The sequence below is a fragment of the Hippopotamus amphibius genome, chromosome 1, assembly GCF_030028045.1.
Source record: "Hippopotamus amphibius kiboko isolate mHipAmp2 chromosome 1, mHipAmp2.hap2, whole genome shotgun sequence".
Classification (NCBI taxonomy): Eukaryota; Metazoa; Chordata; class Mammalia; order Artiodactyla; family Hippopotamidae; genus Hippopotamus; species Hippopotamus amphibius.
The window spans coordinates 99,034,102-99,106,190 of NC_080186.1; the positions used below are offsets into that span (position 1 = coordinate 99,034,102).

A 72,089-nucleotide genomic window follows, 5' to 3' on the forward strand; every position below is an offset into this window, starting at 1 on the left:
TTTCTTTTTTTTTCAACACCCTCTCTATCTACACGTCCTGCTTGCTTCTCTGAGAGTGTAAATACAGGACAGCATTCTCAGAGGAAAGAAGAGTATTTTCCTTAAAGGCATGCCTTGCAGGTGCAACTCCATCAGTATTTATTGAACTCCAAGACAGAACAGAAGCTGGAGGTACATACATGAAAAAACAGGGTGTCAGCCTTGAAGAGCATAAGAGCCCGCCAACTGAGAGTTGTAACACGCTTCCTGTTAGAAGAGTGGGAGTTGCCGCCCACTCGCAAGACTGCAGAAACCGCAGACCAGCAGGAGGGGAAGAGGAGGGCCCAGCTCGGCTCTGGAGGTCGAAGGGCTACATGAAAGCTCCCGTGCCCCGCTTAGTGTTTACAACTTGGAAGGCACCCCTTCCGCCATTCCCCTTTCCTGGTACCCAGAGAAGATAAAAGATCCTTTTCTACTACTATAGTAGATACGTCGCAAATGAGGAATTCGGATTTCAGCGCTTCAGCCCTCCACTCCCTCCTAAGGAGCCACTGCGCCCTCCAGCGGAGGAACGGCAGCAGAACTCCAGGGGGCGCCCCAAAACGCTGAGCGCCTGAAAAGTCCTCCTTAAGGAGCGCGCAGCCTCCGGCTCCGCCCCACGTGGGGCCCCGCCCACGACGCGACCTCGTCCTGTGGCACCGACTGGTTGGATCCTGTGCGTGAAGACGTTGCGTCGCGGGGCGGGGCAGAGGAGCGTCGTCCTTAGGGCCTCAGCGCTGTGTCCTCGGCCGCCGCCCCCGCTGCTGCGCCGTATCCGCCCCTCGCCTGCCTTTAGAGGGTACAGGCGACCGCTGTTCCTCTGGGTGGTCGCGCAGCCGCCAGGCGTCTCCGCGGAGCTGCCGTTTCTAGCTGGCGTCTCCTCTCGGCTGGGTCCAGGTCGGGGGGGTGGGGAAAAATGGCGCCGGCGCCCCAAGGCGTCCGGGAGGAGCCGCTGCTGGAGTGTGGGTCCGGACTGCTCTCCCGGGTGCTCTTGCTCGCCCAGGCGGTCCTCTTCCTGCTGCCGGCCGCCCGGGCAGGCCTCTGCCCCGCGCCCTGCTCCTGCCGCATCCCTCTGTTGGATTGCAGTCGCAGGAAACTACCAGCGCCCAGCTGGAGGGCGCTGTCGAGCTCGCTGCCCCCAGACGCCGTCAGCCTGTGAGTAGAGTTGCCGGGCGGGGGGACCAAAGGAAAGCGGGTGCTCCCCCTCCCAGACGGACAGGAGGGAGACGGGCCTGGTCGGAGGGCGCGGTCGGGAGCCTACGTTCTGAAGGATGAGAACATCGCCATTGCGATATTGTGAACTTTTGGGGGGGGGTGTGGGGAGCCTGAAAACCTGGTGTTAAGGTTCTAGAGACTTGTGTGAACACCAGGGTTTAAAATTCTTGGGACCAGGGAGTCTGTGATTCCTGGGCTGGGAAGAATTGGGGCGGGGATGTTGTTAAGAGCTCACTGGTCCAGGGTGCCGGCATTGGCTCTGAATGGTTGGGGCTCCTCGCCCACTTTGGGCTGCATCATCCAGTGCTGGCTCCCAGGCACGTGATTTTATAACCACGATCACAAAGACTTCTTGACTTTTTTTTGGCTGTAGTTCACGTTTTGGCTAATTTTGTGCTGTATTTTTGCTGCTTAAGTGGGTTAAAACTTAATGTTAACTACATCCAGTACCACCTTGAACAAAGATCTTTACAAATAGAAGTTTTGATCTAATTTAGGATTCCCTGTAAAGACGGGGAGGCGTATCCGTTACAAAATTAAGTGATGTTTTGTTTTCAGTGCATTTTCTTGTGGCAAAGAACTTAAAAATCAGTCCTCTTTGTTTATGTATGAGAAGCAAGGACAGTGGTTGGATGAATTCTTCTGGAGACTCTACTGCTGAGTGCTCATCTTGACAGGCCTGTGTTAGACAGTGGCACCTGGAGAGTTCATTAGTCTGAGTAAGCCTGGTGGCATTAGGAGCAACAGTAGGTATTAAATGCTGCAATTGTGGGGCTTCTTAACCACTAACAGTTATTTCTCTGCCGCTAACTGAGCAACGTGTTTATTAATTGACAGACTTCTAATAGAGTCATTTCTAAAAAAGACCTGTCTCACACAGACACACATACAAGCTCGAGGTGTGATTAAAGTATGAGGGGCTGTTTGGATTTTCATTGGAAATGGAATACAAATAGAATGTCTCTTTGCATAGGTTAAAGCATTTACACATTTGCAAATAGGCTCTGTTAGATAGAAAAGAAAGCTACCTCATAAATTCCTTGAAAAATTAAGGCAACGTAAATAACCAAATGTTGTAGTAGCATAGATCGACAGTGTAATGAGGTGTTGCCTATTGTTTTATGATAGTGACACCTGTAGCTAATTCCGATTCTGTTGCTGCAAATAACATGTAAAAGTGCATATCAATGTGCGGCATAGTCGGAATTAAACCTCGCATAACATCTTAGTAATGCAGTAAGTACCTTTTTCTAAGAAATTCCTGAAACAGCTACGTGATGACAGACTAAATCTGGTGCAGATTTAAAAACAACAGAGCTTCATTTAGCTATAATTGAAATAATGTGGCCTACTTTTTAAGCTCCTCCATTGGTAAATAAACAATAATTAGAAATAGTTTTATGTAAGATACATTTATTTTGTGTCTAGGTTTGATTTTTATTTAATCAAGACAAATTGCCTAAAGCCAAATGACATTCAAAAATTTTAAATGTCCTATAATGAAATTGACATTTTCAGTTGAAGTGAAATGCCTTGGAGAGCAATTCTCTTGTAGAAATGTAATTGGATGGAAGTCTTACATTAGCAGAAAAACTCTTAAAATATTAAAAGATGGGATTGTGCTGTTTTAAACTGAGAAATGTAACATTTTTCATCAGCTGTTTTCAGTCGTAAAACCAGCAAGTACACGTGGGTTTCTTTATTTAGTTTTGAATTATTAAAACACATGCAGTGCTTTAAATGTATTAGTGATTCAGACTCCAGTGCTCAAACTTGTGGCAATCATCAGAAAGGTGGTAGACAAAATTCATTGATCCTGGGTTTTAAAATATATATCTGCCCCCTGTTACTGGCACAGAGCCCCTGAAACCCTTGTGTCAATAATTTCCAAAGTGATAGGAGAGCTAGGAGAGCCTTTTGTTTTTATATTTGGTCTTTGACCCTGATTCCTGACACAGAGCTGCTACATCTCTTGGAATTTCTTGGGTGATAGGAGTATCTTTTGACCTAATCGGGTGACTCTTGGTGGGCTCCTAGATAGCATCAGGATGGGGGCTGAGAGACCAAGCTGTGATTAGAAGCTTGGACCTTTCAGCCCCACCCCCCCATCCTCCTGAAAGAGGGGAGGGGCTAGAGATTGAGGTAGTAATTGATCATGCTTATGTGATGAAGCATCCATAAAAATTTTCCAAGTTTGGAGTTCAGAGAGCTTCTGAGTTATTGAACACACCTAGTAGGAGGTATGCTGTGAGGGTGGTGTATCCCAACTCCATGGAGACAGACACTCCTGCACGGGACCCTTCTGGATCTTGCCCTATGTATGTCGTCATCTGGCTGTTCGTCTTTGTCCATTGTCATGTCTTTTATTATATAGTTAACCAGTAAAAAGTAAGTAAGTGTTTTCCTGAGTTCTGTGAGCTGTTCTAGCAGGTGCTTGAATCCCAGGAGGGGGTTGTGGGACCCTCTAATTTGTAGCCAAGTTGGACAGAAGTTGTGGGTAACCTACTACTTGTGATTGATGTCTGAAGTGGGAGGCCATCTTGTGGGACTGAGCCATTAACCAGTGAGGTCTGCACTAACTCCAGTTAGTGTCAGAATTGAATTGCAGGACATTCAGCTGGTATTGGGGAATTGGTTGGTGGGAAAAAGCACACATCTGATGTCAGAAGCACTGTATATGTGAGTGAAGGAAGAAACCAGGGACAAAATTTTTTTGCTTGACCAAACTTTAGTCAGGCTGCTGAACCTTATCCTGGGCCATCTGTGCACATCTTTGTAAAATGCAGTTTTAGCAATATCCCTGCTAAGTCAGTTTAGTAGGAATACCCCACTCTCAATGTCTGATCAGATTCCTCCTCCTACACCATCCCCCAGGTCATATCTGATTACCCTGGCCTGTCTTCAGCAAGAATCCTGTTGGGTCTGTTTAGTTAAAAACCCCCTTACCCTGATGTTTTGTCTTAGTAATTTTCCGTTCACTGACCCCACTCTGCTCCTTAGCTATAAGTTTTCTCTTATTCATGGAGTATTCAGAGTTAAGCCCAATCTCTTTCCTCCACCTCAGAATTTCATTGCAGTGATTCCTGTACTTATCAAGAAAGCCCCGTGCCCCAAAGTCTTCCTTACCATGCTTTAACAAGTATCATTGAGTATTTTTTTCCTTTTAACAGTTATGATGCCACAACTCGGGATAGGATCAGATTCATCATTGGACCCCCGGACCTCTCACCCAGGACCCTAAGTGCGTACCTTTGAAGCCTTTATCTACCTTTGAAGCCTTTATCTTCACTCCTGACTGATTGATCGGGGATCCATTGGTGAGTCCGACTCCTGAACCATTGCTCCGGACAAACGTCCGTGGAAGCTGGTAAGGACAGATTTTGATTGTTAAGAGTCTGAGTGTGGTTGACCTTGTACAACATGGGTATGAACTGTGTGGGTCCACTCATATGCAGAGTTTTTTCAACAGTAACTACTCCAGTACTACACTGTCCATGGTTGGTTGAATCCGTGGATGCAGAACCTTGGATACAGAGGAACTGCACGTATGGAAGGCAATTACAAGCTATATGTGGATTTTCAACTTCGCAGAGGGTCCGTGCTCCTAACCTTAGTGTTGTTCAGAGGTCAGCTGTATACTCTACTCCAGAAGATGGAATAGAGTCCCAGAGAAACACAGGCTGGGTTAGAGTCCCGGGTTTCTCTGTAAGAAAGCTCAGAGTCCTAGGCTTCTTTGTTTGAAAGGTGTTTACTAGGCTGGAAATATCTCCTTCCTGGCTTTTTTTTCCTCAGTGGGGATTATTTATTCCCTGATTCTTTGGGCTGGAAGTCTCTTCTTCTTGGCTGTTTGTTTGTTTGTTTGTATTTTAATTATTCCCTGACTCCTTATGCTGAAAGTCTTTCTTCCTGGCTCTCGGTGAGGCCCCTCTGTTCTCTCTCTTGAGTCCGGCTTTTCCCATGAGAACTTATCAGATGACTCAAACCTTCTTTTGAACCCCTATTGAGTATATTCTCTGTCTACCTCCATTCTTTTTGGCATGCTTTTGTTGAAGATAATGTGGAACTTCACTGACCTCTTTGGGAAAGTTGCAGTCTCTGCACACTGGCTCCTCTAAGACCTCTCCCTTCTTGTTGCTTCTGCTCCTCCTTCGCCCTCTCACCACCTTCAGTCTTCCCTCTAATTCCCTTGAATCCTATATGTCCCCCTCAAAATCCCTTCATCCTCCATCCCTATGTCCATCCCTGCCAGACCTTTTTCCACCTCAGTCTTTATAGTCACTTGAGCTTTGGACCCTCTATTCTCCACTGGAGACTGTTGAGGAACTTAGGGACCCCCAAAAACAACTACTTGAGGCTGAAAAGGAAAAAGGCTAATTGGAAGTAGACTGGATGTTTTCACCAGTTGTATCGGCTTTGGAGATATCCAGACAGCCTCTAGCTGTCTCCTTGGTCAACATCTAAAATTTGGTCCATAGCTTCCATAAGATTACATATCAGAGCAAGGGAAGGTGGTGTGTACAAAATTGGTAAACAGGTAACCTCAACTTGTCCCATTTGCCATAAACACAGTTTACATAAAAATGTAAAGACAGGAGAATATTATTTTATAGAAAGCAGTGAGTTTGTATTACTATGTTTTACTAACTTATGACTAAAGTTTTCCAGTGAAAACTGTAAGATCTCTGTTGGCATCTGTCTGTATGTTTATGTATGTCTGTATATATGTTGTAGAGGTGTGATATTTTTCTACTTCTAGATGGTATTACCAAATTTATTTATAAAATCCAGTCCTGTTCAAATTGGCTTAGAGATAAGTGAGCAATTACATAAATTAAGTATTCCTGAAACTCTCAGAAATAGACTAACTCAGTGTTTTGCATTTCATGATCTGGGATAATTTTTCATAAATAAAGCTAATTTGAAAATTGTTGGTAAAATAAAAACAGGCATGTCTTCAGAGTTGTCAGCATTAAATATGATACATTAAATCCAAACTAAGAATAAAATGTACAATAAAAATGAATTGCTTTGTGTATGTCAAGCATGGCAGTAAAATAAAAAAGGGAGAAAGACTATGTGTGTAACTTCTTAGGTTTTTGCTTTTGTGATGTTTGCCTAACATGCATGTGTTGTAAAAATAGTAAAAGGGAAATAACTTGAGATGACAGCTGGCTTTGTTTGGTGTTGTATCTGCCTAAAATAAAAATCAAGTTCATTTGTAAGTAAGATAAACTGCTAAAACATTCATTATTGAGCCTAAATTTAAGTTTATATATTTTTGGCATCTTGTTTTTACATGGTATAAAGAAACTAAAGATGTTTGGATCTCTTAGCAAGCATTCTTTTGCTACACTGAAAAAACGTACTAAAGGGAATCATATCCCTGTAGAAACTGTGAAATTGTGTATTTAGAAATTTAGTAGTCTACTACAGAAAACTGGTATATGACAGACCACAATTGCCTACTTCCTAGTTTTCTCTGTTAAAAAAAGTTATTAATGGTAAAAATTATAATCAATATATGTAAATGAAACTACTAGAAACCGTAAGAATGAAGAGAAATAGCTTTGCATGCAAAGTATGCAAGGTATGAAGGATGTGTTTTAGTTGAGGGAAAAAATGTTTTTATTCTAAGGTAGAAAAATACAGGACAAAAATTGAATAAATATTAGAAAAATGGTTGTAGAAGATTTGCAGAACAGGAATTTTGTGTTTGGTTAAGTTGTTAAGGTTGAATGGATTTATTTATAAGTTACAAAAAAAGTGAACTTTAATATCAAAATTGTACTGGAATTCCCCGGTTGTCCAGTGGTTAGGACTTGGTGCTTTCGCTGCTGTGGCCCAGGTTCAGTCCCTGGTGGGTTCAATCCCTGGTCAGGGAACTAAGATCCCGCAAGCTGCACAGTGCGGCCGAAAAACAAACACAAAAGTGTACTAATGCAAAACTAGAATCCCACAATTTTATTGGATTATTGGCCTGCTCTTATTAAGAAACAGTAAAAAGGTTTTTCTTTACCTTTTAAGTAGTCTGCCTAGGAAAGAAACATTTTGTTTCTTATCAGTATAATTTCCTATCTTTATCAGGTCTTTGATTACTTTGAAAAATTGTTTTCTCAATATTAGAAGAGCTCAGTTTTTTTTTTTTAAATGACTTTCTGTATTTGCCTTTGAAATCCTTTGTCACTGTTTAAATGGATAGCTAAGTATTATTTCACAGTGATCTGTGATCTTATTTAGTCAAGTGCTTAAACTTTTCGGTATTTTTGACAGCTTCTCAAAATCAAATTCTAAGTGGAGTCTTTTTTATTTTAAACTAACTTTTGAGACTACAGAGGGCCCCTGGAAAATCTCAAAGGGTATGTCTCTCACGTTGTAAAAGGGTATGTTAAACTAATTAGGTTTATTTGGTATTTTAAACTACATGAGAAGCATAGTCAAATAAATGAGGACAAATCTTCTTAGGTTATATGTGTATGGGTATGTTATATAATAATATAGGTATTACAGAAAAGTATGAAGTTCATAAAGATTTGAAATAGCCTTGTTGTCTGGTTATTATGTTAAAATATTGTATGCCACATAAATAACTAATTTTCTTTATCAAATGAACTCTCAAAAGAACTTTATGGCCATTTTAAGTCTTTTTTCATTCACAGACAAGTTGTTTTACTCTTGATTCTCTGAAAGCATAAACAGCCACAGGCTAGGATGCTTCATGATGGCATCCTAAGGCCATGCCAAAGACTGAGGGAATTCCCAGAAGTAATGAAGAAGCTGCTGGATTTATAAAACTATTAACCCAGGATCAAGTAGAACAAGAAATAATTACATTGGACTGAATAAACTAATGAGGATGGCTATAAATTTTTTTTATCACTCTTTGTTTGAAACATTGTTAGTTCTTTAATGTTTTGTTCTTCTGGTTTAAATAACCTTTTTCTTTTCTCTTATGTTGTCTATAGTTTACAACAGTAATCTGGTAGATTATGCCTTTATGAACAAAGATGAAACAATTACTTTTTTCACCCTACCTGATTCCTCCAGAATTCAGAAACTTTTAGCTAGTATTCTTATTTTCATGACAACGTAGTAATTTCAGTAAGTTCAATAAGAATGTGGTCTTGTAACAGGGTATAATTGGAAACACTGGGTATATTACCATGGCTTTGACTGAAATGTTATATTTAAGAGTGAACCGTGCATAGAATCTGGTTTGAGGGACTAAGGTTGACTTCATGGAACCAGTGCTCTTGGAAAAACTGGCCTGGTGTCTGGCTTGCAGGGTTCCCAGCCTCATAGGTGAGTAAGGGAAGTCACTTCCTGGCAAGTCCAGGAACCTTAGGCTATCTTGGGGACCTCAAGAAGAGAGAAATACACCTGAGTCTTTAGGAATGGGAGATGAAGTCTGTTGGTTAGTTCCTGAGCTAGCTTCCTAGCCTGGAGAGGCTTTTAAAAGCCTAATCTGAGATTCCTTATGAAAAGTGTCAGCAAAACCAACTCAAGAGCCTGCCTGTATGGTCAGTCACTATTCTTGCTGCACTTATGTGAATAATCAGGACAAAGCTAATGAGACCAGAATTATTTTGTAAACAAGAATTAAAAGGTTGACTGTAGAGAGAAATTCTTTTTGTTTCAGTGTAAAACTTCAGTGCACCCTTGTGGATTCCATCTTTCTTGCACACTGGCTAGTCCTTACCACATTCTCAATTCTAGTTTCCTCCAATACGTGGTTGTAACTCTCCAAACTAATGTCTCCAGTTTTTCTCCCACCCTCCTGATGTGGCATCACTGAGAACTAAAATTGCCCTTTTCCTGCAGTCCTGCAAGCTGAAGCTGGATGACTTGATTAAAAAAACAAAAAGACTACAGCACATTGTATATGGGCAACCTTTGTGCCTCCTGCTGTGTGGACCACTTATAAAGTTTACCAGAACACTTAATGCCATCACCAGAGGCATTCAAACTGCAAACCAGGAAATTTCTTCATGTGGCCACTGCCATCCTCACTGTATCATATAAAGATGCTTCAAGTTCAAATGTAAGAATCCCAACTGGCTGCCCTCTGGACTGAGAAACTGGATGTCTGTTAATTTTGGTTTTTCTTTTATTTTCATAGAAACTCCTGTTATTCAGTGCCTGACTGCTGGCACTATTGAGGAAATATCCTCTAATACCAAGTCCCTACAGAAGGTTCACGTGGTCTTTAATGAGTGAAAGGCCACTGAATGAGAAAATAGACATATTGTTCAGAGGAAAGAAGAATGTCTCTTCTTTCCTCGAACAAGAAAGGGGCCTGACAAAGATTCTTTGACTAAATTTAATTAAACTCCTGAATCACCTTCATCCAGGCTCATCTATATACTTGTAAAGTTCTGTTTTAGCAAGAATCCTGCTAAGTCAGTTTAGCAAGAAATCCTTCATATCTGATCCATTTCTCATCCTCCACCATCCCCCAGGTGATGTCTGATCACCATGGCCTGTCTTCAGCAAGAATCCACTTAGATCTATTTAGTCAGAGCCCCCCTTATCCTTGTTGTTTCCAGTTTTCCATCCACTGACCTTGTCTGTCCACCCTGCTCCATTGCTATAAATACCCACTTGCCCATGTGGTATTTAGAATTGAGCCCAGTTTCTTTCCTCTACTGCAAAATTGCATCATAGTAGTCCCTATACCCTTAGAGATAACCTGCACCACCTTGAATAAAGTCTTTCTTACAGGCCTTTAACAAATGTCATTGAATATTTTTTTTTTCTTTTAACACAGGGAGTTTCTTCTAGACATTTGGTGTCATGGGGTGAGATTTGCTAGAATGGATCTGGCTCATGGAAATGTGGTTTGGGAAGAGAAAGGATAAAAAGGCAGGGTATGCAGAACCTTTGATTCCTGGGTGACCACGTGGTCACCCATGGTATGGAACAGCAGCTTTGCTGCTCTCAGTTGCTAAAGGTAAAAGTTACCTCTGGAATTTAGAGATACGGCCAGTTCCTAGTGTGTTGGTTCATTGGATGCATAAGGAAATGGAAACTAATAAGAAAAAGATGAAATGTTTAATCCTTTGGTTATTTTGATAGCCAAATTACAATAGCTAAAATTGCAATAATGTAATAATAAGTAATAGCTAAAATTGAAATTAAAAGAGAGTGCTGGGTCAGACCTTAATGCTGGACCAAGCTCAGATTTCACGAAGTCTGAGCTTTGGTCACTAGCCTCAAAGCTGCCTACCAAGGGAAAAATTATGCAAGGACAACGGAAAGTACCTCTAAGACCTGTGGTCACCAAGAATGTAGTCAGTGTGGGAGGGAGGGCAAAACCAAGAAACTACTGAAATCAGGGAGTATAGTGTGAAGGAGTTGTTTCATTTTGTGGATCCGTTACATCAGCTTCCTGAAGAGCCTTTATTAAAGTGGATTGTGAGAGTAATTTAGGAGCAGTATCTGGTTTTAGGTGCTACAGTGGGGAAAAGCATGTTTGGGTTGATGGAGGAGCCACAGCTCACTGTGGAACAATCGCTGATGGTCACGTGATCCAGACACAAAGTAGTTTATTCCCAAGAGAACAGCTCGCCTAATGGATTCGGCAGAAGCCACTCTAAGGCCTGTGTATCCCTGAGAAAGAGGACCGCTCACCTCCTCCACTAAATGCCAAGTGGAAGCAGATGATATGTTTTGTATATAAGCTGTGTGGGATTATCTTTATGATAATTTGGATATTCACCTGCTGAATGTGCCTGTTACCCAGGCCATGGTAAATGCTGTGGTTAAGGGGGAACTCTTACATGGGCACCCCGTATAACCTTACTGCTGCAAAACCAAAGGACAGTTGGGGAAGCCTTCTGTATTTGCTGCCTCAGCTTCCCCTCTGAATCTTATAAAGATGCTAATAAAAACATTAGGTTAGTTAACAAGGGAATGAGGAAAGACAAAGGAGAGAGTCAAGGAACTGAACTTAGCAAGGTGGACATTTTTAAACAGTTATTAAGAAATTAGGTGAATAAAGCAAATATTGTTAGGAGCAAAACAAAGGAACTAGAAAGGGAAGAATCATGGGATTCAGCCCAGCAGAATGGAAAGCTTTAGATGGTTTTTAAGAAATGGGATGAATAAAACAGACATTAATGGGGTTAAAACAAAGGTTTTAATACTGCACTACCCAAGGTTGGGCAGGCTGAAAGGACCTCCTTCTGATCCCCCAACATTAAAGGGCCCCAAACAAGTCTGTTCTATTTAGTTTGAAGAAATCTAAAACTCCAAAGACTGATTGCAATGAGAAACTTGGCCAGCAAATGCTTGGGTCATTGGTTAGGCAGATTAAATGAGATAAAAACTGGCAAAAGGGAGGACTTACCTGGCCATCCGGTGGTTGGAACGCTGTACTTCCACTGCAGGGGGTGTGAGTTCAGTCCCTGCTGGGGGAACTAGGATCCGGCACGCCTCACAAAAGGGCCAGTGTCCCTTGGCTCAACCCACAAGGCAGGGACCTCAAAACCTTTTGCAGTAGAGTGGATAAGATGGTCAGGAGGTAGAGGAGAGGAGTTCCCAGGATTTCTTGATAGGAGAGCATCTTGCACTGTGGCACCAAAGCCCATTGGTGAAGCATGATGCAGCTGAGAACGTAAAAATATAAGGGTTGAAAGTTGGAATGTTTAAACAGGCTTTATGTGAAGAAGTTGTGTCTTCTTTACCTGAGTATTTTATGGGAATGGGTGTTATGTCTGGATGGGGACTGCTTCCCCTACCTAGTGTTCTAAAACCAAAATCTGTTAATATAAGCTCTAATGGAGGCTGCAGTTAAGAATGTAAGTTGAAAGTTTGTAGGAGAATGGTATGATTGATCAGACTTTTACCTGATTGTCTATTGAAGATGGACATTGTATCTGATTGGGGAATGTTTCCTCTGCCTAGTATTGTAAGACGGAAGGCATGTAAATCTACCCTTCAAGCAGTGTTTCTAATTGGACATGCTAAATAGGAACCAGTAAGATGGTCCAAGCTCACACATCATAGAATAGAAGCTGGACTGTTGGTATGAACAAATTCTCTGTGTGATAGCCCTGTGGGTACCTGAGTCCCTCCCAGCAACAACTTCTAGGACTTTGGACTGGAGAATTTCCAGCTGAAGGGTAGTTATTCACTTGCTATTGGACGTTAATTGAAACTGCCACTGTGACTAAAAGTCATAAAGTAATCTTGAAACCTGAGGTAGTTGTGATGTCTTGCATAAAGTCTGATAAACACTTAGTGGCGAGGACAGTGCCCAGAAGAGTTTCATAATAAAATGGAAATGGTTTACACAGGATCATACTGCCTGGGGGATTGGAAGGAGGAGATACTAAAGAATAGGAAGCCTCTTTTCCCTTAGGACTGACTCTGGAACTGTGTGAGGAGATGCTGGATTCTTTTGTCACTTGGCAGTGTCCTATAAACAGCTCATAACTGACCAACAAAGAGCTGCTTGATTTGTGAATGACAGTTGCAGGTTAAATGGACAGCATCCTATTTGGAGGGCCATCACTGATTGAAGAAGGTAGAGACACTAGCTCAGTGGGTTGAATTGCATGCTGTTTTCCTAGAGCAATGTAAGAATTGAACAGTGGTTAAAAACTGCTGTGTTTGAGTTTTTACTGACTCATGGGCAGTGGCCTTTGGCCAGGGCATATGGTCAGGCATACGAGCAATGGAAACCTGGCATATTAAAGGGATGCCCTTATGGGGCACAACCCTATGGGAATTACTATGGGAATTAGAAGGGTGCATTAAAGTAGGGCTTTGTCAATGCCCACCATGAGAAGCCCCTTCCAAATTCAGAAGGTGATTAGAATCAAGGGCAAATATCCCTGTATGCTAACTTGAGATGGCTACCTGGGTCCATGAAATGAGTGGATATTGGAGCACTGCAGCAATGCAGAGATGGGCTGAATCTAGGCTTATTTCTTCTGTACCCCCGAGGCACAAAATGACAGTAAGCATTGCCAGAATAATGTTCTGTCTGCAAGCAAAGGAGAGAAAGAGATGGCAGATGGCTGTCAGATTCCTCCGGAGGAAAGGCCTTGAATATAGCTGTAAGTGAGACTGATAAGGTAGACCTGGGGGTCTACAAATGAGTCCTGATAGGAATAGACACTGACTCTGGACCAGGCTTTGCTTACCTGGTGGTAGATGCAAATGTTCGAGTGCTTTAAAACCAACAGAACAGAAGATAATTGTACCAGCTTGGATGGCTGAGCATCATCTCTTCAGACCAGCGAATGCACTTTATAGCCCATAATGTCCAACAGTGGGCAGAGGGAGAGCTTCCTCAGGGTACTAGTTTGATGGAGAACTGCAGTGGGCAATTAAAACATTGGTTATCTAAAATGGGGGAGATAAAGACATGATGGGCTGGCTTATATACCATGAAAGTGTGCTCATACTCAACATGGGGTGGGGCTAAAGGAGTGGGCCTACTGTATAGAGTCCTCTTTCTGGTGGGTCTGGGGAAGAGGGTGTGGAATGACTATGCAATGCTTACCAAGGGAGAAGTATGCTGGTGTAACAACCATGCTTTTTTCTTTCTTGCACATATCATATCAACTTTTTTTTCCCCTGCTTGATGCAGTGGTCATAGGATCAGGGCTGCAAACATAAGTGCTCAAAACAGGGATGATTCCTAAACAAGAAACTAACTGTAATTTTAAGTTTGGGGTCAGGATTCCTAATGGGGTGTGTTGTGCCTTCACCCCATCTCGCAAAATTGAGGTTAACAGTGAATGCCGTTATATTGCCTGGTGGTAAAAATAGCCCAGATAGTTCTGTAACTATATAACCTTACCCTAAATGAATGAGTGGACTGAAGGGGAAGAACTTGCTGAACTAGGATTGCTGTTTGCTGTCTAGACCAGCACAGTGGCTGAACCTGATGTTCCTTCCAAAGTTGGAAGAGTTTGGGTATGCAGGGAGGGGAGAAGCAATGGTAGGTGAAGATAAAGAAACAAATAAATGGGTTGTATAGTGAGGGAAATCCAGTATAACACCTCAAAAGGGTGTAGAGTAGTAGATGATATCATCTCTTAATTCATTTATACCAGGTGACTGAAAGAGTGAAACCATGCTTGCCTAGGTCACGCCTGCATTTGGAATATGATGAGATTAACTGGAAGCCTGGAAACCCCATTGGCCTTGCCTGGAAATTATTTTTCATAGTAATGGTCCAGTTATTAATGACTGAATGGGATTCTAACAGTGTGCCAGTATCTTTTGAGTTGTGTATCATTTTGCTGTAAGGGGGTTTGTAACCAGAGACTAAGAGGGTGGGCTGTGAAATAATAGAAAATGTATATATTGGTCTCTGCCCCTGGTTCCTGGCACAGAGCTCCTGAAACCCTTGTAATTTCCAAAGTGATAAAAATAAAAGTATTTGGAGTGCCTTTTCTTCCAATATTTGGTGTTTGACCCTGATTCCTGGCACAGAGCTCCTGCATCTCTTGGAATTTCCTGGATGATAGGGGTGTCTTTTGACCTAATCAGGTGACTCTTGGTGGGCTCCTGGGTAGCTTCAAGATGGGGGCTGGTTGCCAGAGATACCAACCTGTGATTAGAAGCTTGGACCTTTCAGCCCCACCCCCCATCCTCCTGAAAGAGGGGAGGGGCTAGAGATTGAGGTAGTAATTGATCATGCTTATGTGATGAAGCGTCCATAGAAATTTTTCCAACTATGGAATTCAGAGAGCTTCTGAGTTATTGAACACACCTAGTAGGAGGTATGCTGTGAGGGTGGTGTATCCCAACTCCATGGAGACAGACACTCCTGCACGGGACCCTTCTGGATCCTGCCCTATGTATGTCATCATCTGGCTGTTCGTCTGTGTCCTTTATCATACCCTTTTATCCAGTAAATGTAAGTAAATGTTTTCTTGACTTTTGTGAGCTGTTTTAGCAGATGCTTGATTCCAAGGAGGGGGTTGTGGGAACCTCCAATTTGTAGCCAAGTTGAACAGAAATTGTGGGTATAACATGGGGATCTTCTGTTTGTGATTGGTATCTGAAATGTGGGGGGCAGTCTTGTAGGACTGAGCCCTTAACTTGTGGGGTCTGCACGAACTCCAGTTAGTGTCAGAGTTGAATTGCAGGGTATCCAGCTGGTATTGGAGAATTGGTTGGTGTGGGAGAGAAAACCCAAAAATATCTGGTGTCAGGAGCATTGTGTGTGCAAGTAAAGATAGAAATGCGTTTTTTTCCTAGACAGAAACTTATTTAGATACTGTCTTTTTAAAAAAATTTTATTTTATATTAGAATATAGTTGGTGTACAATGTTATGTTAGTTTCAGGTGTATAGCAAAGTGATTCATTTATATATATACACATATGTATCCATTCTTTTTCAGATTCTTTTCCCATGTAGGTTATTACAGAATATTGAGCAGAGTTCCCTGTGCTATACAGTAGGTTATCTATTTTATATATAGTAGTGTGTATTTGCTAATCCCAAACTCCTAACTTATCCTTCGCCTCCATGTTTCCCCTTTGGTAACCATAAGTTTGTTTTCTAAGTTTGTAAGTCTTTCTGGTTTGTAAATAAGTTCATTTGTGGAGGTATATATATGTATATATATTTTAGATTTCACATATAAGCGATATCATATTTACCTTTCTCTATCTGACTGACTTCACTTACTATGATAATCTTTAGCTCCATCCATGTTGCTGCAAATGGCATTATTTCATTTTTATGGCTGAGTAATATTGCATTATATGTATGTACCACACCTTCTTTATCCATTCCTCTGTCAGTGGATGTCTAGGTTGCTTCCGTGTCTTGGCTATTGTAAATAGTGCTTCAGTGAACATTGGCGTGCGAGTATCTTTTCAAACTATGGTTTTCTCTAGATATGTGCCCAGGAGTGGGATTGCTGGATCATATGGTAGTTCTATTTTTAGTTTTTTAAGGAACCTCCATACTTCTCCATAGTGGTTATACCAATTTATAAAATACTGTGTTGTTTTTTTTTTTGCCATGCCACTTGGCTTGCGGGATCTTAGTTCCCTGACCAGGGATGGAAGCCAGGCCTGGCAGTGAAAGCACCAAGTCCTAACCACTGGACTGCCAGGGAATTCCCTAGACACTGTCTTTATGCTTCTATATGTCAGAAACTCTTGCAAATTTTATTTTGTTATTTAAACTTGATTGGATTCTCCATGGGTTCAGAGCTCTGTATCCCATTGTTCTGATTTTACCTCCCCCCCCCCACAGAATTGAAGGACCAGGTATGTTAGTCAACCTCTTGTTTTTCCAAGTAAGGGCATTAGAACCCCTCTCCTCCAACAGTTATTTGTTGTTATGGTCATTTTATGATAGCACCAAAAAATTAGGAAGTCATGATTTTATTTTATTTTTTAAAAATTTTATTTATTTTTTTGGCTGTGAGGCATATGGGATCTTAGTTCCCCAACGAGAGATCGAACCTATGCCCCTGCAGTGGAAATGCGGAGTCGGACCACCAGAGAAGTCCCAGGAAGCACATGATTTTAGAGTTAAGGACAATTCTATAGATTAAATATATTAGCTTTATGGAAGACTTGTAACCTTGACTTTGTTATTTTCATTTCACTGTTGACTGGTGAAAACTTCATCATGGGTTTGGGAACCACTGCTGTACTAGATTAATTGGATTTCATATGCATTTAGTTGTTACTTCTAGTTTTTTCTATTCTCATAATAGTTACTGTTTAAGATTTGTCTGCATTGTTCTTTGGAGTAGTTGTGAACAGATTAGTTCTTTAGCATAAGAAGAGGGCAATTTGTATTGAATAACTTTGGGAGGTCTTTCAGAGTTACACGACTTGAGCTTTAACCTCTTTAAGCTGTTGCTCTTGTGAGCGAGTGACATTGGCAAAATGCTTTCACTCTTAGTTAACAGGTGGAGTTAGCCTTGATTCCTTCAAAGGTCCTGAGCTCACTGCCCATCACTACTTGTGTGATGTCAAGCAAAAACTGCATAGCTTTGCTTGTACTTCATATTTCTTTCCTAAAAGGGCAAATAATTTGTAGTATCCTTCCATTCTACATTTTTAGTGATACTGGTAAGAGTTAAGGCTAGGGTAAGGATTGAGATATTCTTTGGAAAATACTTTCAGGTTTTAGAAAGGTGATACGGTAGGGGAGTTGATCTGGGGATGTTTGTTTTTCTGAAAATGAACTCTTCAACCTTCTAGTGCCTGTAGAGAATACAGGTTGTGAAGAAAACTGAGAGACAGAAACATAACTTTGACATAACTTGATGCTTTTCAATTGGATAATCCAACTGGGATGTGAAGAGAAGAATCCACTTTAAATACTTTAAACCGCAAGGTGGTGGGTGAACTGACAATGAGTCCTTTTAAAAAAGGTACAGATTAGATTTCCTTTCTATAAAGATCCCTCATATTTACCCCACTTGTTACTATCTACCCTTGTTTTCTACTTCCTTCTTCCATTTTGTGTTCCATGATATTTTCACTGCACTTTACAGAGAAGTGAGGTTGACTGTGGGTTTAGAAACCTGGTTTACTCTGTCATCAAACCAAAGCAGGACTTCCCTCTCTTGGCTTCTAGGCCTCCTTAAGGTAGGAATCAAGAGGAGACACTTCTTGCTTTTAATATCATCCTGTTCCAAGTCTGCACTCCAGAGTAAAGAAGAACTGTGCTTATATTCCTGGGAAGATTCCTCATGCCTTCCTTGCCCTGACACTCACATCCTCACTGCCAACTAGTATCTGCTGTGAGGCCATCAGCACCAGGCTCATTTTGCCCTTTATTCTTGTTTACACCAGTCTCCATAAGAAACTCAGGACTTAGAGGTTAACTGTCCTCTCCAGAGAGAACCCCAGCCTGCTTCTTGGCTTTATTTTTGTCTTTAGTAGGCATCATCTTCTGACATGCTACATATTTTACTTTGTCTTCTTTTCAGTAGAATGTAAATGTCATCGGGGTGTGGATTTTTATGTTTGTTTATTGCTGTAGGTAAACAGTGACCAGCAGTATGTGCTCAAAGATATTTGTTGGATGAATGCAGCAAATAATTGAATTAAAGAAAGCCTTTTGAGGGAGATGGGGAGAAACTCTCAAAGAAATTAAAGCAGTCCTTTCTCATTTGCTTCTATAGTTTTGTTTTTTTTTAAATTTTATTGGAGTATAGTTGATTTACAACGTTGTGTTAGTTTTAGGTGTACAGCAAAGTGATTTGGTTATACATGTACATATATTCATTCTTTTTCAGATTCTTTACCCATATATGTTATTATAGAATATTGAATAGAGTTCCCTGTGCTGTATAGTAGGTCCTTGTTAGTTATCTATTTTATATATAGTAGTGTGTGTATGTTAATCCCAAGCTCCTAATTTATTCTCCTACCACGTTTCCCCTTTACTTCTCTAGTTTTTAAAATATCTTATTAGATTTTTTTTCAAGGTGCCTCATTCCCCATAGTAAACATTTTGAGTGAATCAGTATATTATCTTAGCTAATTATTTGCATTTTAAGATCATCTTTTTAAAAAAATAGAGAAAAAATCTAAGTATAGGCACACTAAGTTACTACTAATTCTAACTCCCATCTCACTCTGGGATGTTTTGTTTAATTGTACCAAAGTTCAGAAAAACTTTTGCACGCACAAATAATCTTTCATTTATTCTGATTGTTTTTATAAGACTTTGCAGCATCTATTAGATATTTACTAAATATTAGTGAATAATCAGTTGCACGCAGTGTCATTATAGCTTGTAGCTGTAGTTCGAGGGGTTTTTAATAGTCTACAACTTCATTCCAACCTGTACACCAGCCACCTATTTCTAAAGTTGGGATCCTTCAAAGGCATTTGGCTGTCTTTCGCATACCCTATATTTCTAGGCACTAGCAGAAACACCACTTTTATTCTTTAAAAGAAACAGACCTACTGGTAAATCCCTAAGGCCCATTTGGGGGGAAGGGGAATGGACTGTTATGGTGTTTCCAGAATTCAGTATCTATTGTCTTTGGCTTGCATACTACTGTTACATCAAACTGTTTCACTTCTAATAATTATTTCAAAGCATATACAATATGCCTTTCTTGCATTAAGGATTTTAACATATTTCATCTTCTTTATCCTGGTCTATGTGGGGAAGTGATGAACAGAAGATGTGAGACCACGAAATCTATTGTAATCTTCAAGGCATTTTTTGTTCGTTCAGAAGATAGCTAAAGAAGAAAGCCTACAATGACAGAACCTTAAAAAGTCTGATCTAATATATATTTAGTAAAGATCACTTAGGGCTCATTGTTAATACAAGTCTGCCCTGAATTATCTTGATATTTTACATTGAGCCCAGCATAATTTACCAACTTAAACTCCTTTTGACACTGGGAGTGCTTGTCTTATCACACTTTCCCTAGCGTTGATTATCATTATCTAAATTATTTTTTGCTAATTTGGTGGGAGGAAAATCATATTGTTTTGATTTTTCAGTACAATATGTTTGATTCTCTTTTTAATATTTATTTATTTATTTTTTTATTTGCCATGTTGGGTCTTTGCTGCCGTGCGCGGGCTTTCTCCAGTTGCGGCAAGTGGGGTCTGCTCTTCGTTGGGGTTCGCGGGCTTCTCAGTGTGGTGGTTTTTCTTGTTTCAGAACATGGACCCTAGAGTGCTCAGGCTTCAGTAGTTGCGGCCCATGGGCTCAGTAGTTGTGCCACGTGGGCTCTAGAGCACAGGCTCAGTAGTTGTGGCACACAGGCTTAGTTGCTCCTTGGCATGTGGGGTCTTCCCAGATCAGGGATTGAACCTGTGTCCCCTGCATTGGCAGGTGAATTCTTAACCACTGCACCACCAGGGAAGTCCCTGATTCTCATTAACTTTGCCTCCACTGCTTACCTTGCCCTGAATGGCACTTAATTTTAGATGTTAGAACCACTTGGAAAGAGGAGAGTAGTGTGCTCAGTATATTTCTAAGGAATTTTACATTTGACCTTTGCCCTTTTTGACAAGATCTTGCTGGGCAAGGGAACAATAGTTAAGGGATGAAAAAAGACAAACAAGACTACTACTGGAAAGTGATAAAGAAACCTAGGGTCATTTCACTTTGCTATAGACTCCCATTCCTAAACCCAAATCCTGACTCTCCTCCCCAGTGAGATATGTAGCCAAGGAGCTACCCAACAATCTACTAGTATGTCTTGCTGGTTTATCTGAGACATCATTTTTAAAATCTTATTTTAGAAAACATACATAGAGAAATTATAAAAGGGCATATATTCTTATTAACAGACATCAAGCAAAACAGAAGAGAGTTAAGTAGAAATAAAAACATCTATCCCTTCTTCTGCCCCTTCTATCCCACCCTCCTGTGGTGCAAATAGGAATTTCATCTTGATAGTAAATATAATTTAGTGGCATTTTAGTGTCAATGAGACTTTAAGGTGATCCTGTAAACTCCAAGAGCGATTATATAAACTCCCCAAATGTCTGTTTTGTTCTGTACTATTTAGTGCAGTGTCTGGCATATGGTAGATGTTAAATATTTGTTGACAGGTTTATTGTAAGGCGAGAAAATGAAAAGAATTGAAAGAATCTTAACAGAGCATCCTCTGGCCATCGGGCTTTGGGGTATTAGATTTCTGGAGAAGCGCGGTGATTCGCAGCACTGGCTGCATGTTAGACTATCACTTGGAGAGCCTAGCAAAATACCAGTGCTTGGGTCTCACACCCCAGTGATTCGGCTTTGGTCTGAATGAGACCCCAACATCAGTGTTTTAGAATCTTCCTGGTAATGCTGATGTGCAGCAGTGGTGAAGAACCACTGAACCATAAACAGTTGTTGGTTACTGAATGTTAATTGAGGAGATCTGTGCTTTGCTTAATTCTTTAAAAGTCCTTTATGCTTTGGAGGACACTTACTTTTATAGAGATTATTGTCCTAATTATGTTTCATTATATTAAAAATGTTTTGCATTTTCTTATATACAACATATACAGTCAGCACATGAATAATCAAAGAATTACTTGTACATTAAGATAATCATTAGGCTTCCTGATGCTAGAAAATATATTTCCCTCATCTTAGGTCCATGACATTTTATATGGTATACTTTCTTTTTTAACGCCTCTTTAATCCTAATGGAAAACTGGCATTTAAGCAGTAGAGAAAATAAATCATACTAAGAGCTTAGCAATAATGTTTAAAAAAAATCTGAATGCATTTGTATGATATATTTTCTTTTCTCTGCCAAACTAAATGACTCAACTTGTTTATTCTGTATTATTCCAGTCATCAAAAATGTTAAGATGTTCAGCTGATGCAAATAAAAAATAAAAGCAATTTAAGTAAATAGATTACATCCAAATTATTAATTTCATGTTTGGGACAAAAACCAGAGGGACAGAATATTTAATGCAAGAAGCTTTCTTTGCTGTAAACCTATTTTTCTAAAGTGTGTGTATTCTTTTTTTTTTCCCCCCGGGTGAATTGTCTTCTAAATTGTGTGTATTCTTTACCTCTCCTTCTCTTGCCCTTTCCCAACTTTTCCCCAAAAAGGAGACTGTTAACTGTGTTGTCTGTAATAAACTTAAATGCTGGAATAACTGTCAGAATAACTAGTAGTGATGAGTAGTGTTAAAGTTAAACCGTAAACAGTACATTAGTGAAGTGTGGTGTAAATAAATTTGTAGCTAAATGCTTCTTAACTTTGGGTTTCTCTTATACATTTTTATTTTTTGTATTTCATTTCAAAATCACTATGACATCTTGCTTATATAATCAAAAGCTTGGCAGGTTGCAGCAGGAAAAGCATAGCCAACCCCGAGCATAATTGTGCTTATTTGAGGAGATATTAGACTTGGTGCCAGGTTAAACTACATGGGTATTAAGGAATGATGGATTACATTAATAATGAGATCCCCAACTAATGCTTGGCTTTGATTAGACCTTCCTTCTCTGCCAGTAATGTAAATGATAAGACAACTTATATTAAACTTAATATCTATTCACTCCCAAAAATCTTTATAATAACTTAATAATTATAATAAAATATAGTCTGTCTAAATATAAATATAAAATAGTCTGATACAAAGATGTGAACCCAGTTGATAACCAGAAAATGCTCACTAATGATGATGGAAAGTGTCTTAGCTTTCTGTATATTTTCATGTACAAGCAACAGCCTTTGTTCTGCTATTGCTGAATTATTTTTTATTCTAAATGGAAACAACTTTAAAAACATGGGATTAATATGCCATGGTTTTGTACTGCTTGCTAAAAATTCAGCTGTTCATTGGCTTGAAATTTGAAGGCAAGACACTGGGTTCTAAAATGCAATTTACTATTTCATAGATCAGTCCAAAAACTGTCTAGTGTGTGTGTATTTTCCACTATCTTTCTGAGGTATATTATTGATTAGGAATACAAAAGGACATCTAATTATTATTTTTTCCTTTATCTGGTGTCATAATTAACCTGATTGGGTCACTTTAGAGCATTATTCTGGAACCATTCTGTAAGAAGAATTCTAATCTCTTAGAAAAGTATCTTCTTTCCCAGTCACATTCTGGGCTAAAGATAGATTTTATGTGTGAGTTTATTTTTAAATAATACTTTTCCCATAGTAAACTATTAGAACAGAAGCATATAAAATGGAAAAGTAACAAGTTCTTTTGTTTCACCTAGGGAAAACTCTCTGTTAACTGTTTCTTGGGTTTACTTCCACAAAGTTTTACACGTATGTCTTTTCCCTTTTCTTTAAATCACCCCCCACCCCGAGCTATACTATGTACTGTGTATAAATATCTTTGTTATTCTATTATTTATTTAATTGAAATATAGTTGACATGCAATATTATGTTAGTTTCAGGTGTGCTACATAATGATTTGACATTTGCAAGCATTATGAAGTGATCGCCATGGTTAGTCTGGTATCATGATAGCCATCTGTCTCCATACAAAGTTATTCCTTATGCTGTTCTTTTTACTGGCTGCAGACATTTCCATGGTATGGAACTTTCATAAGGTAATTAACTGATCCCATTTTAATGAACATTTAAATTTCTTTTTATTTTATGATTTTGCTATTACAGTAACTTCTTGGTAGGTATCTCTTAATAATTATATGACTGTATATGTAGAATAGATTCTTAGGTTATTCTAAAACATCATATCTTGTGATACAGGTTTATACCTCAATAATTTGACCAAACCTTTGGTGGGCTGCCTTGTTATTGGCATCTTTCTCATGAAATTGGAACTTGGAAGCAATATTTAGTTTATTACTTTAATAAGCTAATTTAGGGGAGTAGTTCCAATTAAGTAAGGTTTTTACCTTAGTAAGTGGATTACGCCTGTGTGTACAAAAGATAAATACAAAAGGTGAGAGTGCTGGACCATCATTCTATTTCAAATCTTGTATTATATAATAACCTACTTTTATACGCTGACCTGTGTTCTAAGCATTTTATTTATATCCTTTTAATCATCTGAGCAGTCCATTGGGGTTGGCACTAGTATCCTCATTTAATGGTAGATGAGACTGAACTTTAGAGAGGTTAAATGATTTGCCCTAGGTATGAGAACTGGGCATGCAAAAACTCTATTCTTAAATGTAACTGTAGATTTCGTATTTCCTGTTTTGTTGTTGTAGACTCCACAGTAAAGCAATATTTTCAATCATTAAGAACCCGGGGAAAGATAATGCAAGAAAATAAGATATGCCTCTTATTCTTGAAATTAAGGCACCCATTTTCCTACCACCTCCAGCTTTCTGGATTCATATGAAGTGTCAATAAGTAATGCAAATGAAGGATAGAAACTTTAATTTGGAATAGCATTATGCTTCGTGCTATAATACAGTCTTATTTATCCGAAAAAATATTTGCCCAATATCTCCAGCCACCCCTAGTTCCACCAAAAAGCAGAAATGTTTCCAGGAGGCATTTATTCATAAAGGAGCGTCTCATACTCTCACTCAGATCTCATTTACTCCTGTTTCAGACAGTTCTAACAGTCACTGGGTTTCCTAGCCTATGACAGTTGATTGGAAGCAACAAATTAGAAAAATTGCAAGTAGCACTTACAGACGGAAGGCTGACAGTTCCAAGAAGGGATAGCTTTTGGTGTAAAGCTGTTAGTGATAAAGGAAAAGTAAACCTAAAAGCAAACAGAATTTTGGGTTATTTTGGAATCCTTGTCTTTAGTATACTCCAAGAGTACTGAAGATCATCAGCCTGTTAAATCACAGTACTATAATTGATCAAAATGATAAGTCCTGAGTATTCATTTTAAAAGTAAATTATGCTGTATACACTCTAGCAAAACAGGGATTTCCATTCACAAAAGAAAGGGCAAATTATGCTGGATAAATGTGTAAAGCATTGTCATACACAAACTATTGGATGTAATATATTATTAATCTTTTAACTTTTGCACAGGGCCCCTTTATCAGAAATTTTGTTTTTGTTGAAGTTCACAGTTCAGGCTACTAGTGATGCAGATTCTCAAAAACAAAAAAGATTGGTGAAGACTCAAAAGTGTACATACATGACTGGGCAGAAGAAAACTCCAACATCTCTGTTGCTGCAGGACTTCTTTGCTTTAGGCTTGCAGAACTTGTTTCTCCTCAAACTGCTGTGATTGCTCTGCATATCCTATAAATTATTTACACCTGATGGTACTAAACGGTTACATTAATGGCACCTCTGGCTCCACATGATATCAAGAACTTTAATAATTCATCTTTTATTACAGCTGCATCCCTGTAGATTAGCATGAGTGGGAGCTGAGTTTATTATACTGAGCTAAGGGCTTCTCTGAGGCCTTTACTCTCCAAACATTGTATCCATGATTACTCAGATATCAGTGCTGTTAAAAAATAAAGATTATTGTCTGTTAAACAAAGCTAGACTCTTTAGGTTATGTTTGTCAAGCATTATATTACTTCAGCTGTTTAAGTGCATTTTAAGGCTATTTCAAGGGGAAAAGCTTTGAGAGAACGTTCTCCCATTTCAGGACTTGCACTTAAAAAAACAAACTAGCATTAGTTTATGCGAGCTAAATGAAATTAATGATTGGCCACTGGCAAGAATAGTGAGAGACTTTAGTTTTGAAAATTATTCAAATTCTTAATCTAAGTTTTACGTCTGATATTTGAAGTCTTCAAATTTGTCTTCGTCAGCCTTTTTGGAGTGCTTTAAAAAAAGAAATCGGAAAGGCATGCTTATGGAGAGCAAGAGTGTGTCTGTGTACCTCCGTATGCCCATGTCATATTAAATGCCAGAGTGAAATTTAGTTATAAAAGAAAGTTAATTTACACGTTTTTCTGTGAAGGGTAGTAGTTGAGTTGATACTGAATTTATGTTTACCATTTTGAAGTGAATCCACAGAGTACTACAAATTTTGCTTTCAAAACAGACAAAAAGATTACTAAAGTTGACAGTGGTTGTAACCTGAGCACTTAGCGCAATGCCTGGCACATGGTTCAGTAAATGTTTATTGTATGAATACCTGGTGATCAGATCAATCCATATAATTCTAGTTACACACGTGGTATTTTGATAAAGCAGCTGTACGATTTATACTAGTTGCTTTCTATGATAGTGCTACTTTGGGAGTGTATTTCAGTTCACTGTTAGTTTGGTTTTGGTTTTTTTTTTTGACATCTCTATTTTTAAATTTTTTTTCTCTTTAAGAACTTTTATTGAGATACAGTTGACATACAGTAAACTGCATATGTTAGTGTTTTTTAATCTGTTCAATATGGATTTGTTGCAGAAAAGTCTAGAGAGCCTCATCATATCAGGTTCTGACCTATGAGGCATATATTCTTAAGACAGCATTAGTCTATAGAGAGGCTTTAAAGTATTTCTGGTATCTTTTGGTTTCCATTGAAAAGCCTTACAGGTCTTCAAACATACAGAGAAAATTATTCTTTCCACCAGTAGAGACATTGGACAGTTTTCACTGATACTGAATATATAGTGGTTTATACTATGTATAAGTTGAGTTTAAGTTGAGTGCTTTAGATTTCTTTAATAATGGTTTTCTTTAAAACTGATTATCTGGTCACCATTGACATCCAAGAGAGAACTATAGGGAATAGTACAGTCAGAAGTTACACTGCCAAGGAGGTTAGGGTTTGGAAAGGCATTAGAGGCACTGATTAAAATGAAAACCTTTAATCTGTAAAAGGAAAAAAACCCCTAAATTCCAGAAAGCATGAGATGTAGAAATAAATCATACTGTGGTAGCTTAGTATACGATATTAGCTCTCTATTTGCCAGACCAGCCACCTTGGAGCAGAGCATGGAGTATCTAACTTAAATTCGAACAGGTGAATTTCTCCTTAAGGTGAAACACCACAGTAAAGAAATATCTTTTCATCTATGTGAAATTCTTTGCTTGTTGTTCAGTAGCAAGTGTGAATTGGATGAAAGTGTCTGCATGTAAGATTTTTATGTGGAATGAATTCATATTTTTATCTCTTAACATTTCGCAACACACCCCTCCATTTATGAGTGTCCTTGAGCTGATACCTGGTGCCACGTATCTTAGAATAAAGATTTTAGAGCTGTGTTAAAAAGTGATGGTTTCATCTAGCCTTAGTTATATTATGGTGTAAATTAAGCTCTTAAATGAAAGTGGATAGGTTTTACAGATGGACAGACATGAATCTAGCTGAGAACAAATTGTTCTGCTGTGATAGAGACATCGTTCAAAACGGCATGCATCTGTCAACTGCCTGTGGTGGCACAGTGAGATTAGTGATCTGTAATGCTTCTCTAGTGTGTCCCTATTGCTAGCCATATTGTAATGTATAATACATCCCTTGGGCAGACAGCTTGTGTGGGCTGGATTCCACCTCAGCCTTGAAAAGATGCCAGAAAGCATCAAGGTGAATTTTTAAGCCTATTTAAATATTTAAACTCATGACTAATATCAGTGAAATCTGTGCCGTATCTAATAAACTACTCACTAGAAGTGAAATGGATTTCAAGTTTACGGCTTCCTCACTTATTAGCTGTGTGACCTTGGATTGACAAATTATTAATCTCTCTGTTTCTGTGTTGGTAAACTAAGGATTGTAAAAGTATTTGCCTCATAAGGTTGTTGTGTGGGTTTAGGCAGTTAATACATATAAAGTGCATAGAAGAGTGCCTGGCAATTAATGAACATTAGCCACTGCTGCCACCACCATCATCATCATTAATGTAACTTGGAGTGAGATGGATTTCCCTTCCCTGAGGCTAGATTGCTTTTTTTTTTTTTTAAGGACGACTACATCTCTATCAAGGATGTGGTCAATCCCAATTCTAATATAGAAGCTCACTGTCTTGACTTGTGAAATCTAATCTATCTTCAAGTTTATCTACAGCTAAATGTAATATATTACATAATATATATACATTATATATTATGTAAAGTACATATTACTTTAAAACTATATATTACTTTATATTCTATTACTTTAAAAAGTATGTATTTCTTTCAAAAGTATATAAAGTATAGTGCATTATAATGAAGTGTAACATAATCACTATAAGGGATAAAGAAACCATAATGTCGCTATGGAATGACCTATAAGATGTCTCGTTAAATGAAAAAAGCAATAGGCAAAATAATGTGTAAATTATTCTACCATTTGTGTAAAAAAATTTCCGGTACCTGCATACAGTATCTGACGGGTTGTAAAAGAAATGGTAAATTTTCACTTGTTGCTGTTGGGGAGGGAAATTGAATGGCTGGAGATAAAGGTGGGAGACGTTTTATACTTTTTAATTATTGAACCATGTGAATGTACTTCCTAGTTATTAAGAGCAAAAATGAAAAACCCTCATAAAAAGGAAAAAGTAAAAGAGCTATTTTGAAATCTAGATAAATTTTTATTCATCCTTTGTAAACATTTCTATCTGTACTACTCAAATTCACATTTGATAGGGCTTTTAGATTCCTATTTTAGTTTTGTGTTTTTTTTTTTCTTTAAGTGTGCTTTCCACCACTAAACTAAGAATGATCTTTTGTCCTCCATTTAGGGATTTGAGTCATAATCGGTTGTCTAAGTGGAACATCAGCTTGGAATCTCAAATGTTGCTAGAAGTGTAAGTTATTTTTATTTATATAAATTTACATTAAATTCTTTGAGGTGATTTGATGAATTATGAATTTCAGGGTATTCAATCCAGAAATGTCAAAAAAATTGAAGGAAAGAAAACTTCAGATTAAAACACATTTAAAAGCCTAAACTTGTCATTGGCTTTGTTAGTATCACAACTCTGGGTATTATGCCATTGGGTTGTGATTTCAAGTTGTAAACTGCGTAGAAATACTATTCTACTTCCTTAGGGCCTAAAGTAAGATTTTCCCTCTCTTCAGAGTGAATATATATATCTTTTTTTTTTTTTTTTGCCAGAGTTTTCAGCCAGTGAATCTCTATGGTATAATTTTTTCTTTTTTTACAGTTTTGACTTGTTTGAGGTGGAAGCATCATGTCTGAAGCAGATTTATATGGAATACAATATTTTTGGTATCATCTGGAATATAATAGTTAATATAATTCAGTCTTCCACTTCATTGAAGTTTTTCTTTTAGTACTGAGGTTTATTATTATGTAGTTTTTGGAGAGAATTTTCTAAAATATTATTAATATCAGTTATTGCATTGTGATATTCCCAGGGCACAACTGTTAAGGCCTGTTTACCTCTGTACTAAACACGCCTAGAATCCTCAGATGAATTTTTCTTTTGAATTTCTTTCTGACGAGGCATACTTCATGCTCTCATTGTCTCTGCATTCTCTCCTTTCCTGCCTCTAATTGACTGTCTGTAATCTGCTGTGGACTGAATGAACAATTCAGAAGGTTATTAGCTGGGAGAGTAGGTCCTGAGGAAAGGAAAATGCTCAGTGGGAATTGCATGAGCTTTATTATTTATTACATGGACATTGTAACTTCAGTTGATTACTTGGAGGCATTTTACTTCTGGCTTCTTTTCTGTATTCTAGATTGTTGAGGTTGTTCAGTGATTGAAAACCAGGTTGGTGAAATGTGGTTGCGTGAGATCTGCTACTAATACAATTTAGATAATAATCTGTTAGGTCTGTGGTCTCAAGTAACTTTCCCTAACTTTGAGTATCAAAAAAAAATGTGTGTGTGTGTGTGTATATTTCAAAAATTTATTTAATTATATATAATTTATTTTATTTATTATAAATACATTTGTATAAGGAGATATGAATTATTCTTTTTTTATTTAATAAGGACTTAAGTTAGGTATCATAAAAGTATTCAGAGAACCTTGCTGCGATTAAAAATAATGTGCAGAGTATTTCCTAACCTTTCTAATATTGGTATCAAATCATAGATCTATACCATGAAAACTTTTTTTATTAAAATCTCTAATTTCTCAATAGAATACATTTAGTCTAACTCATTCAGGGTCACAGGCTTTTTTCAAATTTGGCATTTATCCAAAAGAATATGTATTAGCCAGAAACTAGAACTGAAGAGGTAATATTTCCCTCACTAAATTTTTATATCCATTTTCCCCCCTACCCAGGAAAATGAATTATAATGAGCTAACAGAAATCCCATATTTTGGAGAACCAACCTCTAATATTACTCTACTCTCATTGTAAGTAAATAAGATTTCAGATCTTTTACTTAAATTATGAATAGTACACATTTTTTTTTTGTTTTTGTTTTAGGGAGCCCCTTGTTGTTGATCCTAATTATTTAACATTTTTGTGGTCTAGGGTGGATCACTGGCAATAGCTTTAACATAACCTTTGTTTTGTAGAGTCCATAATATAATCCCAGAAATAAATGCAGAAGTGTTCCAGTTTTACCCTGCTCTCGAGAGTTTAGATCTCAGCTCAAATATAATATCAGAAATCAAGACGTCTTCATTTCCTCGAATGCAGCTTAAATACCTGTAAGTAAAAGAGTTTAAACTAGATTTACTTTGAAGTGCATGTACAATATTCATTGATACTTATCTTCCCAGATATGTCTGTTATTTATTGTGATTTTGGTATGCTCATGTAAAACAAACCTAGGTTAGATTCTTTTGTTTTTTTTCCCTGCCCTTAAAGAAAGAGTACACTATTTTCAGAAAATATTAAGTATCCAGGGTAATTTTTGAGATTTAATTCTGGATTATGTTTTATTAACAATTTTGTAAAAGGTAAATGGGAATAGTTTGTTAAACAGTGGCTTGTCCTCTGATGATGATTAGCATGAATGCTGTTTTACAGTTTACAGTACGTATTCACACATACTGTTTCCATCCAAATGGAGTAATGTTATTCTTATTTTGTAGTTGAAGAAACAAAGCAGTTAAATGATTTGTAAAGTTGTGTACAGTTGCTAAGTGGTAGAGCTGGGGCTCAGTCATAGACTTGGGGTAGCTTTCTGGTGGTAGAATGTTTAGTTTCACTAAACTTTTTTTGTTCTTACCTTGTTCATTTTAGGAATTTGAGCAATAATAGAATAACCGTCTTGGAGGCTGGTTGCTTCGATAATTTGTCAAGTTCCTTATTAGTGGTAAAGTTAAACAGGAACAGAATTAGCATGATTCCACCCAAGATCTTTAAGCTACCCCACCTCCAATTCTTGTGAGTAACTAAATAGATGGATTATAAGAAGATCATTTTTTTCTTACAGTGCCTATTTCTTTTTAGTATTATTAGGGCAAATCAGCAAACCAATCTTCTGACTGTAAAACTATTTTTGTTAAAGGGAACTTAAAAGAAACAGGATTAAAGTTGTGGAAGGTCTCACATTCCAAGGGCTTGACTCCTTGAGATCTTTGAAAATGCAGCGGAATGGAATTAGCAAACTTAAGGATGGAGCTTTTTTTGGCTTGGATAACATGGAAGAATTGTAAGTACTATGAACTAGAATAGGAGATTGTTAGGAAAGGAGTCTGGGACTTTTCAGTGCCAAACAGCTGGGATAGTAGCTTTAATTATAACAAAGTACTTTAGCTCTTCCTGCCTTCTCTTATGTGAAAGAAGTTAAGCTTTAAGCTTTGTCATCTAACTGCTATTTTTGTCATCATTCTTCCAAACATTTCATCTAAAAAGTTTATATTCCTGTAATGTTTGGCTGATAAAAATTATCAGAATTTATCCAGAACAGGTATACTGTGTCTCTTGGTGAGTTGGTTTTATAGATATGATATTTTAGACAGTCTTACAGCCTTCTTGCACTAAATCTTAAGTAACATATACATATTTATGAACAGAATTTGTCTGTTCACTTGGGTTGAGCAAAGGTGTATGCCTCTCTATGCAAGACAATGAAGATTTTTGGAATCTTCTCATTGCAATGCCTTGTTTTGAAACATATTTCCTTCTTTCTTTCTCTAATTCTGCAGAGAACTAGAGCATAATAACCTTACAGAAGTGAACAAGGGGTGGTTGTATGGCTTGCGAATGTTACAACAGCTCTATGTGAGCCAGAATGCTGTTGAAAGAATTAGCCCTGATGCATGGGAGTTCTGCCAAAGACTATCCGAACTGTAAGTGTGGAATGGCATTTCAGTGGAGGCTGTGAGACTAGAGCAGATTGAATAAGTCGTTCCCATGGCCAGTAATGAGATCTAATGTCCCTCTTTGTTAGAAGTTTGAAAGCCCTAAATTTTTTTTTTAATTAATTAATTTATTGGCATGCCTGGGGTTTTCACTGCTGCACATGGCCTTTCTCTAGTTCTGGTGAGCAGGGCCTATTCTTTGTTGCTGTGTGCAGGCTACTCCTGCGGTGGCTTCTCCTGTTGTGGAGCACAGGCTCTAGGCACGTGAGCTTCAGTAGTTGTGGCGCACAGGTTTAGTTGCTCTGTGGCATGTGAGATCTTCCCAGACCAAGGATTGAACCCGTGTCCCCTGCATTGGCAGGTGGATTCTTAAACACTCCCTGAAAGCCCTAAATTTATCATGTAAATAGAATAAGAATATGAAAGTTGAACTAAAAGAGAGTGAATTCTTTACCTTATGTGTTTCCTGTTTTTAGTGATTTGTCCTATAACCAGTTGACCCGCCTGGATGAATCTGCCTTTGTGGGTCTGAGCTTACTGGAGAGATTGAATTTAGGGGACAACAGAGTCAGTCACATTGCTGATGGTGTATTTAGGTTTCTTTCCAATCTTCAGACACTGTAAGTACATCTGTCCTTTTTGGGGAGCTTTTTGCTTATTTTTTTAAAGCAGTAAAGCAGAACAACTAATTAGTCTACAAATGTATGTATGTTAATATTTTGCAGTTCTTCTCTTCCATGCCTTGGGGCAAGTCAGTCTTGCTTATCTGTATCCTTATATGTAAATCTTATGTATCTCTAGCCATTTCTTTTTGTACTTTAATTCTGAGTTAACTAAACAGCAAAGCATCTCTTAGTGTGCCAGTTACTGTGTAATAAAACACAGTCGCTAGTGTTGAGAATGCACATTTTCTTACTCCTCTGACCTTGAACTACTAGTAGTGTACCAGAACTACCACTTTTCTCTCAGAAGGATGCAGGATATATAGTGGGAACAGCTCTGGCAGGAGACCTAGTCACTGTTACCAATTTGCTGCATAACTTTGGACAGAAAAAAACTAACATTTATTAATGATCTGATATGTACCAGGTGTTTTCAGAGTACTAGGATATTATTGCTCTTTTTCATATTGGGAGACTGAGGTTCAGAGAGATTAAAGTGATTTGTTTAAAATTGTATACCTTGTAAATGTTTGAGCCAGGATTAGAATTCAGGTCTTTTTTATACTAAAGCTCATGTGCTTTATATTTTACTGCCAGATGAACAAAACCACTTAGTCTTTCCTGGGTGTTGTTATTATTATTATTTTTTTAATCTTTTTGTCCAATGAAGGATGGACATAGGATTAGATGATTGCAAAGGCAGTTCTAAAGTTCTAAAGTTCTGTGGTTCTGTTAGTTGAATGTTTTACCTTGATCATGGAATATAATTGAATGAAGAGGTATTTTAATGAAATATAGTAATCTCAAACATAGAGCAGAGTAAGAGAAAGAGTAATTAATGGAATTTGTAAATTCTTAAGGTTCCTGAATAGGGGACTTTCTGGTCATCAGTTTCGTTGATAAATGGTCTTAGAAAAGAGGCAGTTTCCAAACTTTGGGACCTAACCATCAGTGACAGAGAAAGCTTGCTAATTTTGTGAAGGGTCTGTGCGTGTACAAGTGTGTGTTTGATGTTTTATTTTTGACTTAATGAAGTAGTCCTCCTTTAGATTTGGCCTTAAAAACTTAAAAGTGATTTCTTTTTTTTTTCTTCTCTTTTCTACATTATCAGAGGTTAAATTAGATCAGTGCAAACTCAGGAATTTATATTAGATGCAGCTGTAGCCTTTTGGCAGTGCATAGGATGGCAGACAGGTTCCTTTAGTACACCACTGATTATTACTTTTAGTATTAAAGTTTAGGAAAGGAATTGTAGAAGTAAATGATTATCTAATGCTACGAAGATAGTTAAGGCAGAATTAGGAAGAATTAGATATTCTCGCTTTAGACCAATGCTTTTGCCAGAGTAAATATACTTCTTACTTTGGTGAGTGAGTTCTATGTATGCTATTCTGTGGAGGAGAGAGGGAAGTCCTGCAGAGTTGAGCCATCAGTTGTTTCAGTGTTTATTCTTTAGTAAAATAAAATGGTCTTTTTTTAGCTTTTTACTTCAAGTAAAGACATAGCTAAGTGGGAATAGTGATCTCCTATCTCCTTACTGTTATTCACATAACTTTACATATGTCTTATGAAGCAAAAAGCTTTGTGCTTTATTATGAGATGACTTAAGGACGCGAAAGTGATGAAATATCTTTGGCATTTCTTCCATGATGACATGGTGTGGTGCAATTGCATTTCCTCTGAGAATGGAGCAGTGGATTTTAAAAGATCCATACTTTTCCTTTTAAAGAAAACAGAGTGATCACTCTAGCACATGGGTATATCATTCTTACTGCCCAGGGGGCATGTTTAATTGCTGTTGAGCAGTGAAGCTCTGTATTCACATTACTTTTTTTCAGCCATTTTAGGTTTAAGGACTCAGGGGAAGGCTTGGGTCACCCCAAAATCCCGTTAGTCTGAAGTCAGATTTGTAAGCCATACCCTCTGCTTCTTGAAATCCTCCTGCTTTTTGTAGGACCCTGACTATAGTTTTTAATATGTTAACACAGTTATGGGCTATTAGGTAGGAAGATTAATACTCTTAATTCTTAGCTTACACGAATTAGTTCTTACATGCTTATCTCAGGTATTCTTTAAAAAGAAGAGTTGAGTGTTTATCATAAATAACTTAACCTTTGATATAAGGATCAGAATTAGCATTGCTATGTCAGGGTGATGCCTGTTGGTGTAATGGTCATGCTGACTAAAATAACACGTCTGTCCCTGATGTTTTTGTAGAGACTTAAGAAACAATGAAATTTCATGGGCCATAGAAGATGCTAGTGAAGCCTTTGCTGGACTCACAAGTCTCACTAAATTGTATGTATTTATATTATTTATGTGCGTCTATGAAGGTATATTTTAAAGAACCAGTTGTAAAAGTGATTGGATTGTGTCTATTTGCTGTGACTAGAAAGTCTGAGCCTTCTGACTCACCCACTAAAGGAAGAAGCTTTATTGTTTATTAAGGTTTTTTGTTTTTGTTTTGTGGTGGGACACTTTCTCTGAAAGAGCATTCCTAAGGTCACTTAAAAAGAAGTTATTTATGGGACTAGAATTTCAATTTAAGTAAAAGAAATGCACTGAAACCAGAATAGAACCAGTGATCGATTTAATCATGTGAGATTTATGGGTAATGTAGCTAGCAAGAGGGGAATCTCTCAAGTAAGATTTTAGATCTTCTGTAAGAATGTCTCCAAGGCTTCACACTTGTCTGAGTTTCTTTGACTGGATGATCTTTTGCTGAGAAGGGAGAAACTGGGAATATAATCCAGTATTATGTGAAAACTACCAGTGTATCTGTGGTCATGATGGTTGTTTACAGGTACCTCATTGAGCACCAACATCTTAATAGACGCCCTTCTTCTATGCCTTGCATTAGTTAATAATAAAGGCTCACAGCTTTCTTAAAAATGCATGTTAAGCTTATTTTCAGTTTTTATAGGTAAATTTTTATTTTAATGAATTTAATTTTGTTTACCAGAGAGCTTTATTAGAAAGGTCTGTTTATATTTCAGAATCTTACAAGGAAATCAGATTAAGTCAATTACAAAGAAAGCATTCATTGGTCTTGAATCCCTTGAACATCTGTAAGTATTTTTCATCCATTTTGCATAGTATATAAATAATCTTTGCTATTAGCAGAAGTTTTCATGACCATTTAAAGTGTTTATATAACTTAATTGTAGAAATGGTGACTAGTAATGTTTCATTTCTCTTCATTTTAGAGATTTGAACAACAATGCTATAATGTCTATCCAGGAAAATGCTTTTTCCCAGACTCGCTTGAAAGAACTGTACGTAACTTAAGTCTTTTTTTGTCACTAATTAGATCATTATCCATGCTTGTTGTGCTTAAAGTGTGATGAATGTGACCCAGATGTTTCCCAAAGCACACAGTTCAGGCGGGAAGAAAGAAAAGTGTTAACACTCAGTTATTTTAGTGGCTGGATGTAATTTAAAAATAACTCAACATTGAAAAGCCCGGAGTATGTGGCACCAAGACCTGTTTTTCCTGTGCTGCTGATGCTTGTAGTTAAAGAGAGCTTAGCACTGCTGCTTATGCTTTATGTTTACCCTGCTTTCCCTTTTTTATCCCCTCTTCCTTTTTGGACTGTTGGAGACATGGGTTCCCTTGGGGTGGGTTACAATTAAGGTATTATGTAATTTTTTGGAGGTGATCTAGCACTTTCAGTATAATGGTCAGAGAGGAAGTCTCTAATCTGTTCAGACTACTAAAATGTTCCAAAACTGTTGAATAGTTATAGAAAAATACATATTTTAACCTTTTTTTCATTCAAGATTTTTAAAAAATTATTTCCCATGGGGGATTTCCCAGGGGGAGGGGTGGTTATTTAGGCATTGCTATTAATTTTAAACTCTGGTGATTCGAATATTTAGCCACTGGTAAGAGTCCACCGGCTATATCAACTTAGCTTGCCTTGCCTGAAGGCTACTCAAAGGGAGGTCTGTGGACCAGAACTGATTCATGATTAGATAAGGATAGAAATTTAGAACAAGCATTTTAGAAACTTTTAGAACAATTTGACGTTACTGTGACACTTCTGTTGAATTTTATAAAAGTATTGATCTACAGCAGATTGGGAATTTAAAAAACTGGTCCTTCTCCACATATAACTTGAGATGCTTTGGAAGTATGTGAGTTCAAACTGCCTAGGTTTAGGTTCTTGCCTCATTCTTTAACAACTATCTGTTTAGCCTAAGACTCAGTTTCCCTTCTCAGACTGGGAATAGCACTGCCCTCAGGGTTATGTGAAGATAAAATGAGATAATTTGTGTATGCAAGAAATATTTATTGTCATCTGCTATTTAAGGTACTGTTCTAAATGCTAAAAATGCAGCAGTGAAAAAGACAAAGTCTTTGTCCTCATAGCATATTACAATAAATTCTATAAGGAAGATAAATAGTAAACCAGTAGGTATATAAATAATATCTTATCAGGTAATAAATGTTCTGAAGATAAAGCTGGGTCAGAGGTATACAGAATGACGGGGATTGCTCTTTTGAAGTAGGGAGGGAAGGCTTTTCTAAAGAAAAGCTCAGCCTTTGAGCCAGGCCCTTAGTATGATGAAATGGCAAACCATTTTATACTGGGCTAAGGGCCTTCCAGGCACAGGGAAGAGCAAGTGAAAAGGCCCTGAGGTAGGAACTTTTTTGTGCTTGAAGAACAGCAGAGACACTGGTATGGCTGGAAGATGAGAGGAAGTGGAAGAGTGATAGGAGATGAGGTCAGAGAGTTAAGCAGGCCTGATCATGTAGGACCTAATAGACCATGAGGAGTTAGGACTTCTTCCCCTCTAAGTGCATTAGAAAGCTTCTGAGGGTTTTGAGAGGATGCTCCACACAGTAAAAGGTGAATAACTAAAATAATAACAAAAGTTAAAATGTTATGGAGATCATCTTTTATTATTTTCTGTCAGATTTTTCTTTTTTTTCCTGCCAGATTTTTAAAGTGACTTTTTCTTTTTTTGGATCTCTTGCGATATTTTGAGTTATTTCTCCTAAGGCTTACTTTTAACTTGAGAAGGCACAACTTACTGCATATCAGTACTATCTTTTTTTGATTGTGATAATCTGAGGGCCAGCAAGAAAGTTTTAACTCTTGTTAAGAGAACTCAGTTTAAAATATAATTTATATAGTAGATGAAAGCAAATATTGTAGTTTCATTCTTCAGAGTCATTTGGTAATGTGAGTTGGTTTGAACAAGCTGCTAATGCAGGAACTCTAATGCAACTTTTTTACTGAGAAGTTTTAGTTCCTTTTGGTTACTTTAAATTTAAGTCATATTTATAACACTGAATTTCACATCAACAATTATTAAAATCTCTCTTAATACTTTTTGGTATCCTTCACAGTGCTTTGCATAAATACTGGGGAGAGGTGGGAGAATCAAATATAAATTAAAACTTTTTTGCATTAAGATTATATAATCATGGTAGAAAATTAGATAGTTAAGCCAAGAGGGAGGGAAAGACTCCAAATTTCCAGTACTCAGAAGACAACCACTGTTAGTATTTGGTATATATCCTTCCATATACTTGTGGAGAGAATGCAGGATATACTCTGTTGGGTGCAGCAGGGTTCATTAATATGTGAAGGGCGGAAAGATGCAGAAGAAATAGAAGTGAAGGGAACTAATACGAATTGTGGTATCTGTGGCCAGGCACTATGCTAAATGATTTATTTAAAAATTTTTTTGAGGTAAGTGTCCTCAATCCCATTTCCCAGAAATAGAAACTGAGATTTTGGTGGCATTCAGTATCTTGCTGAAGGTAAGTAGTAGAATTAGGATATGAGTCCAGATCTTATGAGCCGTCTTACATTAGGTATACCGAAGAAAGCATAAATCAGACCATATCATTCCTCTGTTCTTTTTTTTAATCTTAAAATTTTTTTTAATATTTTATTTATTCATTTATTTATGACTGCATTGGGTCTTCATTGCTGTGCATGGGCTTTCTCTAGTTGTGGCGAGCGGGGACTACCCTTTGTTGTGATGCATGGGCTTCGCATTGCTATGGCTTCTCTTGTTGCAGAGCATGGGCTCTAGGTGCACAGGCTTCAGTAGTTGTAGCACATGGGCTCAGTAGTTGTGGCTTGAGGGCTTAGTTGCTCCGAGGCACGTGGGGTCTTCCCTGGCCAGGGATTGAACCCATGTCCCCTGCACTGGCAGGCAGATTCTTAACCACTGCGCCACCTGGGAAGCCCCAGTTCCTGCGTTCTTAACCTTCCACTGTCTTCTCAGCACACATAGGGAAAAAACAGCTCAGGTTCTTTCCTTAGTTTATAAAACACCTGCATAGCCTGGTCCTCCTTGCCCAGCTCTCTGACCTCATTACTATCACTGTCCCCTCACTTTCTATACTCTGGCCTCAGCGGCCTCCTTGCTTTTCCTGGAGCACAATAAGCATCTGCATCAAGGTCTTTGTGCATAGTTTCCTCCGTCAGTGACACTCTCCATGTGATTTGCTCTCTCGACTGTTTCAGGTCTTTGCCCAAATTCCATCCCCTCAAAGAATCTTTCCCTGACAGCTTTATCTAAACTGGTAGCTGCTGTCTCTATGTCTCTGCCCAGCTTTGTTTTTCTTGATAGCACTTTACTTTCTAACACTATACTTTGCATTTGTTTGTTTATTGCTTGGCTCTAAATACATAAGCTTTGTGAGGGCTATAGTGCCACAGTGTGAGGGCTAACAGTGCCTGGCATATAGTAGACTCAGATATTTCTCTGTGAATGAATGAATGAATATAACACAAGAATTCTTAAGTGCAAAAGGTAACTTTTGATCTGCCTAAATAAAATTGCCCTTGATAAATTACAGCTTTTGGGGTACCCTTAAAGACTGTTTGAAATGTCTTTGGAATCAAATGTCAGATGTTTTTTTTTTTGGTTTTTTTTTTAAAGCTCTTTATTGGAATATAATTGCTTTTCACTGTTGTGGCAGTTTTTGAGGTACACCAGAGTGAATCAGCTGTATTTATACAAGATCTTAGGTATTTTTATACCAAACTTTAAAACTGCTTGAGGATTTTGGAGATGCATGCAAAGCAGGTGATAATGTTGTCAAAATCACCTGCTTTCCCTACTTCCAAATGGTTGGGACATTTAAGGGTTATTAAAAGAAAACACTGACTTTTCACATGTATTTTATAGACCTATTTTAACCACAGACCATTTTTCAGTGGTTCTTAGTTTATGTTGCAGTACACATTGCCACAGGGCTGAATGTTTTTAGTCTTGATGAAATAATTTGAAAATAATTATATCTTCTCCACAACAAAGATGTCTCTGTGTTCCTGTACACACACACACACACACACACACACACACACACACACACACACACACACACACACACACACACACACACACACACACACACACACACACACACACACACACGAGTTAGCTTGTCCCCAAATTTCTCTGGGAAAATTTTTAAGCCTCAGAAATTTAAAGGAAGGTACAATGAACATCTATATACCATTCACATAGATTCATCAGTTGTTAACTCTTTGCTAAATTTGTTACCTATTTCTCTCCCTCCCTCCTTCCTTCCTTCCCTCCTTTTCTCTCACCTTCTCTGACTCTCCCTCTTTCCACACACACTTATATACATACATACATACACTGTTATTTTGTTTAACCAGTTGAAAGTAAGGTACAGACATCATGACACTTCACTCCTAAAATATCTCAGCATGTATTTCCTATGCAGGGTTATTTTTGTATATAACCACGACACTATTGTCACAGCCAATGAAATTAACATTGATAAAGTAATATTATCTATGATGCAGCCCATACTCAGATTTCCCCAATGTCCAGAAATGTCCTTTGTATATCTATTTTTTTTCTTTAAGAACTTTTATTGAGATACAATTAACATACAATAAACTGCATATATTTAAAGTGTACAATTTGATATTTTTTTTCTTATTAGTAAAGTATATATGGCAATCCCAATCTCCCAATTCATTCCCCTGCACCCAGCCCCCCACCCTGCTTTCCCCACTGGGTGTCCATATGTTTATTCTCTACATCTGTGTCTCTATTTCTGCCTTGTGAACTGGTTGATTTTTTTTTTCTATATTCTGTATATATGTGTTAATATGTGATATTGGTTTTTCTCTTTCTGACTCACTTCACTCTGTATGACTGTCTCTGGGTCCAGCCCTGTCTCTACAAATGTCCCAATTTTGTTCCTTTTTATAGCTGAGTAATATTCCATCATATATATGTACCATATCTTCTTTATCCATTCATCTGTTGATGGACATTTAGGTTGCTTCCATGTCCTGGCTATTGTAAATAGTGCTGCAGTGAACATTGGAGTGTGTGTGTCTTTTTGCATTATGGTGTTCTCTGGGTATATGCCCAGCAGTGGGATTGCTGGGTCATATAGTAACTGTTTTTAGTTTTGCAAGGAACCTGCATACTGTTCTCCATAGTGGCTCAATTTACATTCCCACCAACAGTGCAAGAGTGTTCCCTTTTCTCCACACCCTCTCCAACATTTACTGTTTGTAGATTTTCTGATGATGCCCATTCTAACTGTTCGTAGATTTTCTGATGATGCCCATTCTAACCGGTGTGAGGTGATACCTCATTGTAGTTTTGATTTGTATTTCTCTAATAATTAGTGATGTTGAGCAGCTTTCCATGTGCCTCTTGGCCATCCATATGTTTTCTTTGGAGAAATGCCTATTTAAGTCTTCTGCCCATTTTTGGATTGGGTTGTTTGTTTTTTTGATATTGAGCTGGATGAACTGTTTATATATTTTGGAGATTAATCCTTTGTCTGTTGATTTGTTTGCAAATATTTTCTCCCATTCTGAGGGCTGTCTTTTCGTCTTGCTTATAGTTTCCTTTGCTGTGCAGAAGCTTTTAAGTTTCGTTATCAAAAATTTCTTTTGTGTATATATTTTCTTAATGAAGGATTACACTTTACATTTGGTTGTAATGACTCTTTAGTCTCCTTTAACCTAAAATAGATCGCTTAACTTTATTCCCCCACCCCTTTTATTAGTATCTTTCATGACACTGTCATATTTCAGGAAACAAGGCTGACAGTCTGAATTTGTTTTTTCATGGTTAGATCCAGGTTAAACATTTTTTGGCAAGAAAAATGCGTAGTGTGTAGTAAGCTTTTTATGCTGGAGAAACTTGGAATGGAAAGTAACGCGCACTTCTTTTTTTCTTTCTTTCTGCAGGATTCTGAACACAAGCAGTTTGCTCTGTGACTGCCATTTGAAGTGGTTGCTTCAATGGCTGGTTGATAATAACTTTCAACATTCTGTGAGTGTAAGCTGTGCACACCCTGAATGGCTAGCAGGGCAAAGCATCCTGAATGTGGATCTGAAAGATTTTGTCTGTGGTTTGTATTTTTGCTTTAAAATTTTATAGATTCTGTGCTATCTTAACAACAGAATTTAAAAAAAATTTAAATAGAATGCTTTCCCACTAGCGTATCTATTTCCATTTCTCTATATTCTTTAATATTTTTATATTGTAATCATAGCTTAAATTTTGTGTTCTTTGATTTAATATATCATAAGCAGTTTTCTTACTCTGTGTTCTTAAATGATCATTTGAAATAATGTCAGTATAACAGCATCTTTATGAATGTAGGCCTTTCTCTTTTAGGGGGACTGTTAACCTTCGAATAAATATCTAGTAGTAAGATTCCTAAATCAAAAAGTATCAGTTTTTTCCTTCATGAATTCATTCAAATGTAGGTTTTATATTTAGTAGATGTTGAAAGGTGCTACCAAGTGCTTTCAAATAGATAACACTAGTTTATATTGTCACCAGCGATGTATGCATGTACAAATTTCATTTGGTTTCTACTTTTGATGCATTTTCCTAAGATAAAAGCAGCAGGTTTTGGGAGTTTTTTGGAGAGGAAGAGGGACGTAGACAAGTTGTAGACAAATTGTCTTGATTCTAGCACTTAATTATAATTTCAAGTATACATCTATATTGTTTTTTCTCAATTTGGAAATTTTTCTTTTACACTTAAATTTCCTTTAAAGTAACTAATTCCTAGCTTTACACAGTGGAACTTTTAGATCAGTGTATCTGTGTTGCATATCACCAGTAACACTGATCATTTAGATACCTGTATGTTGCCAGATCTGTTTCCACAGTCTACCTAAAGAGGCTTAGGACATTTGGAAGTTCAGGCACATAAAATAATTTGTTTTTACAAATTTTAAGGAAAAAAACAAAGAACCTAGTAATGGTTAAATTCTGCTTACGTTACCATGAATGCCCTTCTGACTTTTCTTAGTTTTAAACGTAAACATACACTATATATTTTATCTTCTTGTTTTAGTTATCACTTTTATGACACAGTGAAATGTTCCCCAGTGAAGACATTGGTTTTGAATTCATATACCTGCTTTTCTGAATCAGTCCAATAATTTATTATTTATGAATCTATAGTTTATTAGCCAGTCCTAAGTCAGTCTTCAGTTGGACTTTTGACATGTTTGGAATTTTTCACTATTTTAGGTGAAAGTTATGCACAGAGGACTTTAAAATAGTATGTTTTATTAATAGGAATACCTATTTTTATATGTTATATATATACACAAACACACACATACACACAAGGGGTAATAGGATTAGAGTGTGTTTTAAAATTCTGATTTAGGTTTCTCCTCTTCCCAGTAATTAGTAATAATTAAGAAGTACATTCTAAGCATAAGTGACAGTAAAGGATGGTAGAAAGGGTGCTAAGGCCTGAAGCCTGAAAACCTGTGTTCCAGTCCAGGCTTAGCTGCTGACTTACATATCTTAGAGCAAGTCATTTGACCTTCTGGGCATCATTTTCATCATCTTAAAACAAGGAAATTAGATTCTAGCTCTATAGTCCCTTTCAACCTTGACGTGACATTTTGTTAACAGAACATGCAGTTTCACATTGTTTTAAAATTGAATCTGTAGAAACCAAAAATAAATAACTGACTTGGCTCTTGCCCCATTTTTTTTTCCCTTAGATGATTTTCTCAAGCCACAGATAAGAACCCATCCTGAAACCACGGTTGCTCTAAGAGGCATGAACGTGACTCTGACGTGCACTGCAGTGAGCAGCAGTGATTCGCCCATGTCTGCTCTGTGGCGCAAAGACAGTGAAATCTTGTATGATGCTGATATTGAGAATTTTATCCGTTATCAGCAACAAGCTGGAGAAGCTCTGGAATATACTAGTGTCTTACATCTTTTCAATGTGAATTTCACAGAAGAAGGAAAATATCAGTGTATTATTACTAATCACTTTGGTTCTAACTATTCTCATAAAGCCAAACTGACTGTGAATGGTAAGAAATTATGCTCCCTCATAGTTTATAGTTAGATGGATTTTTCGTGTTTAATTTTTGAAACTTTGACCAAGAAAATTAGGCTAAATCTGACATGGGGGGGCGGTCCTTACTGTTTTTGTCTTCAGGGTTGTGATAATATATAGACTGATGGGTAATTTACCCACTTACTGTCCCTAATTAGTCTTTGACTGAGGGGTAAAGGTGAATTCTGTGGCTGCAGGAGTTGGGCTACTTTCACTTCTATGTATGTTTTTGAAAAAAAATTTTTTGAAATTCTCCATTTTCTTTCCAGAACCATAATTCTATTCTAAAAACTATGAAATTTATTCCTTATGCTGTCCACAGGACCGTCCAATAACTGGGAGTATTTAGAACATTTCTGGGCCTAGTGATCATTATCAATGTCTAAACGTAGCCACACAAAATCGTTTTTGAAAATAATGCTCTTTTTCATTGTGGCTAAAAAAAAAAACAAAACAGCTTGATCAATTGCCTATTAGATTGAATAACTGCAAGACTTCAGCCTTCGTGCAACCAAAGGATGTATATGTGTCTTGCTTCTGGGTTGTTTTATGAGATGTTTGAAGGCATAAATTTTTTTTATCAGGCAGTTGCTGTGACAGCTTTGTAGGTGTTTGGGAAGCACCATTTAGTCTCTTAAGTAAGAGAGTCATAGTAAATATTAAGTTCTAAAATACGAGTTCAAAAAGGTTTGTGGCCTCTGCTTTTTCTGTCCCTATCAAGGAGATCAGGTAGATTTGCCACACATTCTGTAAGAGTTAGTCATCACTCTACTCCATGCTCTGAGGTTCTGGGAGAAAAGATGGCCTCTGAAGTTGTATTTACTGCCAATCCAGAGAGCATGTCTTCTCAAAGAAATAAAGCATTACAACAGTTGGTATTTTGCCTAATAGATTCTCCCTTGTATGTATGTATGTGTGTATGTGTATGTATATATTTTTTCCCCACCGACTTTCTCTTGGTGATCTTTTTTGGAACAGAGATGCCATCTTTTCTGAAAACTCCAATGGATCTAACTATTCGCACTGGTGCCATGGCCAGATTAGAATGTGCTGCAGAGGGGCACCCTGCACCTCAGATTTCCTGGCAGAAAGATGGTGGTACTGACTTTCCTGCGGCTCGAGAGAGACGCATGCATGTCATGCCTGAGGATGATGTCTTCTTCATTGCAAATGTGAAAATAGAAGACATGGGGATCTACAGCTGCATGGCACAGAATATAGCAGGCGGCCTCTCAGCAAATGCCTCACTTATCGTGTTAGGTATGTTTACTGCTCTGTGATTCCTGCTTTTATGGGAGTCTTTTTATTATGGATCAACTCTTGGTCTTTTTTTAGAATTAATTGATTAATTAATTTTTATTTTTGTCTGCATGAGGTCTTAGTTGCGGCGTGGAGGCTCTTCATTGTGGCGCATGGGCTTCAGAGCACGTGGGCTCAGTAGTTGCAGTGTGTTGGCTCTCTAGTTATGGTGCTCAGGCTTAGTTGCCCCATGACATGTGGGATCTTAGTTCCCTGACCAGGAATCGAATCTGTGTCCCCTGCATTGGAAGGTGGATTCTCAGCCACTGGACCACTAGGGAAGTCCCTGACTCTTGGGTTTTTTTTGTTTTTTTTTTTTCCAACTCTTGGTCTTTGTTTTTTTTTTGTTGTTTTGTTTTGTTTTTTTGGCACACGGGCTTAGTTGCTCTGCGGCATGTGGGATCTTCCTGGAGCTGGGATCGAACTCATGACCTCTGCATTGGCAGGCGGATTCTTAACCACTGCGCCACCTAGGAAGCCCTAACTCTTGGTCTTAATGGCAAGAAAAATCTTAAGTTTGAGATTTCATTTGGAATCCTTATATCTTTGTTTCCTTGTTCTGCTAATTTATACAGAGGTATGTCAGCTTAGGATATTAGTGGATCACTTAACTGAAATCTGGGGAAATTTTGAGGGCAGAATTAGAGATTTTTATCCCATGAATTGAAAATGCAAATTCCTTTATCCTGTTATATTTCCCTCTGTAAGTTTTCTACTTCATATATGTGTTTTTTCTGCTATTCAGTAGTGAGTTTGTAGTTTTATACTGCCTCACATATTGCTTTCACAGAGAACTTGAGACAATTTAACTTCCCCCCCAGTTCATTTTTTTAAAATAGCTTTTGTCTTCTTTTTTTGAAATTTATTTATTGGCTGCATTGAGTCTTCGTTGCTGCGCATGGGCTTTCTCTAATTGTGTCTCTAGTTGTGGCGAGCGGGGGCTACTCTGTTGCAGTGTGCAGGCTTCTCATTGCGGTGGCTTCTCTTGTTGCAGAGCATGGGCTCTAGGTGCACGAGCTTCAGTAGTTGTGGCATGTGGGCTCAATAGTTGTGGCTTACAGGCTCTAGAGCATAGGCTTAGTAGTTGTGGCACGTTGGCTTAGTTGCTTCAAGGCATGTGGGATCTTCCCGGACCAGGGATCGAATCCATGTCTCCTGCATTGGTAGGCAGATTCTTAACCACTGCACACCAGAGAAGTCCTAGTTCATTTCTTTTTTTTTTTTTATAATTACTTGTTTAATCATCTTTCTCCATCATGGTTTTGAAAGCTTCTTAATAGCAGTGGCTCTGTGTTATTCATTATATATATATATTTTTTTAATTTTATTTTTTTAAGAACTATTGTTGAGATACAGTTAACATACAATAAACTGCATATATTTAGAGTGTACAATTTGGTATCTCAGTCTCCCAATTCATTCCCCCCCAACCCTCCCCACTTTCGCCACTTGGTGTCCATATGTTTGTTCTCTACATCTGTGTCTCTGTTTCTGCCTTGCAAACCAGTTGATCTGTACCATTTTTCTCTGTTCCACATATATGTGTTAATATACGATATTGGTTTTTCTCTTTCTGACTCACTTCACTCTATATGACAGTCTCTAGGTCCATCCATGTCTCTACAGATGTCCCAGTTCCATTGCTTTTTACAGCTGAGTAATATTCCATTGTATATATATACCACATCTTTTTTATCCATTCATCTGTTGATGGACATTTAGGTTGCTTCCATGTCCTGGCTATTGTGAATAGTGCTGCAGTGAACATTGGAGTGCGTGTGTCTTTTTGAATTATGGTGTTCTCTGCATATATGCCCAGCAGTGGGATTGCTGGGTCATATGATAATTCTATTTTTAGTTTTGCAAGAAACCTCTATACTGTTCTCCATAGTGGCTGTATCAATTTACATTCCCACCAACAGTGCAAGAGTGTTCCCTTTTCTCCACACCCTCTCCAGCATTTACTGTTTGTAGATTTTCTGATGATGCCCATTCTAACCGGTGTGAGGTGATACCTCATTGTAGTTTTGATTTGCATTTCTCTAGTAATTAGTGATGTTGAGCAGCTTTTCATGTGCCTCCTGCTGGTGACAGAATGACACTTCTTTGCTGCAGTCCTAGTTCATTTCTTAAAAAAAATTTATAAGACCAAAAAAATGACCTGTCTTCTGGTTAGATTTCCTGTTTTCCCTTCCAGTGTGCTCCTGTTAATCCTATGTTCTGGTAAAATGTTTTTTCCCCATAGATTTCCTCTGACAAGTCGATTTTTTTTCTTATGAGAACACTTTTCTTCATGTGACTCAAATCCAAGGCAAATTCTGTTTTCCTCTAGGTGTTAGGGTTTTTTAAAATGTGTTGGTTTTTGCAATTACTTGTGTAATCAGAAAAATAAGTTTATTGTTTTAAAAATTTAAGATATGCAGAAAATTTTAAAAAAGGAGGGAAAGTCACTCAAACCCTGTTAAAGATTTTGACACATTCTGGACTTTTAAAAACACTCATCTTTATGTGGTTATGTATACCTACTTTTTTCCACTTAATATTGTATCACGGGGTTACCTTGTCATTAAGTCTTCTTAAAATATCATGTGGCTGTACTATAATTTACTTACTCACTTTTCTGCTAGATTTTTAGATTTTTTCCCTTTATCTTTAAAAATTCCAACTAGTTTTTTAGTAAACTTCTTTTTTAAATAAATTTATTTATTTATTTATTTATTTTATTTTATTGGCTGTGTTGGGTCTTTTTTTTTGCTGTGCGCAGGCTTTCTTTTAGTTGCAGTGAGTGGGGGCTACTCTTCTTTGTGGTGCGCGGGCTCCTCATAGCTGTGGCTTCTCTTGTTGCAGAGCATGGTGCGTGGGCTTCAGTAGTTGCAGCACATGGGCTCAGTAGTTGTGGTGCACGGGCTTAGTTGCTCTGCCGCATGTGGGATCTTCCTGGAGCAGGGATCGAACCTGTGTCCCCTGCGTTGGCAGGCAGATTCTCAACCACTGCGCCACCACCTAGGAAGCCCAGTAAACATTTTTTTAAAAAAATTTATTTATTTGGCTGCATTAGGTCTTAGTTGCAGCATGTAGACTCTTCATTGCAGCTTAGTTGCTCCACGGCAGATGGGATCTTAGTTCCCTGACCAGGGATCGAACCCGCGTCCCCTGCATTAGAAGGCGGATTCTTAACCACTGGACCACCAGGGAAGTCCCAGCAGTAAACATTTTTGTATATAAACCTTTGAGTTCTTTGCTTAGGGTAGCTTCTCAAGGTGGAATTCATGAGATGAGATTTAGACTTTTTGAGGCTTTTGCTTTTCTGAAACATTAACTTCTAATCCTCCCATGAGCATATGAAAGTGCTTATTTCATCATAACCTCATTAGTCTAATTCAGTAGAATTTTAGAATTAAAATTGCCTCATTTTTTTTAATGCATCTTTCTATTAGAGACACCCTCATTTATTAGACCTCTGGAGGACAAGACAGTAACCCGAGGTGAAACTGCGGTATTACAGTGCATAGCTGGGGGGAGTCCTGCCCCTCGCCTCAATTGGACCAAAGATGATGGACCCCTGCTGGTGACAGAACGACACTTCTTTGCTGCAGCCAACCAGCTTCTCATCATTGTGGATGCTGGGCTAGAAGATGCTGGGAAATATACCTGCATTATGTCCAACACCCTTGGGACAGAACGTGGTCACATTTATCTAAATGTAATTTCATCCCCTAATTGTGACTCTTCCCAGAGTAGCATTGGGCATGAAGATGACGGCTGGACCACAGTTGGCATTGTCATCATTGTTGTGGTCTGCTGTGTTGTGGGTACCTCTTTGATCTGGGTCATTGTTATTTACCACATGAGAAGGAAAAATGAAGACTATAGTATCACGAACACAGGTGAGTGGTACCTGGTTGATCCTTATGGCTTGTACCTGAGTAAGGAATGTAGTGTAGGATTTATTGTTAAATATAAAAAACTAAGGCGCTTTGATACTTTATGTGTGATAGAAGGGAGAGTTTTTCTGTTAAAATGTCCTACTTCCTTGCTGTAATGGAACCTCTCTAGTGAATAATTTTAAGAATTTGTAGACAGTCCCCCAAAACTTTGCTCTTCAGAGTTACAGGTGCACCTTCTTTCTTTAATGCCTAAGGCTGATTTTCATTGTATTTTTTCTGTGGGGAAAAGTGGAGTCCTTATGACGGAGATCAGTCTTTCACACCTCTCACTCACCCTGAAATCCTGTGAGAGAGGAGGTGCAGCCAGACAGATTGTGAAAATGTGTCTGTGGATAAGATTTCAGACTTTAAGTTTTGTTTCTTTTGGTAATACTTTAAAATGAAGATTGGGGGGGTAATTCTAGTGAGGAATAGTTTTCAGAGAAAATTCTAAGAGCTGTTGAGTTCCTAGGTACGTAGCATTTTCCTGGCCATTAGTACCAAAGTAGAATACATTTGTAAAATAGTCTTCTGAGTGTTGGCTTAAATTGCTAAACTTTACTTGAGAGTTACAGATATCTCTTTTACAGAGGAGCTCAATCTGCCTGCAGATATTCCCAGCTACTTGTCTTCCCAAGGTACACTGTCTGAGCCACAGGAAGGTTACAGTAGCTCTGAGGCAGGCAGTCATCAGCAACTTATGCCTCCTGCCAATGGATATTTACACCGAGCTGCTGATGGTAATGACTGTTTGTTGTCTGTGCTTACAATTTCAGCCTAACCTGTTGAGTTTTGCATTTCTTTGTTTTTTTAAGTGTATAGTTTTCCCCATTAACCTGAAGTGAAAACATTTGGCCCCATGCAAACTAGGATGAAAATTGACTAAAGTCTTAACAGAGAAGAAAACCATCTGACAGAAAGAAGGAACACATCCTTATACAAGGGATTGGAGAACACAGCAGAGGCTCCCAAACCAAAGTATTGTTATGGGAAGGAGATGCTCTAGGAACATTTTTCAGGTGTCTTTATCCTTTTCAGGCATGAGCACCCTTCAGACCACATTCAGGGAAGGTTGTTTCTCTTGCTGACAGGTAGACATTCACTAAAGTTTAAAGGGCATTGATGATTCTCAGCATATATTGGAGAACATCAGGGAGATATAATTAAGTGAACCTGACTTCTCAACACTACCTTTTCCCACTCCACCCTTCCCATAGGGAGTGACAGAACACAGGGAGGTGAATTAAATGATAGAATTGTATTTGACTCGCAGTTCCTCTTTCCAGCCATGTGGTCATGAACAAGTTACTTAAAATCTGAGCTTTAATTTTCTCATTTTAAAAATATTATGAAACATTTCTCTCAGGAGTCTCACAGTTTCTTTATGCAAATTTGTGTAGTACTTCAGTGGAAGGTCTGTTCCATTTCTACAGAGATTTTTTTTTAGACTGGGTGTTAACAGAATTTCTCTATGTAATTGACAGATTGGATTTTATTTTGGCTTTCCATGGAAAGGGGGGTGTTTCTAGGCCCCCCTCTCCGTGTAGCTTGTGGGATCTTAGTTCCCTGACCAGGAATTGAACTTAGGGCTATGGCAGTGAAGGCACTGAGTCTAACCATTGGATCACCAGAGAAGTCCCTCTAGCTTTTTAAAGAGTATTTAAAAGCCTCTACTTTTTGAAATTTGTAGGAAATGACACTGTTTTCTGGGTTAAACTTAATTACTTCTGGTTCTTTTCCAGTTCTAACATTCTGTTTCTTGATCATGAATAAGTAACACTCTTTATTTCTCACTTTCTTCTCTTTCATTTTAATTAAAAAAAAATTTATTTATTTGGCTGTGTCAGGTCTTAGTTGCGGCACATGGGATCTTCAGTTGTGACATGAGGGCTCTTAGTTGCTGCATGCGGGATCTAGTTCCCTGACCAGGGATCGAACCTGGGCCCCTGCATTGGGAGCACAGAGTCTTAACCACTGGACCACCAGGAAGTCTGTCTCACTTTTTTCTCTTTTATCATTCAGTTTTCAAAGCACATATTGGTTCAGGGAGCTCATTATTAAACTTGTACTTCTGCCAAACACAATCTTGTCAGGCAGGACTCTTGACCGTCAGAGGCTTTCTCTCGGGGTCCTTTTAGCAATTAGTGTTGCTTAACCTCATGTTTTAGTTTGCTTAAGGCAAATGTGTCTTGTAGCACAGTGCCAGCCTTATCTTGGCTCCCTTGATTTGAGCATGAGCTTATCGAGGCTGGACAAAGATGGGTGCTGGAGCCAGAGGGCTTGAGTTTAAATTTCAGCCCTCCACTTGGGCAGTATGGCTTCAGGCAAGTTACCTAACCTCTCTGTGTTGTAGTTACTGTGTCTGTAAAATAGGGATGATAATAATACTTACCTCATAGGGATGTTATAAGGATTAAATTAGTTAATTTACAGAAAGACCTTGAAACTTCAACTGGTTTATAATGTAAGTTTTTAACAAATGCCAGCTATGATGACAGTGACGACAACTGTTAGAGACAAGTAATGGTTGGCAATACAGATTCCTTAACTGAAGGATGTTTGGGTTCTTTCCCATGTTGTCATTAGGTGGCCCTGGCACCCGAGTTATCTGCTCAGATTGTTATGACAATGCTAACATCTACTCACGGACCCGTGAATACTGTCCATACACCTATATTGCTGAAGAGGATGTTCTGGATCAGACACTGTCCAGCCTCATGGTCCAGATGCCCAAAGAGACTTATTTAGCACATCCTCCCCAAGATGCCACTACTCTGGAGAGCCTGGTATCATCAGCAAGTAGAGAGATGTCTGCCTTTCCCACCAACCATGAAAGGATAAATGAGAAGAAACTTTCTTCCACACAGAAAAGCAGTGGTAAAGGGCACAGTGGTTTTTGTTAATTTTGGTTTGTTTTCACTTTCACCTATTTGATTTTTTCCTCCTGTCATATAGGTAGCTCTCTCATTTGATGGAAGCAAACAAGTTGATTTAATAGAGTAATTAGCTACTGTTAACTAGTATAAACTAGAGCCCGAGATTTTTAGAGACTAAATTTAGAGAGAAGTCTGGATCTTTAGGGTGAAAACAGCTTTTGTGGGAGCAACAAGCTCTTACTTCTAAAGATTCAGAAGCCATTTAGAAAGTTTCTATAAAGAAGTTTCATACAGGCATTACTTTTTTCTTCCACATTTATTTAAATAATGGAGACTTGAAATGCTAAGGATATAATAATTTGGGCATAATTTGGTGAAGATTTTCACTGAGAAGATTTAAAAATGTTCTGTTTGGTTGCTGTTCTATCAGGTAAATGTTGAATGTCAGTATCACTTGGCAGGTATTTACTTTTGTCTATGAAGTATTACAGTCAGGGCCATAAGTGGGAAAGCAGTTTGGGGACAGTAGCCCTGAAAAAGAAACACCTTATATTGTGCAGATGAGGCATTTGAAACAACCCAGTCAGTAAAACAAGGCAAAACAAAACAAAACTTTTTCTAGACCATGAAGGGCACTACTGAGCATGTCTTCCTGTGCATCTAGGCTTTTCATCAGCTGTCACCCTCCTGTCAGCCTGAAATGGAAGAGCATTGGAGATAGGGTGGGGCTGAGCACTGCAGGTTTACGGGGGGAGACATTGTATAGTGGCGCTTCCAGGGATGGTTCTGGCTGGAGTAAATGAAATGACATGGACTTTTAAGGTGTGCTCCATTGTTCTTTGTTAAGAGACCAGCTCTAAAGTTTTCTAAACAGGGTACAGGTCAGAGAAAAATATCCTGTTATTGAAGTTGGTCTCTTGTGTTTAAAATTCTGTGTCCATGGGAGGAAGGCACCCACAGTGAATCCGTTTTCCCATGTCCTAGAAGAGCTGTATACACACAAAGTAACTTTAAGTAGAACTAAAAATGCAGTGTATCTTTCCCCAACTTTGGGATTACCTTAATTGTTAATCCAGTATGTAATTGAGGAAATCATCAAATGAGAGTGCTTTGGTGCATTGCTCGTTCCTTAGCTAGGGTGCTGTAGCTCCTTGCTACTCAGAGTATGGTCTGTCAGCATCACCATACCTAGGAGCTTGTTAGAAATGCAGAGCGTGGGTCCCACCCCAGACCTAGTGAACCAGAGTATATTTTAACACAATTTCTGGGTTATTTGTATGCATATTAAAGCTTGAGAAACCCTGCCCTAGCTTACTTTGCACAAGGGTTTTATTTTTATTTCTGAGTGTTTGTTTCTAGACTGTTTGGCTAGCTTTTTCCAAAATGCATCCCCATGAAGTTAATATAACTTTCAGTAAATGTTTTCTGGGGAAAGAGCCCATCACTGCAGTAAATAATGAGGAGAAACGCATATTTTTGAAACCAGAGTACAGATAACCTGATTTAAAATACCAGCTTTTGGTTATTATTTTGTTGTTAGACTTATTAGCATGCTAGAAGCTGGAGGGGGATGGTTGTTTATTTTTAAAATAGGCATTTAATTGTTATTTAAAGCTGTAATGACTGCACTGAGTCATGATTTTTATCTGTGTATTTTGCAGTTCTCTTTATCATATGGGTACTAATAATCTTTTAGTCTGTTTCCATGTGTCTATAAAGAGTTTTAATTTTTATAGCAGCAGAAACACTAATAATAGGTGAAAGTAGATGACACATGGCATGGTTTCAGTAATTAATTGGTAAAGTTGTTGAGTAGAAGGGTTTGAAAGACCATGGTTCTAGTTTTTGTTTTGTTTTCTTTTTTTGGTTGTTGCTGAGAAAATGGCAAGTATACATTTGATCTTATTCATGAATATTGGGTGTCTTTATTTGAAGACTTAGGTAGAAGAAAATTAAGTTTTAGAAAATTAATTTTAAACTTCCATTCACCACTGATAATTATTACTGTCTTTCGTTCTCAGAAACCTTGCAGCGGCCTCTGTGGAACATAAGCAAAGAATCAGGTATGCCTCATCCTCCTTTTTCCCAGCAGTCAGTCCTTGAGTCACCACAACTCCATCAGAATGAGGGCCTGGCAGAGAGTGATCCAGACTGTTCCACTTCCCCCATGCCCTGTCACAGGTTACACGACCACGCTTTTGATTTTAGTAGGACTCGTAACATTCAAGATGGCGGTGAGGGCACATGAAACTCACTCCAGGATGAAATCTGGGCAGACGCAAATTATTTGATTTTGTATTAACTACCTCAGAGTTCAGAAGAAACCCCCAAAAGTCAGCATTTGCTTTACTCTTTGTCTACAATTACATCTGACCACACCATGGTGGGCTAGGCATTTGTTTGGGCTTATACTTGACGAAGAAAGCGTAGTGGCTGACCGAAATGGGTACACCTAATAGGAAATGTGCAGCACGGGCGGAGGAAGGTAAGAGCACAGAGTGCTGTCTGGTGGTTCTACTGGGATGTGCCCAGGTGAGCATCGCCTATTAGGAAGACTCGCATGGCTGCTTAACATCCTGGACTGTCTCAACCTGCAGAATGATCCTGAGCAAACAGCGCTGTTCTAGTTTGCCTTCCAAGGAACAAAAATAACTTTGGAGACCCCTGGGGAGTATGCCTGGGATTCTGCAGTGGTTTTAATCCTCCAGTTGAGAGTGGGGCTTTGATATTCAAGGTCTTTGACAAGAATCCAAGACTTGACCAACTATTACCAGGTCAGGGGTTTTGTATTCTTGTGAATCTCTCTCTCTTTCTCTCTCTCTTTTTTTCTTTTGATCCCTACCGCCCAGGGATCTCATTGTAAATATATGTGCATTTATAAATAATTTTTGTATTCATCAATCATATGTGTTGCAATGTAAATATTTTTGATATGCCAAAAAATTATATACAATATCCAGTTATAATATTGACAGCAGCTTCTCAGACCACAGATTTTGTACAACTTGGTTTAGTGAATCCAAAGACTTTGTTTAAAGTTTTAAATACATGTTTGTCAAGAAGTCTTAAGTATAGAGGCAGGGTACCTAGTGATTGTGTACACACAGATACAGTCGTGGTGTAATTAACCACTCTATTGATACCTAAAAATTTGTACATCTCATCGTTTGTCATCTGTTTACCAGTGCCAGGTAATATAAACTTCCTAGCATAAAAAGTCTTTTTCAAAAGACTAGTAGTCTTGTCATTGCCATATGCACATAGATAAAGTAAAACTTATTTTGGGAATATCTTCTTTCAGCAAAGTACTTAGTTGACGAGGAAACTAAAGATTGCTTTTTTTTTTCTGTGTGTGTGTGTGTGTTTTAAAATAATATCTCTTCTACCAATGCATGGTGTGTCTTAAGAAGGGAGGACTGCTTTTGGGAGTAGAAGAATGTGCAGAAATTCTTATACTGTAAAGCTTTAGAGTGGTCCTTGGTTTGTATAAGTGGTTATTTAAGCCAAAAAGTTTTCTTGAATTTCTGATAGCAAGTAGCTTTATGTAAACGAAAGACTTAGTGCTCTAATAAAGTGTAATGGACTAAAGCGCTTCTTTCTTTCAGCTTTCAGAAAGAAAGGCTGTTGGATTCTGTCCTCTAATTTTAGTGAGGACTAGATGACTTCAGCCACTTAAATGAAAATATCTATTTCTCGGTCATTGTACATTTCAAGGGTTTTAAACTCACATAATTTCTCAGCTCTTTGCCAGGAAGTTTAGCTGAATTTCATACTGTTTTTCAATCCTAAATTTTTCTCCCACAGGCAGCAGCACTTCTCTAGCTGTTTGATACCACCATGCCTTTCTCTTTTTCCTTTTTAAATTGTCAGCCTCTCTTCATTTTCACTTTGAACTTCTTAAATATCACTATTTTCCTCTCCCTTCAATTTCTGATCCCTCTTCTTACTTACTAGGTTGTAGTATAATTTGTACCGGACTGACTTAGAATCAAGAAACCTAATTTAGTGCCTAGCTCTGCTGCTTACTAGTTATGTAATCAAGGGCAAGTACCTTTACTTCTCAGCCTGACTTTCTCATTTATGAAGCGAGGGCATTTTACTAGATGCTCTAAAGCCCTTTCCAGCTGTAACATTCTGTGAATCTGTGATCCCTCCAGGAATCAAGGAGGATTATCTACTCTAATAAAAAGCTGCTTTCATGAAATATGTTTTAGAGTAGAACAGGAGTGATGCTGCTTACTCTGACTTGAGCCAGATTTATTTCCTCTATAGCAGGAGTAATGCTATAAGAGATACTCAGGAGGAGGAGAAATAGTTAGCTTCTAAAACAGTGTCAGTCAGCATAAAGAATCTTGACTAGATTGAGAACCAGCCATTGCGCTCCAGAACAGCAGGTCTGAATGCTAGTGTTACAGCACATCAGAGTATCAGAATCAGTTGAGAGATGTGCCACAACTAATTTAACTAGTTTGTGACTCACTCACTTTTCTAATGTATTCAAGGTCATCCCTCTAATTATAGTACTCTTAGATTCTGATGTTCTTTCGTGAAAAAGGTGGAGTTAGAGCAAGACTGCAAGGTAGCATCAGCTGTTACATGTGGGAGGACAAAAAACAGGTTGTGAACCAGTGCTCTAGAAAACGTAAAGTACACGATTGCTGCCTCTGCTCTGGCAGTGGTCCTTCTAGTGCCAGTGGTGTCCGGCTGATCTCCCAAATGGCCAGGTTCTTTATTATATTGACTCGAATGGTTGAGATGTCCTCCCAGGTATTGGTAGCTTTCCTAAATAACTAAAAAACTTGCCTACAAAGCTAGTCAGGAATTTGTGTAAATGTGGATCGGCTACCCTGGTCTTAAAACAATAGTAAGTTTAATAAATTCTAATCTTAGGAGATGAAATTCCTGAAATTTTTCATTATTGTGTGTGTTTTTGACCAAGCAGATGTTCTACTGTCAGCAGGATTAGTGGCTCAACAGTGTTTCTTCCCAGCAGTGTAATGTCTGCCTGCCACCAATTTAATCAGCAATGTTGCAAAAGCAAGGCAGACTAAAATGCTGAGAGCGATACTCTCTGTCCCCCACCCAGTTACCACTTCATATCAGTAGGGATACATACATTCTCTTAATTTGTTTGTGCCCCTCTTAGATTGATTCTGTAAGTCTTCCTGGAAGAAGAAATAACATTTTCCTTGTACGCAAAGCCTTCCTGCCATAGAGTCTATACCTGACCCATAGGCTCTCTGTCACTTAGTAGCCTCTAAAGTGCTTTCCCTAGTTGTAAGTTAATCTGTAGAATAGGAAATACCAGAAACCCAGCCCAGTGTGCCATTCCCTCTAATGTGCCGTCTTAGAGTGCTTTGTGTGTATTTTTCTTAAGGTAACTTTCATGTCTAAAAACAGTTGCCTTCACACTGCCTGCTGGGAAATTGTAAAAGAAACATTAAGACATTAAATAAGCAACTTAGACTCTATTATCCATTTTCCTAAAAGGAGAGATGATAAAAGTCTTTAGTTACTTAAAGGGTTGTCATATGAAACAAAGATTAGATTCACTCTTTTTATTCCAGCAGACGGGTCATATCAGCGGGGCAGAAGTTAAAGGGAGATGCAGTACACACTTGCCAATAATTCTATATAAGCTAACACTCTAACAATTAGATTTGTCTGACGATTGGAATAATCAGCTTTTCATGGGAAAAGTATACACAGAAGCTAAATAATCATCTGTTAATAGCATTGAAGAAATTTCTGCATTGAAATGGAATATGGGCAAGCTCTTTCAATTGTATCATTGGAAATCTCCAGAAGCAATCTGACAGTGTAAAAACTGTGTCTTTCAGAATCCTTTATATACAGTAAGCGTAGAGCACTTAAAAAGTTTTGTTTTTTTTTAAACTAAAAGATTATGTTCTTTGGTTGACAGAAGGACCCTGTTCTGTGCTAATGACTGAAAACCTGAAACTCGGGGCTTATTCTTCTGAGAAAATCTATAATGCTCCTAACCCAAATGGTATTACCATAATAAAAAATTTTAAAGCCTATAATGTATTATAACCCTCCCTTTTACTCTTTTTTACTTGTTTCTTTGTATCCGTTGGACTCCATTTGGAATGGGGTTGGAATTGTGATGTTCAGGTTTATACCCAGTATTTTACCCAAGTGTGTTACGGCCTTTTCTAATTTTAATATCCACAGAGATGCCAAAAGGTTAATGGAGTATGAGAAGTAAATTGGCTGTCATTTTATGCTACAGCCTCCATTTCTTACTTTGCTTTTTGATGCAGATTACTGAAGTTAATCATGAAACAGTTGGACCTTGGAAAGTTGAGCTAAGATTTTTAGGCAACCTATAAGTTATGTTTCATTTATCTTTTACGTGGTCTCTTTCCCAGTTCACTTTGGCTTCTTCTAACTTAAAACTTTTTTGTTTGGAGTACAGTCAAAGTCAACATCAGTTAGCCTTAATTTTCTTTATTTTGTTTTCGAACAACTGCCTTGTTTGTTGACAAAAATAACATGTTCTGAATTGAGATATGTTACAAGCTTCTCTTAACAAAACAACACCCGAAATCCCACAAATCACCTGGAGGTTTTGTGGATAGTAAGGGGTGTGTGTGTGTGTGTGTGTGTGTTTGCTTGCGTGCATGGGTATGTGTGTGAGGAGTAATATTTGGACCTGTTCCCTCAAGGTTATGTGTTGAGTGTTTCTTAGCAATCCTAATAATCTCTACCAACAGGTGGGGTGAAGGTGCATAAACAGCTTGATTTGAGCCTGTTCTTAAATGTAAGGAGTAGAGTGATCTTTTGTCAACTCTGTCTTGAAAGAGAAATTGATCATCAGGTGGTCAAGTGCTCTTGGAATATCTCTTGGCTACTTAAAGTGGCCTCTTGATCCATTGAGAGACTACTTCTATCGTCTACTTTCCCCTTGTTCTCCCTTTTTATCCCTATCAGAGGATGTCAGTCTGAGCAGCCCTGGTACTGGATGTACCTCAAGAGAGTTATAAGTCAAGTTGTTGTGTTCAGTGTGGCCCTTTCCTAGTATCTATTTATATTTTCTCACACATGAGAATGTATATTTTATAAAGCATGTGTTTGTCTACTTGTTTGTCTACTGTAATATGTCATCAATAAAGCTAAAATACATTATAATTTTCTGGTCTTCTCTTGCTTAAACAACAGGAATGAAATGGTGAATTTTTAAGTTTGTGGTCCTTTTTGAGAGGGTCTCCAAATAGCTGTACAAGTTAAAATGGGAAAGAGTTGCTCTTCCCTAATTCCTGCCATGTTCAAGAGTCACACACAGCCTCGAGCCCTCCACTGGCGCACCCTGCACTGTGAGCTGCTCCAGGACGGGGACCATGTGCTCTCCTCTTCCTCCCTCGTGCTGCCCACCAAGGGTGCTGTACGCCTGGCAGGATGAAAATAGACATACCTAACAGTTTGTTAGAAAACAAGAGTGCTTTCTGCGCTGAGAAGAGTTTGAAGGCAGTGTTTCTAATCTGGTGAATCTTTAACAAGATATTTGAAGAATGTCAGTATTCTGGTCGGTTCCTCACTGTACCATGTTAGGGGCTGTTTCCTTTGAATCTGTCAACTCTTTGAAGGCTGAACTCACAATGTTAATCCCGTCGTCGCCTCTGCTGCACTTTATTCTTTATGAGGCACGTTCCACAGACGTTATTTTACTTTATTCTCACAACACTCTTAAGATGTAGATTGGGTGGAGGATTTTAATCTCCACTTTTTGTAGTTAACAGAAGTGGTTCAGTGAGATTATCACTTACACAATGTCAAAAAGCCTTTAGGCAGTAAAGCCAGAATTTGAGTTCAGAATTTCTGCCTCATATGCAGGGTTTTTCCTACTGTGATACCTTCCAGTTCTGAACAGAGTACTGTGTCTGGAGTCTTCATCAACATTGGAATAAAAGCCTTCTGGACATTGATCACTTTCAATATGGTGAAAGTCTGGACTGGAATGTGCACTGGAATCTGCTTTTTACTTTATTCCTGATAGGAAAACACACTTGTTTTCTTATTAGATGGAATGAAGAAAAATGCCATGGTTTTATCATATTTTTTGTTTTGAAGTGAAATGTACTAGGGCCAAAGTAGTAGTGTCCTGCTGAGTTATGAAAGATACTTGTTTGCACTCAGCTACTTAGTTATTGTAACCTAATGCTGAAGCTGTCTGTGCTGCAGGGCCAGTTGCCATGGCCCAATACTTTAGTAATATACAATGAGAGTGAATGTCTAGAGAAATAAAAGACACAAAAGCATAAAGTTTTTATTCTAGATATAACATATAAAAGTATTCTGTCAAACTGCTGTTAAAATTTCTAAGTGCTTGTTCTGTGCTTTGTCATGGACCAGTAGCAAAGAGTTGGCAGATAGGCAAGATCTGCAGACCAGTTTTGGAGTAGCACTGCTGCAACCATGTAATCACGCAGTTATGTGTCATGGTGGGGGTTGGTCTTGCCCCTTTCCGGAGGTTCCCTTTAAACTTGCTGGTCTGCAGTGGTTGAAACTGAGAATGAGTCTTCTGTTTAGAGGGTTCCCTGACTAGAAGCCACAGTTAGAATACCATTCAGCTCAGCCACCTCCCCCCTGCACTGAAGCTCCTCACTTGTGTGGTGGAGTCCTTTGTAGATGCTGCTTGTGTTCCAGTCCTGTTGTCTTTCTGGCCAGTGCTCTCAGGATGGGCTGCCTGTGAGTTTTGTTACAAGGGAAATTCTGTCACATGATAGGCTAAGGGAAGCAGAAGTAGAGGGGTCGATACCGGGAAGGAGATGGTCTGATGCTCTGGGGGTCTGATGTGGACTTGCGTAATCAAGGCTCTGTTGGGGATGTTCCACCTGCCACCTCTGCTGCTGTCTTTGTTCAGCCAAACAAGAAATCTTGAAATCTCTGGGACCAAGTTTGGTCACCTTGTTTATTTAGTTCACAGGCCATCAACAAGGCCAGTTGCCAAAGCTCTTTGACAAAAAGAGACAAATAGGAAGCATTAATCACAATTATTGCTAGAAATAAATCATGCAATATTAGCAAATACATTCTGCCTACCTCTTCCAGGTATTGTGAAGCACTTTACATACTCAGCACTTGATCTTCACAACAATGGTTTGAGGGAGGTCATCTTATTCCCCTTTTACAGATGTTGAAACAAGTTAAGCAACTTGGCCAGACAGATTCACATAATTAGCGGGCAATAGAACCAGGAGTTGAAATTACACTTTATGATTCCAAAGCACAGGTTCTTTCCCCATGTCATAGAAAGGAAAAATGTGAGCTTTTATCAAGGCCCTACTTTGTCATTTAGTCTCTGTTACGGGCTGAATTCCGTGGCCCCCAAATTCATATGTTGAAGCCCTCATCTCCAGTACCTCAGAATGTGACTGTATAAGATCCTTAAAAGTAACTAAATTAAAATGAGGTCTTTAGGGTAGGCCCTAATCTAATGTGACTGGTGTCCTTCTAAGAAGAGGAAACTTGGGCCCCAGACTTGCATGTGCACAGAAGACCATGTTTGAGAAGGACACAGGAAGAAAGCAGCAATCTGCAGACCAATGAGAGGCTTCAGAAAAAGTCAGACCTGCTGACACATTGACCTTGGACTTCCAGACTTCAGAACTATGAGAAAATAAACTTCTGTTATTTAAGCCACCCAGTCTGTGATATTTTGTTGCAGTAGCCCAAAAAACGAATACAGTCCTCCAGTAACCCAGCCAGGTTGGTAGCATTTTCTTACAACTCAGGCTAAATGAGTTGCTTACAGTCCCATGATCCAAAGTCCATGGTCTTCTACTGAGCTGCTGCTGCTTCTCTGACCCCAGTCGATGTTTTATACACTGCAATGCACTGCAGAGAAACTGGGAATGAAAGCAAGGAATACACTGGCTGGCTTGCTTGTAGTTCTGAAGCACCGCACATTCCCGGTTTCACAGAGGTTCAAACAAAAGGGACCGCAGCACTGAATGATGCTTTGCCAGAGTACAGAAAGCTGACGTGTGTTTACAGCATCAATGATTATAAGTTGAGTGCATCTGGGAACAAAGAAGCAAGGTATTTGGAGCATTCAAGAGTAAGTGCTTTTAAGCTTCTGTTTTATTCTCTCCCAAGGAGGAGCCAGCTTTTTAAATCAACAAGTAGAATCCCATATGTGGAATGGCTGGCCGCTCGAGTCATATGCCAGTTGAAGTAGTTTAATTTTGTGTCCCTGTTAAATGTTCCATCAAAACCTATGTGAATTCCTCTCTCTCAAAAACAATAGCCATGTGGTTAAGGTCAGCAGTGAAAGAGGCTAGCTTGAATTATTTGTTCTTCTGGGCAAGCTCCAGAGACAAGTGCACGAGTTCCATGCCAGAAATAGCTAGTGCAGAGAAGAAATACAATTGTCATCAAACAGAGAATTACTGCTGCTTCCAGGGCCCTGTTCTTTATACAAGTAACCTGGGGGGTGGCTCGGGGACCACACAGATGAGCTCTTACTGAAAAGGAACTTAAGGTTAAGACTCAAGTGTGTAATGTTGAGAACTTTCGACTTTTGGAGAAGCACAAAATCACAATAAATTGCAGATTTGGTGAAAAAGCAATGCATCATGTTGGCAGGAGTTTTGCTTCCCGGGCCCCACTCCTCCACAAGCACCAGTTTTCTCTGACACCTTAGTCACCTGTGTTTCCTGTGAATTGGTATCATTTCTCGAAGGTCCTTTGAGCTGGAAAGACTTTAATACTCAGGCAGGCAAGAAGTTTGAAAACTACCTTCTCATCTTCTCCTGTTGAAAGTCTCGGTGTTTCTTCCTTTGGGCAGCCTTAATTAGGAGAAGCCCTAAGAACTGGCTGGGTATGTTACTTTCCTCCCTCCAGGAAAGGGATTCTATAAAGAAAAGTTCCAATATACAGAGATTTTCCCCAGAAATCCTTTCTTGTGTCTAATTCAAGTTCTAGCAGATAGATGCATGATTTGTTAGTGAAATGGTTACTGAGGGTAGTGAAAGAATTTAAGAATGACATAGAATTTCTTCTGTAGCTCTTGAAGGCAGAGTGGCTTTTAGAATACCAAACCTGTTTTCTTTTTGTCCCCACTAAACCTCCAGTCCTGAATGTTTTCTTCCATATTGTTCATCCTACTCTTCCCCTACCCCCCAGTAAGAGAATTTGGGCAGAAGAAGCAAGAAACTAAACTCCTAAGTTCCCCATCTGCCATCCATGGTGGAAATGCCGTCTTTCAAGGAGGCAGGGGCTGTGGTTTTCTGCAGAGACAGCTGACTGGTATATGAGGATTCCCTATGGGCAGCCAAAATTCGAGTTTCCCTGGGCCCTGCATTTACCATATGGTTTTTAGTCAGTGATTTGGAGCACTGCCTTTGATGTAGAACAGAGCGGTTCCAATCCTATGTTCACCTCCCACCAGTTTTAAAACCTTAAGCCATTTCCTTGTACCTCGCTCTTCTTTTCTGTAAAGTGGAAAGAATCATGCCTACCTTATATGGTTGCTGGGAGGAGCTAACACATTTAAAGCACTAAGCACGGTGCCCAGCACAGAGCTCAACAAACTTTCACTATTAGCTATTGTGATGGGCACCCAGAAAGGAGCCCTCCCTTCCCCTCCCCTTCCCTTCCCTCCCCTCCCCTCCCCTCTTCTCTTATCCCATCCCATCCCATCCCATCCCATCCCATCCCATCCCATCCCATCCCATCCCATCCCATCCCATCCCATCTGGAACAGCTCAAGATGGGGGATGTCAGCAGTTTCCCCAAAGAGTCATTTCAGGGGTAGCCCTAGAGATTTGGGTTCCTAGGTGGATTTTTTTAAGAAAGAAGATACAATCTCCTGAAACTGATTAAATGAAAAGTGCCTGCGGTTAGGAATCAGTTGGACTGGGATTCTGATCAGCTCTGCCATTTGTTGACCATGTGATCTTGGGAAGTCACGTAACTGCTGGGTCTTGCTATCATCTACCAAGAGAGCATTTGCACTGTCATCAGATGCTCTCAGAGGCCCCTTCCAGCTCTGAAATACTGTAGTTTTTCTGGGCACAGAGACCCATCCTCACCACTGTCCCTGTTGTGTCTGTTTCTTCCAATTGTTTTTTAGTGGTTCTCTTCTCTCACAGGAGGAAAGTCACTTTATCAGAGAATAATAATTACAACACTTGCATGGGATTTTTATAGGGGACAAAGAGCCTGTATAGCTTAAATGAAAGGAATGAAGTGGGAAACAAAGTCAAAAGAAGTCTTTTTTGTTTAATTGAGAAATATTGAGCCTCCTAGAAAGTATATTGTATGAACTGACCTCTAGTGAGCATTATTCCTGAATGAGGGTCATTCTTGGTCTACAAATTCCACCTTATAGTGCTAATAATTGTAAGAATTCTTGCAACAGTCTGTGGCAAACTGAATTGCTTTTCATATTATTCTCTTTAGTACTTAATACATTGACTTCATACCAAGAGAGATGGTGACCTTAGGAAAACTAGAAGCAGAACACTTGAGTTCGAATCTTGGTTCCTCCACTTATAGGAAAATTACTCCATTTCTTTCTCTACGAGACAGCAATGATAATACTACTTATCTCAGGCTGTCTCTTCGAGATTGCTGTGAGCACCAAGTGGAATTGTTTCTACCAGGGAGAAGCAAACTTCTGTTCTGGTAAATCTAACTTATGTGAGAGTATGGGTGGAGGAAATGACAACTTCACTTCCTCTGGGCTCTTTGGCCAGTCAATGGACTGCAGTTTATCCATGAGAAACAGCCTTTTTAATGGGTTCTCATCTTCCCAAGGCACCTCAGGGTTTAACCCGTGTTTGAATTTTCCTTGGTGTGAAGAGGCACCAGCAGCTGCTTGTAGGCAAAGACGTGTTGTCACCTCTGTGGGCATCCCGTGTATACTGTACATAATGCTGTCTTCAGGCAGCGTAAACTAGGACGCTTTGATGGACAATGAGAGCGTGAATATTTTATGTTATATTCCAATTATACTTGAGTTCAATAAGCTCAGTAGTAGGAAGCTAAGTTGTAGGTCTGGCAAAGGATTGAAGAGAAAAACCTAAAGTAAGTGGGTTTAAAAAAGAACTCCTTGCTCAGTTTGGGAGCTTTGGCTTACTTTTCTTGATACTCTGCTACCATCTGGCTTGGATCTTCTTCAGGCAAAAATAACTCTGTGCTGATTTTGAAGTATTGGCTCATCTTTGATGCCTTTGTAGACTAACCCAGCCACTTCTGAATAAATGGCCCACGATAAATGTGTGTTCATGCTCAGTGGAGGGTAGCTGATTCCAGAAATGTAAGCAGAATCAGCAAACTCTCCCCAAGAGGAGGCCTTATTCACTGAAAAACCATTTTCCCAAGCTAGCCAGAGAGTCTGAACCTTAGGGGTAGGAGAGGAGGAGCAGATGGGTTGGGGTCTGGGCTGCAAGACAAACTGGAGGGTTTTCTTGGCATGTTTGCTCTTCAGATATAGAATTTAGAGTATGTGAGAAACAGTGACATTCTCACACTGGTCCCTAGCCATGGAGGAAACCCTGTCTAGTAAGAAGCTGAGACATTTCACCCCCTGACTCAGCAAATGAAAGGGGGCCTGGTGAAGGGACCGATGGGGTTCTCTTACCGGTCCTCTGCTGTTTTCTTGCCTTTAGTCCTTTTAACACCTCTTTCCCTCGTCTCCCCCTGCTGAGGCAAGCTGTGAAACGTCCCTGCACAATCGTTTGAGCTAGAGCTGGTCTCTAGGTGGCGCTTCAGCACAGAGAATGGCAGTGGCTGGCCTCACCTCGGGCCACCCTTTCTCAGGGATATTCGTTATATAAGGGGATCCCTGGGACTCGAGCTTCTCGGGCTGCACAATAGAGGGGAGACCTGGCCTTTGTCACGTTCAAGCTGCGACCCCGAAGAGATCGCGGGTGGCGGAGGGCCGCAAAAGCGCCTAGTTCCAAGCGACATCACACGGGTTCAGGCTCCTGACATGCAGAGCCCAGAGTCGTTTGGCCAGGGCAGAAAGGTTTGGGCGTGGCCTGCTGGGAGAGTGAGCCCAGGGCTTAAGGCTTTGTCCCCTCACATCCAGGAGGCCTCACCCAGCCTCCCAGCCCCAGCCCCAGCACTTAGCTTGGTCAGCCTCCTGCCCAAGGTCTCCAGACGTGGCAGGCAGTGCCTGGGTTACAGCCCTCCCTGCCTCCCCGCACACCTCGTTCTCACCCTCTGCTGTTTACAAAGCACTTTCCCCTGTGTGATCTCATTTGCTGCTCACAGACTCCCAGGGAGGAGGGACAGGGTGGCGCCCTCCCTTGGTCTCTGGAGCCTTGAGAGGACACAGGGCATCATAAAGACCCTTTTCCCTGTCTGTCTCTGCCAGCAAATAGCAAGTTCCTTGGGGACAACTACTGAATTCAGCTTAGTGGTTCCAGGGTTTAGCATGTGGTGCTTGGCACAGAGAGGCGCTCAAAACTGTTTACTGAATGAATAAATATTTACAGATGAAGAAACCAAGGGACAGTAGGTGGTAGAGTCCAGTCTAGAGGTTAGGGCTTCAGGCTTACAGCACCAGTGACTTTGCTGTACTAGGTACTAATTACATCGTATGTTTTTTTCCAGTCAGAAATATGGTTTGCTATTACAGTCACCATGCAGATCTGTCTCCACGTCTGGCATTCAAGCACATGAACATTGTAATCTGGCTCAGGCGCTGGGGCCCCAGTCTGCTGTCTGTCAAGGGGACACCAGGAGATGTGGGTGGGTCTGGGGCAGTGGTTGGCCTTTGTGAGGCCTTCCTTAAAAGTATAAGGGCTGTAGGCACTCTGAGCTTCCCATCTATCAAAACCCTCCTATCGGGAATTCCCTGGCGGTCCAGTGGTTAGAACTCCATGCTCTCACTGCCAAGGGCCAGGGTTCAATCCCTGGTTGGGGAACTAAGAGCCCGCAAGGAGCACAGCACAGCCAAAAAACAAAGCAGAATAAAAAAACCCTTCTATCTTTGACTGATAGAATATCTTGGGATCAAAAGCTCTATTCAGTTATTATCTACCCTGCACCCCACTCCAATCCATGAATTAGCACTTTCTTTGTTGTTTAAATGTACTTATTTCAGGTAGTTTAGGACTCTGCAATGAGACTACAGTGAGTTCAAGTCCCAGCTTCACCACTTCCTAGCTGCTGGCCTTGAGCAAGTCATTTAACCTCTTTGTGCCTCTATTTCTCATCTTTGGAATGATGAAAATAAAACATTTAATTCATAGCATTATTGTGAGGATTCAGAGAGTTAATATACATAAAACACTTTAAACAGTCCCCGGTAATAATTAAAGGCTGGAAAGTATCCAGCTGATCTCTCTTAATTGTGTTCTGGATTTGAAACTTGTTTGTGTTCACCCTATAGGGGCTCTTCATGATTTTGTAGAATTCCCTGGGATTTCCTGTGTTCTAGCTGCCAGGCTCTCAATTTGCTCCCACTCAGTTACAGTTCTTTTGAGATCTAAAGAAGAGAGAAAGTAACTTGAAATGCATCTTTCTGCTGATTGGAACAATGACATTATCTTTGTCTCCATGGAGCCTCCCCTGGTGCCTCCTGTCGCAGTTCAAGGGCTTTCTTCTCCACAGTGGTGCTTACCACATAGCACATAGTAGGTGTTTAATCAACACTCATGGCAGGAGGAAAGGAAGGAATATACCACACAGGGGATAACATTAGCACAGAGTAGTTTATATGGGCAAGGTCCCTATGGAACTGACACTTGTCCCCTAAGACCTACTGACTAAGCATGAAAATCACCAAGGAAATGTGATCAGCGTGGAGGGGAAGGAGGGGCAGAGGAGAGGGAAGAAACTGGAGCAGCCTGCTATCTGACCGAAGATATCAGTGTTTCCGATGATGAGAGTTCCATTGGGTCGGGCCAAGCTGAAAACCCTGCCGCTGCTCAGGGACATCAAGTCATCTCCAATTGCTCTCTGCCCCAGAGATGTACCTTTCTAGGGGTAGTTTGCCGTTTGTTTTGTAGCCTCTCAGGTGCTCTTCTTTACGGCTAGAGACCTGCCAGCTTATCAGACGCTTCTTTGGTTTTGGGCAGGAGAAAGAGATGGGAGGTGGACAAAGCTCCAGGACAGTTCTGAGTTGAAGCCCTTCTGACCTTGGCAATCTTATTCCAATTCTTATGCCAAATTAGACTTCTAATAGAGCCTCACCCACAGCCCAGGTCCTCCAGCCTAAAAGATTTGGAGTGGATAGACTGTAACTAGAGACTACTCTAGTTTAAGGTTCCACAAGAGAGTTGAAACTGAAACTCAACAGAGCTTTTCTAGTAAACACATTAGCTATTTAATCAAGTAGGTCATTGATGGCAAGTAGGACTGTCTCAGCTGGCATGCCAACTTTGATTGATGGATAATACCTGCCTGGGGTATAGTGTTGAGAAGGATTCTGAATCTTCATCATCACATCTGGGGCTTAGGAGCAAGTGCTATGATAAGATGACAATGTCTGTTGTAGATGCGGGAAAGTGGAGTAGCCCCAAGGGAGGTAGATAGTTACCTGCTAAAGTTGCTAAGGAGAAGAGGAGGCTGTTTATTTGCAAGTTGGGAAAACAAAAATGTTTGAATGGCCACCTATGCTCATGTAAGTAAATCAAGATGGACCTTGAGAAATACAGCGTTGGGGAGGGGGGAAATGTGGTACCAGCTCAAGAAGGAAGGCAAAGAAAGAAGAAGGGTGGGGACAGAGTAGTGTTCTGGTTCCACATCTCTGAAGAACCTTGGCAGTATACACAAGCAGCCAGATGGAGAGAGAGCAGGCATGACAACCTTAGGCAGTTGTTCTGAGTTGGAGTTCAAGACCTGGGCAGGGGACTTTCCTGGTGGCACAGTGGTTAAGAATCCACCTGCCAATCCGGGGGACATGGGTTCAATCCCTGGTCCAGGAAGATCCCACGTGCCATGGAGCCACTAAGCCCATGTGCCACAACTGCCAAAGCCTGCACAACTACAGCCCATGCTCTGCAACAAGAGAAGCCACCGCAGTGAGAAGCCTGAGCATCTTAACAAAGAGTAGCCCCTCTCAGAAATATTATCAGTATTTTGCCATGAAAAACAGACAGTGGTGCAGAGAGGGAGTTCCACAATATTGAAGTTTGGGAAACCCTCTGTCAAAAATATTCAAGAAAGTCAACGGTAACCCAAGGTGGCTCTTGGCCAGAGTAGGTTATGGAAGAGAAATGCAACAAGCTATAAAAGCAAAAGTGTGGGTTGTTTTTGGCTCTGAAAGGCCTTGAATGACAGGCTGAGGAGTTAGGGTTTGATTTGTAGTCATGGAGGATTGTGGGCTGGACATGTAATACAATCAGAATTGGGGTTAGGAAAGTAACTGTTGATGCCATGAAGGAGAGATTGAAGAGAGGAGAGATGGAGGGTCAAAAGATTAGCTGGGAGGCTGTTATATGGTCCCAACAGAGGTATTGACAGCCTAAACTAGAGCAGCAGCAGTGGGAATGGAAACAATGGGCCCTTGGGCTTCCCTGGTGGTGCAGTGGTTAAGAATCCGCCTGCCAATGCAGGGGACACGGGTTCGACCCCTGGTCCGGGAAGATCCCATCACAAGCCCATGTGCCACAACTGCTGAGCCTATGTTCTAGCGCCCAAGAACCACAACTATTGAGCCCACGTGCCACAATTATTGAAGCCTGCGTGCCTAGAGCCCATGCTGCACAACAAGAGAAGCCACCACACTGAGAAGCCTGCGCCGCACAATGAGGAGTAGCCCCCATTCTCCGCAACTAGACAAAAGCCCGCTGCAGCAACGAAGATCCAATGCAGCCAAAAATGAATAAATAAATAATTTTTAAAAAAGAAAAAAAAAGAAACAGTGGGCCCAAATCAAGATCCATCTCCCAGCAGTATTGTTGGGACCAGGCTGACTTCAAGCAGCACTCAAGGTCATGAAGGTTGTGCTGAAGGACAGCAACTAGCCCTGCTCTACAGCTCTGAGAACAAAGCCCGCGGCTTGGGAGGTAGACTGCTGAGCCAGAGTGTTTGGTTAGACAGAAAGTATAACTTCTCACCTCTAGGGATGATTCAACCCCGGGAGAGCAGCAAGGGCACTAGCTTTATTCTTCTGCAGCTCTCCCGCAGGCACGCGGTCATCTGCCCTGGACCTCTAGGGTGCGTGATCACTCCAAGGGCCTTCTGCTCCATGAGTCTATAATTTTAATTTAGCATGTGAATATTGGAGAGGGCCTTAGGGCTGATCTAGTCAGTGGCTTTCCACCCTGACTGAACATCAAGATTCTCCAAGGAGCTCATTAAAATGCAAATTCTCAGTCTCCCTTTCCAGACCTGGAGTCAATTGCCAGAGCCTGGGAATTTGCATTTTATGATGTCCTGGAGTGATTCGGATGTATAGTCAAAGTTGGGAGTTATTCAGTTCCTTCTCTTCATTTTGTAGGCAAGTAAACTGAGGCCCAGATTAGAGCCAGGATGTGCCCAAGGCCCCAGGCCCTTGCACCAGGGAACCAGTTAGTGGCAGGGCTAGACTAGTACTCCATGCTTAGGGCTCCTCCAGTGTATCATGAACTAGTACTTGGTCTCATTGCTCGTCTCTAGGCTGAGGGTTACACGGTGACTCAAAAGTTCAAAAACCTTTTCCTATCACCTTCCCTGCACTGTGAGCCCCTCCAGGAGATGTGTTGCTTGAGTCTAGGATATATACAGAAGAGTGCTGAGGGCAAAAATAATAACAATGATAGTAGCTAGGACTTCCCTGGTGGTGCAGTGGTTAAGAATCCACCTGCCAATGCAGGGGACACAGGTTCGATCTCTACTCCAGGAAGATTCCACGCGCCGCGGTGCAACTAAGCCCATGCGCCACAATTACTAAGCCTGCGCTCTAGAGCCCACGTGCCACAACCACTGAAGCCTGCACGCCTGGAGCTCGTGCTCTGCAGCAAGAGAAGCCAACGCACTGAGAAGCCCCTGCGCCGCAATGAAAAGTAGCCCCTGCTCTCTGCAACTAGAGAAAGCCTGCGTGCAGGAACAAAGACCCAACGCGGCCAAAAATTAAAAAAAAAAAAAAAAAAAATAGAAGCTAACATTTACTGCGTTCCAGGCATTGCTCTAAGTGCTTCATATGTAGAACTCCTTTAATCTTCACAATAACCCCATGGGTCAATATTATCCCCATTTTACAGAAGAAGAAACTGAGGCACAGTGAGGTTAAGAGGGCAAGGAGCTGCTTTCACCATGTCCTGTTCAGGTGACTGTTTTCCTTTGCCTTGGGGCACTCCTAGCCTCTACTTCTTTTATTCCACACACTCAGAGCTGGCCACTTCCCCTGCCTCCTTGCCCCCAGGGAACCATTCAGAACAGAGCTCAGAGAGTCTGGCTACAGTGTTGCCCCCAGTGCCAGGGTCTGCTATGGGCCTCCCTTTACTGAGGGGCTGCAGTCAGAGAGCCAAGCCATCAGGACTGTTTAAGCAGCTAGTAGCATGCCCTGGCCAGCAGCCCTGCTGGTCAGCCTGGTGGAAGCCTGCTGGGCAGGAAGGGGAGAGAGGCTGCTTCTCCTGCCAGCCCCAACTTGTGCTTAGAGGGGCAGGCATATTCAGGGAATGTATTCATCTGTGAAGGACAAGGGGCCAGAGCAGAGGTGGTGCCTTAAATGAGCTTTTATTGCAGCTGATACATAGCCTCAGAACTGCTGTTGAAACGCTGTCTAATTCTGTTACTCAAGCCCCTTGTGTTAGGACTCACTTGATAAAAGTTCCTCTTGGGCTTAGAGAACAAAGTTTATCTCATTTGGAAGTTGGGAAAACAAAGATGGTTGAATGGTCGACTACGCTCATTTAAGTACATCTAGATGGACCTTGGAGGTCCTGGCAGTGGGTTCTCTTGGCTGTGTTTTCATCTTTGCAGTGACTGTTAGGAAGCTCGGGTTTCTGTTTGTTGCTTAAGTGAACACTTCATCTGATTTTGAGTTCTTGGTGAAATTAACTTCCCCTCTCTAGGTTCCCCTGCAGTTTTAAGGGTTATTAATCTCTGAATCAACTTTCATTTGCCATATTTCTAACTACAGTATATGAAATTAGTTTCATTGCCTCTTATCTGTTAATCTGACATTTTTAATAGGTTATTTTTGGTTGCTATTTAAATTTTTATATCTTTGTTGAATATTTTTTCCTGTTATTTTCTTCTATAAACTTTTGTGCTTTAAGTCCTGTCCTCATTAATCTAAGTGATATTAGTGCTTACTTATTGATCTGTAAAATT

The 72,089-nt window shown here is 39.5% G+C and overlaps 1 protein-coding gene across 11 annotated transcripts; it reads left to right on the forward strand.

Annotated features, from left to right (window-relative positions):
- The first annotated feature begins 724 nt into the window (after positions 1-724).
- On the forward strand, positions 725-58,991 carry LRIG2 (leucine rich repeats and immunoglobulin like domains 2). 11 transcript variants are annotated; one of them, XM_057699244.1, is made up of 20 exons: positions 1,034-1,173; positions 4,404-4,600; positions 7,890-9,271; positions 28,238-28,303; positions 29,759-29,833; positions 29,999-30,133; positions 30,672-30,815; positions 30,940-31,083; positions 31,580-31,723; positions 32,212-32,355; positions 34,615-34,695; positions 35,394-35,465; positions 35,604-35,672; positions 41,613-41,776; positions 43,404-43,724; positions 44,729-45,010; positions 48,487-48,936; positions 49,566-49,715; positions 51,562-51,852; positions 53,873-58,991. In XM_057699244.1, the coding sequence occupies exons 3-20, from the start codon at positions 9,219-9,221 to the stop codon at positions 54,097-54,099; spliced, it is 3,012 nt and encodes a 1,003-aa protein (XP_057555227.1). In that variant the 5' UTR covers positions 1,034-1,173; positions 4,404-4,600; positions 7,890-9,218; the 3' UTR covers positions 54,100-58,991. The 11 variants fall into 11 exon arrangements, with proteins under 11 accessions (XP_057555064.1, XP_057555145.1, XP_057555227.1 ...); XM_057699327.1 differs by having other exon boundaries at positions 9,052-9,271; XM_057699408.1 differs by having other exon boundaries at positions 4,404-4,550.
- Positions 58,992-72,089: the final 13,098 nt, after the last annotated feature.

Bases quoted from the DNA above. Each gene is read 5' to 3' on its own strand.
- LRIG2 (XM_057699081.1), top strand. From the start codon at position 935: ATGGCGCCGGCGCCCCAAGGCGTCCGGGAGGAGCCGCTGCTGGAGTGT. The intron at 34,696-35,393 runs GTATGTATTTAT...TTTATATTTCAG, and splicing joins CTCACAAGTCTCACTAAATT to AATCTTACAAGGAAATCAGA. The intron at 35,673-41,612 runs GTACGTAACTTA...TTCTTTCTGCAG, and splicing joins CAGACTCGCTTGAAAGAACT to GATTCTGAACACAAGCAGTT.